Genomic DNA, 72,089 nt, shown 5'->3' with positions numbered 1-72,089 from the left:
GCTTTTAGTTATTTTCACACCAAATAAAAAACTAGAGTTCATACCAGCGTCGTTTCCCGGTCGGGGCTCCGGTTTAAATCCTCCTGCAACAAAATGAAAACAAGAGCCCCATGTTAAAGCATACTCACAAGAAACCACTAAATGCAGCGGATTTGTAGTGTTGCAGTAATTAATTCTTCGCCAGGTCAAAATGCTGGCATTATTAAGCCTTCTTGACCGAACATTTTAACACAAATGTTAAGGACAACACAGTGCAGAAATGGCTGGTGATATAGGTGGGTCTTTCCTCAAACCTGCATTTGTCGTTTAGTAATTATCGACTGCACGGGATTCGTATCGGACAGACATTGATCATTGTCTTACCATTGTTACTGTTGGTTAATACAGAACTGTGCACGTTCTTAAAGTGGTCTTAAAGTCATCCGACGAACATTACCCGAACCGTTGTTAATTACTCATAAATGGCTGGACGGGAACGTAGAAAAAATTTCCCCGAAGAAAACGCCGTGCATTCTAGAGGCATCATCTACCACTTTAAGGTTGGTTCGCTTAGTTGGAGGGCGCGGCACTTTGAGCCAGTGGCCCAATTAATGCAATTGGAATAGCCTCAAAGAAGTTGCGTTTGTCGAAATTTGAAGTGCACTGAAATTTATGTAGCACAGCACAGCGTGTAAAAAGAATCTGATATCACGTTGTTTTCATCAGGCAAATAATTGAAATATTAAGTCTGTCATCTTAAGGTTTTAGTGTAAGTGCTTTCATCGGTTACTTATTCATGATCACTTTGCCTGGTCGGCGAAGTAAGTCAAACTGTTCTCAATAATGCAGTAAATGGCAGCTTAATGTAGTTGTGAAAGAAATACTGATTTGATAAAGAAACATGGGAGATATAATTTTCCTGCCCTTGGGTAGAGATGGAATTCAAAAAATGAGTATAATATACATGGCCAGACAGAGAACAATGACAAAATACCTTGTGAACACATCGACCAAGCCGAAATCAAACTGAAGCCATCGTGTGAGGGCAATATTTCAGGCACTCGCGGAATAATAGACCTACGCGTCCATGTTGAACATAATGTCTATTATTTGAAAGCTAGAAAGATTTATAGAGTTTCAACTATCATTGAAGCAAATTTTGCGAGCTTTAGCTATCATGCGCAGCCACAGTCGCGGCTGCCGCTTCGGTCTTGAATCGCTTCCGCGCTTGGTAAGCTTTTCGGGGACGAACTAATCCTGCTTCTTGTTGAAGGATGGTCTTGGCAGCATTTTAGGCACGGATGCGGCCTTTAACTTAGCGAGATAGCGTTTGTGTATCGTGTTTTTACTCAGATTAAATGAAAGATGGGGCAGATGGAACTGCATGCAGACGGTGATTTCTAAAGCGCCGACAGAGAGTGTTCTGCTGTTGGAACATGATGAAGACGACAATGTTTATTGCAGAGCGTGAGGGTCTGTTGCTGTTGGAACATCATTAAAACGACAATGTTTATTGGAGAGCGTGAGAGTCTGTTACAGTTGGAACATGATTAAGACGACAATGTTTATTGCAGAGCGTGAGAGTCTGTTGCAGTTGGAACATCTTTAAAACGAGAATGTTTATTGGAGAGCGTGAGAGTCTGTTACAGTTGGAACATGATTAAGACGACAATGTTTAGTGCAGAGCGTGAGGGTCTGTTGCTGTTGGAACATCATTAAAACGACAATGTTTATTGGAGAGCGTGAGAGTCTGTTACAGTTGGAACATGATTAAGACGACAATGTTTATTGCAGAGCGTGAGAGTCTGTTGCAGTTGGAACATCTTTAAAACGAGAATGTTTATTGGAGAGCGTGAGAGTCTGTTACAGTTGGAACATGATTAAGACGACAATGTTTAGTGCAGAGCGTGAGAGTCTGTTGCAGTTGGAACATCATTAAAACGACAATGTTTACTGGAGAGCGTGAGAGTCTGTTACAGTTGGAACATCGTGAGAGTCTGTTGCAGTTGGAGCATCATTAAAACGAAAATGTTTATTGGAGAGCGTGAGATTCTGTTACAGTTGGAACATGATTAAGACGACAATGTTTATTGCAGAGCGTGAGAGTCTGTTACAGTTGGAACATGATTAAGACGACAATGTTTATTGCAGAGCGTGAGAGTCTGTTGCAGTTGGAACATGATTAAGACGACAATGTTTATTGCAGAGCGTGAGAGTCTGTTGCAGTTTTACATGAGGCTTGGTCGTCTGCAGTCATACCATAGTGCTCTTTTGCCTGGGAACCACTATGAACCACTATGTTTGCTGCGCAGTACGAGATTAAAAAAACAGGCGGCGCACGAGTGTGTGGCGCCATCTCAGTAACGCATCAGCTACTAGGTTCAGGAATAACGAGTTATTCGTCGCAAATGAACACCGCAGAGATAACAATGTAAAAGGTGTAGTGACGTATTCGAGAAAAGAATAGTTATGTTCGTTAAAATAATGAAAATGTACTGTTGCTTAGTCTGTGGTTAAGCCTGGAGTTAGGCGAGAGCTACATGTGCATCACTCTTACACAGCATCTCGAGGTTGGCCACACGTTCTTCGTCTGTCGCCTTGGCGTGCCGCTTCTAGGTTTTCTCAAACCGCTGAAGCCTGGCTTTTTTTGAGAGTCGCTTTGTCTGGCTATTGCTTTTCCTCTCCTTCACTCTCCATCACTAGGCTACGCAGGTATGTTAAGACGGCTTAGTTAAAGTAGGGCCTTATATGGGGGTGGCAGCTTATATACGCTATCTCATCATACTTTTAAATGCAGCGCTCGCATTTTCTTCTTCTTCTTCATAGAGGTTACGACGCGGCCACACTGATGGCTCGAACACCTGGCGTAATGTAGCTCTCGCTACAAAAACACAGATATTTTTGTTCCTTCAGCGAAATATTCAGAACGATATGCGAACACATGATCCAGCAATTCGTTAGCATACCAATAGTAATATATAATATCGGTAGGTATTCGTCGCTTTAAATTAGGCAATTTCCGTAAGCATACTTAGCGGTGCTACCTACTAGTGCCATTGCTCCCTCGTTATAAAATTCGACTTGAGTTTCTTTTTTTTTTTCAAATAATTGTCAGTTCCTTTGTTCTGCACGCAGAACCAAATCGAATCGAATCCCGAGCTCATACCTCCCATCATTGCACTAGCCATACTCCAAAGCCTGGCGCACATCAAGTGCAGCTATTCGTTAAGGGAACATCACGAATGGCGAAAGCTCCTTCCTACTGGCTAGTTGAATACTCTCTCCAAAGTGAGGACATTGACATGATCAGTGTTCCAATAGAATAGAATCGCAAATTTCTTGTCTGAAAGTTTCCTCTTAAAGCTAAGTTGATCATAAAAATGATGGCAGGCTTAAACAAAATATTAAATTATTAGTCTCAATTCATCTATTTCCAAGCCATCAGCAGAAAAGGCATTCAAAAGTTAATACAGAGATACGAACGGTCAATATATGTTTAGGACATATGCAACAACACCGTGAGGTACGTCTAGCTCACTTGCCTAAAGGAGTAAACCAACTTACATGGTTCTCTCCAAGACCACACTTGTGCTAATGGAAAGCAACGGTGTTGAGGGAGGCTTTACACCTTTTTAACATTCCTGCTATGCTTTGTTCTGGGTTCGAAGTTGTGGCGCCAGCAGCAGTGTATGGTTGATGACTGCGGGCAGATTCCGCTGCGTGAGCTGAGTTTTATTTTGCAAAAATATCAATCTTAGCTATCCAGAATATTTTTCGGCCCTAGCTACAGATCAGAATGCCTGTGGAGTTTCCGCCAGCACATTGCCGACATATCCATTGATTCAGCGAAACTGATTCGTCACACCTATTTTTCCTGAAGTAAGATAGCATGTGGCAACTGTTTGTTGTTATGAGACCTTTTCTAAACGCCAGCAAAATTTTTCCTGTATCTATGGCCTTATTTTCAGCAATGCTAACACGTATTTATGAGAAACTGTGCACTCACCGTTCGGTGGGGGCAAGAAATCTTGCGGATGTAGGGGGTAAAGCCAGCCCTGATCAATCGGATGGTCTGGTAACGTTATCCCAGCTGAAAACAGCGAGGCAGATGGTAGTTTAACCTAATAGTCTCTCCTGCTTTTTCAAGCTTTAATCATGTGCCTCATCCCAGTGGCGCGAAGAAAGAATGGAATTCACAAATTAGGGCGTGAAATATTATTGTTGCTCCTCGTAATCTGCAAATTAGCGTAAATAGTTTGATTAAACTCCCATACGTTGGGTACATGTTCAAAATTCCCGTCTCGTGCCAAGTGGGTTATTACGGCGGCACGAAACTGGTATCATTGTGACATCAGAATTAAATTTCCTGTTTGGTGTGGAAGTAAGGACGCGTTATCCAGATATGATAGTGACGCTGCTTGACCGATAGATCCGTATTACTCAGTGGTCTATACTGTATACACCGACTGTAATGTCCACGTAGTGTCAATAGTCAATATTAGGTGTACGGCCCAACTCACCTCAGTCTCTTGACACACCACAACTTGTATTACGGCTCCATCTTGACGTACGTCAGGGAATATGTAAGTAAGCAAGTACCATGAGAACGCAGGTTTTGTATCCGATACGTATCGCTGGAGCGCGCCGCTCTGTTGGATCGTGCTATGCGATACTCGCAAAAACTGTGTAGCCTGGGTGCCTTTTTTATGTGGGGCTCTTAGCCCCAATAAACTTCCGCCAATGGCTCTGTCTCACTCTGGCTTGTTATGAGAGTGTTCTGCTTCCCCGGAGCACAGACGTAATATCTGTATAATTTTCTTTCATTTTTCGCTTTTTCCTCCCATACACAGTGCGGAAAGACAGTCTGTGCCGCGCGATGGAGCGTCTAGATAGACGCCTACTGAATGAAATCAAGATTGGTCGCTGGCCGCTGCGATCGTCGGCTGTGAAGGCCTCCCAGGCAATGCCTCGCTTCATGAAAGCCACGGGCCTGATCGATAGGCTGTTAGTTTGCAGTTATGTGAGGTGATATGACTGTGAAGTGACGTTATGTCGCTTTGATGTGACTATACTGTCTTCACCCATCCCTCTCTTACCCATCACTTTTATATCAACTCACCCCGTTCCCCAAGTACAGGGTAGCAATCCGGTTTCCTTTACCGGTTAAGCCTCCTGCCTTTCCTCCTCCTCATTTTCCTCCTTATCCTTCGCTTTTACCGCTCGTACCCGAGAGTTGGACTGTGAAGAAGGCTGAGTAGTACTTGAGTACTTGCGAGCGGGCTAGTTGGCTATACGACTCCGACGACCTCCGGCGCTGCATGGTTGTACACAAAAAACAATACACACACAAGAGAATTAAACCAGGGCGTTAACACTGATGATGCGCTCGCTACCAACTGCCAGTTTTTGTGGTACGAAGAAGAAGAAAGCTTCACACAAACGTGGGGTTACAATATGAAGAAGAAGTAAACAAAAGATTCAGAAAATAATGCCAAGAAATTCAGAATGAAATAATTTGTCATTATTTTCGTTTTGTTTTCATTTAATTTTTTCATTCTGAATTTCTTGGCATTATTTTCTGAATCTTTTGTTTACTTCTTCTTCATATTGTAACCCCACGTTTTGTAAGAAGCTTCTTTTTTCTCCGCACCACAAAAACTGGCAATTGGTAGCGAGCGAATGATTAGTGTTAACGCCCTGGTTTAATTCTTTTGTGTGTGTATCGTTTTTTGTGTATAACCATGCAGCGCCGGAGGTCGTCGGAGAAGAAGGCTGATCGTTGAAGAATTGACGCGTTTGAATTATGGTGCTGGCGGAAACACTTGAGACTTCCTTGGACTGCCAGAAGATCAAATCAGTCGATATTGTCGACCATAAACCCTGAATGCTCATTGAAGGGTGAAATTCTAAAGTTAAAGCTCAGCTACTTCGGTCATCTGATGAGAAGAAAGGAGTCGCTGGAGAAAGCTTTGATGTTGAGAAAGGTTGAGGGTCACCGGAGAAGGGGTAGACCGCGAACGCGATGGTTATATGGCATCCTCGAGCCGCTGAAGATGAAGCTATGTGATGTTGGGAAGATAGTGAGAGACCGGAAAGCGTTGCGTGATATGGTCCATAGGGTCTGAAAGAGTCAGACACGACTGAACGACTGAACTGAACTGACCCCGGAGCACTAACCCATATCCACTTCACAGCGAGACACTGCATCCAGCTGCATATTCGTTTTCACTAGTAATAATAAGGGAGTGCTTCTTGATCCACATTCATTCCGTTTCGGCTAGTAGGAATTGCATAACACAGATGCGTAAGCGCAAAACAACACGAGGACGAATAAGGACCGAACACCGACAAGCGCTAACTCTCAGTAGCAATAGCTTCGGAATAAATTGTTAGAAATTAGCTATCTTTTGTTTTCTGTCCTTCTTCGCCCTCGTTCTGTGGGCTTATATATTAATGTTGTTGCTGAGTTTAGGACGGGTGCGCAAAAGTAATAATGGAGGCTGAGCCCCCAAACATGGCAAAGAGTAGGTCGAGAAAGAAAAGTACAAAAACGAAATTTAACACTAGGATCAGCTACATAAACATGCAAGGAGGTAGAAAAAGAGCGAAATGGCTAGAGATAGAACAGCAGTTGAAGGATGATAAAATAGGTGTGTACGCTCTTTGCGAGACTCATCTCAGGGATCTAGAAGATCCGCCGTTTATAGAAGGCTACGTCTGGGAAGGGTGCAACAGAACGAGAACGGAAAAAAAGGGTGGAGGGGTAGGTATGTTGATACACCAGGGAACAAATTGGCAAAGAATTAAATCATCTTGTAAAGAACATATCTGGGTTTCAGGAACAATTGCCAGCATAAGGACATGACTAGGGGTAGTTTATTTAGGAACAGGACATCAATGCAGGCAAGAAAACAGGGATCTTGTTGAATGTCCCAGTGACGATATAAGCCAGTTTGGAAACGGGGCCAATATTATTCTACTGGGGGACATGAACGGCCACATCGACGATCTGGATGGATACACGGATTGTAACGCCAAGCTAATGCTAGATTTCTGTGAGCGACACGATCTAGTTATAGCAAATAGAGAAACAAAATGTGAAGGCCAAATCACGTGAGAATTCCGCAACAGGCAGACGACCATTGGCTATTGTCTAATCACGCAGGAAATTTATAGCAAGGTCACAAAAATGGCAATAGACGAAGAAGGGGAGTGTAGTCTGGGAAGTGATCATAAACGTATTAGTCTGCAGATGGGGCCCTTGGTGAAAAGAGAAATGGAACTTAGACAAAACGTAAACGCAAAATTAAACGACGATCAAATAGCGCAGATAGCAGCAGACATAGAGGAAGCAATAGAGAAAAGCCCCGTGGAAGACTGGGATTATGAACAGGTAGAACTACTCATAAGGAGGAAAATTCAGGAGGTTAAAGTAGCAAACCGCTGGAATGGAAAGAGGAAGCCACGGAGCTGGTGGAATAACGATATCAGGGAAGCTATTGAACAACGACGGGCTGCTTCAAGGAAACACCGAATGGCAAAGAAAGCACAGGTATCTCAGGAGGAAATCGACCAAAAATGGGAATCATATCGACAAAAGAAACTTCAGGTGCAGGCCCTCGTCCAAAGTAAAATAAGACAGTCCACCGATCGCTGGATGGCTGATATACACGATGCCAGGCGGAGCAAGAAAATTCTGGAACCATATAAGCTGGCTAGGGAAGAAGAATCAAAGAAAGCAGGATCGGATTCAAGATAACGAGCGAAATTGTTTAAAGGGGGATAACGCAGTGAACTAAATTACATCAGTTATAGCCGAGTCATTTAAGAGCGACGATAGGGTAATCTCCGCAAATCAGAAAGCGACACAAGGTAGCAGAATACAAAGCAGCTTAGAACTGACCAATCTAAACTGGGAAAAGGCAGAAAAAATATTTCTAAAAACACATCTACAGGAATAAATGGAATTTCGATCAAGCTGATTAATGAACTCGGTCCAAAAAGTAAGGAAACGTTGTTAAAAGCTCTGGAAACAGTCATAACGAATAAGCAAATTCCGGACAGCTGGCGACAGAGTAAAATGAATTTGATTTATAAAGGAAAAGGAGACAGGATGCACATAAAATCCTACAGGCCGATTACCATAACATCTATTATGTACAGGTTAGCCATGCAGGCGGTAAAATTAAAGGTGCAAGCATGGGTTGAAAGTAACAAGATACTCGGAGAACTTCAGAACGACTTTAGAAATGGTAGGCGCTTAGATGATAGCCTGTTCGTGCTTACCCAATTCATCGAAATATCTAGAGTGAAAAATAGACCTTTGTATTTGGCATTCCTGGACATAAACGGGGCGTACGACAACGTAAACAGGGAACTCCTGTGGAACATATTAAAAGAAGAAGGTATCGGTTATGAGATAATAGAGTTCCTACAGGAAATATACCGGGATAACAAAGTAGAAATTACGTGGGAAGGGATAAGAAGTACGGAGGATGTCAAAGTATGCAGAGGATTAAGACAAGGCTGTTCTCTATCACCGGTGCTGTTCATGCTTTATATGATAAACCTGGAACGGAGGATACAAGGCAGTAACCTAGGTTTTAACCTGTCATATAGATTAGGTGGAAAGGCGGTAGAGCAGCGCCTCCCCGGTTTGATGTATGCAGACGATATTGTGCTGCTAGCTGAGAGTCTGGAAGAATTGCAAACTCTAGTTAAGTATTGCGGAGACGAAGGGGACGCTCTAGGCTTCAGTTTCAGCGCAGTTAAGTCGGGTCTGATGATTTTCAACGGCTCAACTGATCAAGGTCTTAAAATGCAAGGCCTTGAAATACCTAGATTAGCAGAATATAAATATCTGGGGGAATGGGTAAATGAAGGATTGGCATACATTGGAAAGCATGAGCAATCACTTAAGGTCAAAGGGTGAAGGAATGGCGGGATAATGAAGCATAAGGCATTGTGGGCATACAATAGGTATGAGGTTTTGAGGGGTATTTGGAAAGGAATTATGGTGCCCGGACTTACTTTCGGAAATGCAGTTTTGTGCCTAAAATCAGAGGTACAGTCGACATTAGAAACAAATCAGAGATCCGTTGGACGATTAGCACTAGGTGCCCATGGCAAAACTACAAATGAGGCGGTACAGGGAGGTATGGGCTGGGCATTTTTTGAAGTGCGGGAAGCTCAGAGTAAAATATTATATGAGGATCGCCTGAGGAAATTGGACAGTTACAGATGGGCAGCTAAAGTATTTAAATACCTGTACCTAAAAGGCGTTGACTCACAATGGAGGAAAAGAACTAGGAAACTAACTAGTAAGCATGTTAGTAACAAGGACGGAGAAATAAAGAGCATTAAGCAACAGGTGAAAAACACAGAAGGTAAAAATTGGATAAATTCGATGGAAAAGAAACAGAGTGTGGAGTTATACTGAAAGTGGAAAATGCAGATCAGGAAGGAAGATTTCTTTGATACCTCAAGCGGCAGTGCCCTACTTTTTGAAGCTAGATCAGGGTGCCTTAGAACACGCAGCTACAAAAAGAAATTTAACAATGGAGATGACTCATGTGCTGTATGTGGAAACTCCAGTGAAACAATTGCCCATATTATACTCGAATGTAATGGTATCCATCCGGAAGTTGGTGCAGGCGCAATCACTGTTCCTGAAGCTCTGGGGTTTAGAGATAACAGTGGCCGGGGGAATACACTGGCGGTGGAAACTAGCAATGAACGACTGGAAGATTGGTGGCTTAAAAGCAGAGAAGTGACAAAATGTTAGTAATGTAGGAACAAAATTTGATAAATGGAATGATGGTTTAGTTAACCATTCTGGATCAATAATTAAGATATAGGGAGAAAAATGGGCATGATAGCTACTGCTACCACCCCGTTTCAAAGGGAACGCTCCTATATTCCATCCGTCCATTCCATCCATCCATCCGGGTGACCGAACGTTGTATACAACTAAACCAGCGTTCCGTTGAACGCATCAAAATTCACTGGTGTTTTAGGCACAATCCACTTTTATGTCGTGAGCATGCGATACCAGAAGACGCTTTCCTTTTCTACTCAGTAATATCTTTGCGGCGGCGCGCGCATGCACATTGTGGAAACTACCATGCTCCTCTTCGCCGTGCCGGCGCGCACATCCGCTGTGATGCCGCTACACTCCTCCTTCTCTGTAGCGACCGTCGCCAGCGGCGGAAGGCGCGGCACACCTGTGGCATAAAGTCTTGGAGCATGAGCACTGCTACCCTTTTTCAGGCACCGCGAAATGCGCGATGGGTAACGTTGTGTAGCTTTCGCTACACAATGTGTCGCTTTAATACACATTTATAAATAACTGTCGACCCGCCACCCAGCTAGAGTGGCTGAGTATATGCCTACCGTGCTCAAGCATGCCGAATCGAATCCCGGCTGCGGTGGCCACTTTTTCAATAGTGGCGAAAAGCTAGGCGCCTGTGTGCGGCGCGATGTTAGTGCACATTAAAGAAACCAAAGAGGTCGCAATCGCCGGAGCCCTCAACTGCAAAAGCCAACTCATAGCCTGAGTTGCTTTGAGACGTTAAATACCACAAAACAAAACAAACCAAATAACTTTCAATAAAACCGGTCAGTTGTCAAGCGTTCATTTATAAAATGTTTATTCTCTACGCATGAATGCAACAATTGTAGTTAGGCTCTTATACAGAGATTTGGCATCAAACTAATACACCCATCTCCGTTAGGATTTACCTCGAGCATCCCGCGAAGTTGACCTCGGCAGAGGCTCCTGAGTGCTTGCCGCTCATACAATGAATGCTTATTCTCTTTTAGATCGCCACAGGTCAAAGATGGTTCTAGAACATGAATTGTCCAAGCTAAGTTGTTGTCTAATTAAAGTTATCGCAAAAAAATAACATTCTATTTTTCGTGATTACATACTTCGCATAAGTTATTTACAATTGCGGCCCTGTCCACGATGCTAACTACAGCAAAATTCCTTTAAGTAAGTTCGAACTAGACGATAGCAGCAATGCTAAAGCAGAAGCTAGGAATAGTTTGCAATTCACTGCTTTCAACCAGCAAGAACTGCCCCAAGATGATGTGTCTTATTTGAAAGTTATCAGAAAAAAGAAAAGATAACTGTTCTCCGCATTCACTGCCACTCACATAGGATAAAAAGAGATAGCCGGTCGAGTAGACGTTTTAGTACTTAGTCGGCTCGAGAAGCTCGGCAACATTAGGCAGAGTGAGCAGCACAAAGTTTGCTACACCGCAATGTTTCTCTGAGTAAAGCAATAAATTCGGTTAGCATCATAGGATATATGTTCTAGAGTGTTAGCTGCACTTCGTTCGCTTTCGAGCTTCGCGTTATTCCAGCACCTAGTACGTCATGCGCTCCACAGATGACACCACGTACTCCCGCAACTTTGTTGTTTCATTGTGCGTTGTGCAGCAAACATCGTCGTCGTCAATCAGCTCCCTCTTGCATCCGGGTTTAGTTTGTGCACATTCCAAGATAAGAGTTTATGGAAGCGATTGGTCCTTGCTGCATCTCTCTGACAATGCGCAGCCGTGTGGTTCAGTAAAGCAGCAATAAGAAGTGTGCGATATAGTTTTCACTCATAAATGTTAACAGATTGAGCATTCTTAACTTCCCAACGATTATTATGCCTCTATACCCAGTCATAAAAACTGCGCGAAAAATTCCGTTGTTTTTGCAGAATTTCTGTTCGTTTTTGATGGTGAACCTGTTGTGACAACCGAACGTTTTGTAGTAACATTATAATTTTATGTATATACAAATGAAATGTAACTACAGTCTATAGAAAAGTGCTAGGAGTGCAAAAAAAGTGTGATTCTACGATATAATTAGCGAATATCTTGTCCTTTTTGCCATGGTTCGACTAGGTTATTGTGTGATAACAGGTTTGCTTGCAATAAGTGGTAATAAAATGTCAGAATCACTGTAAGAGGAGTAAACATGAACTTTACATCTCAGTAAACTACGACAACTTACGAAGTCTTGCGCGCTTTTCAAGCAAACTGTGGCATTAAACAGCACATAGCGTATATAAAGTAAGGCATTTGTGCTTATTGTATTGCGATGTTGTGTGGACGAAGTATATGGGACAGGCTGGGTGTTATCACAATGTCCAGCTGTGTGAACTCAACATATTCTTGGCAATACATCTGTGGGCTACTTAGCCATTGATATTGAAATGTGTCGCGTATGTTTTTTAGTTTTTTGATCAGTGCTATGTCATTGAAAAATGTCGAGATTGTCCAAGTCTAGCGACCAACGATGCTCTAAATATAGCATCAATTAAAAACGACTTTGTTAGTCAATCTCTTGTTGACTCAACAAGAGACCTCGCCTTCCTTAACATGAATGGGTAATCAAGGCATGTATTTCCTGTTGCTGCCTTTACTACAGTGGATGTCAATGTGTCAATGCGTATAAAATGCTTGCGGTGTTGTTTCCATACATTAGATGAAAGTATCGCTCGTAGTTGCCTATGTCCTTCTCCGTCCTTATTCTCTGCAGGGCTTGCGACATGCCATTTGCGCCTCAAGTAGCCCTACTTACACCTTTCTGTTCTGAATGATGAGCAATAAAGATTTAGGAAAACGAACAATAAAGTTTTGAATGATGTGTATAACAACTTGCGTTAAACAATGACGATAACTAAAAAATGTTGCAGAATGAACGCAGTGCAGTCGATGAACATCAACTTCATATCATAGTTCTGTAAACAGTGGCGCGCAAACATGCTAAGGTCTGTTCGTTTCGAGGGAGTATGCTCTGAGAGGTTCTCTGCTTTCCTTTCTTTTCCAGCAAGTGCCCGCACGCAGCCCGGTAATATCCCATAATTTAATGGTTGCTTTACACCGTTTTATTTTGCGCAAAACCAGGGAAAAAAATGTGCTATCGGACAACATTTTCCTGAAGTTGCATATTGCAATTTGTATTTTTGTCTCAACAAAAAACACACTTCTCGTAGATAGGTCAGACATATAGGGAGCCTAATCTAGACATTGAAACCCTGTGTTTTTGATAACAAAGCTTACCAAATACCTTCACTCATGTACCAAGGCCATCTGGATAGAGGAGCTTCATTGAATGCAGCAAGCTTGCAGGAAATCAATTTGGTGGTAATGAACAATAATAAGTATGACAAGTGGCGAGTTACATGTATCCATGCCTTGGGCAGTGATAGTTTTAATGCGATTCAAGATGAAAGCTCAGGTTTCCTAAAATTGCTTACAGGGGCCCGAAAAAGACAACAGGTTATTGCAAACAAGACTGAGAAACACGTGGAAACGAGGGATGTTTGTTTCAAAATTTGCAGCGCAGTGATTCTCTTTCCACACGGAACTAAAAGTAACACAAAAATCCTGCTATCTTGGCTCGTTCTATCTCTGTCTGGCAAAGCCGGATACAGCAACGCAATTCACATTTTTACGAAAAATAGCGAAAAAAAGACAGATAAAGAAACAGAAAAGAATAATTAAAATAAATGTAACAGCATGGCACATTTATTCGACATCAAATAGTAGAAAAACAAACTGTAAACCAATACTCAAAAAGTGACCAAAAAGTTTGAAGCCACAAGAACGATACCCTAATCAATACATAAAGAACAATAACAGTAAATTTCAACTGAAGAAGACTGAAACTTCATAGAAAAAGTATTTTCAGAGACCATCAGTTCAGGCTAAAGTTTAAGAGAACTGAAAAAACAAAGCAAGAAACTACGCATAACATCAGGTGCTGAAATATGCTTAATCCGTAAAGGCAACATTAAGATTCTGCGTCTGATAAGATTAAACTGAAGTCGTAGACGAAACGTTTAGGAGCACAATACAAGCAAAGGTTTGGCAGCAAACAGAATTGAAAATATGAAAAGGTAGCAGAGATTCAAGCATGATAAGCCTGTTAATGCAGCAAGGCGACAATTTTGGAAAAGGGCGTTATAGCACAATATAGGCTCAGGTGCGCACGTGAGATCAGAGACCATTTCGGCAATATTTTCCCTCAGATAAGGCGACCACCGGACAAGGGAAGAATGAGTACATCACATCAGCGTTGACTTCACAGCTGTACTCACCATTTCACCTGGCATTCAGGTTAGGAATTGCGTATCAAAGAGCTGATAAAAATATAGTGCTGTTTGAAGAAAGGAAGGCTACAAAGAAAATACGACCATAACAGCGTGAGGTGCTCCCCACCCGCGAATGCAAGCCTTGCGTCAAGGGCTTAAGGGGCGCTGGATTTAATAAAAAGAGCCCTTTTTCTTATAACGTTCGCATACAGCTTGAAGATAAGAAAACTGCGCTATTTTCTGCTTGGTAATCGAGGTATAGATTTCACTTTATTCTTACACGGTACACGGAAATGCTAAGGAAAACTCCCCTTTATACCGTTCACCGGTCTCTGTAAACATTATATGCAGCTCTCATATCAAGCGTAAAGATTGTGCCTTATGGGCGATCTACATGATATTTTATGCCGAAGCAAATCCCACGCCCATAACGACAAGAAATATGTACATACAAAGGTGACCGCCACTTGTAAAGTTCCAGCAGGAATATTTAGAGGTCACGAGATCTCACTGGTATTAATTTGTAAGAATCTGTTTTTGAGGACGTAAAATACATATTCTCGGCAATGTCTTTTGCAATGTATTGCTGATATTTGAAATTTTGATATTTTTTCGAGATTGCTTTTCCATGACGTTTCATACAATTCATTTAAAACGGAAAAGGTTTTGATCTCTAAGTGCACGATTTCTCTTGAATTTTCGATGGTGCCATAAGAAGATGACACTAGTAAAGCAGCGCCAAGCAAAATAAGCTGCAATAAATAGAGTGGCTAGCTTTAGTTAAGCGTTATTTAGAGGTTGCGCGATGAGAAAATGCGATTCTAGAAGAAATCCTACAATAACGAAAATCAGTTAAAATTTTCCTATCCAAGTTGCATTGAGCTTGCAGAAGTGCGAAATTGTTTTTATTGCACCTGTAACGTTTTTGTTTTTGAAATATCAACCGAGGAAAAAGCGATTAAGCCGTCAAGATAGACACTTTTTACACCAATTGCTAGCACAGATAAAGAAGAATGCTAAGGTAATTGCTTTCGAAATAAATTAAACGTAAAGATATGGTTTGGTTTGTCAGGTTTAATGTCCCAAAGCAGCTCAGGCTATGAGAGACAGCATAGTGGAGGACTCCGGAAATTTAGACCACCTGGGGTTCTTTAATGTGCACTGACATCGCATAGCACACGGGCGCCTTGCTTTTCGCCTCCATTAAAGGTAAAGATAAGTCCTGACATTGTGCTGGGACAAAGTGAACGCTGAAAGCTAGTCCTTCATGCCAACATATCATGCGTCTTCATTTGAGTTTCCATTTCTCTAGGGGTCGCCGCAAGCCTTAGCTGAAGGAAGAATACCAAACAAACCAAGAAAATGATATAACTTTGAGAGACTCCTTCTCATCATGTTCTTCGGAGGTGTCTTCTAGGGTTATGGTGTTGAAAAAGTGACAGGAAATAAAGATGTCAAATTCCTCGGTTCGGAGCTTTTCTTCCTGCTTTCAGGATGAAATGAACATTGCAAAGAAGGAGGAAAGACAACACCTGAATGCAGATTCGATGCATGTTATCCATATGCATGTCGATGCATGTTACTCTTGTGCATGTTAGCTGCGGCGCATCCAGATTCTGCTTGAAAGTGCAAGAACCCAATGCGGCGCTACAAAAATCGAGCACAAAAATTAATGCAGCCACCGCCGTGTGCAAGTGCCTGGCGCCGCTACCTAACTATTTCACGCTCAGGGACTAAATGACATTTGCACAGGACTAAATGCGGCATTTAGCCTATGGGGCATTTTATCGACCGGTTGTCGGCATTCGACACTCTGCAGTCGGGACACCGGACTGTTCTGGTTCGTAAGCCTTGGAATGCTTTCGAGAAGGCTGAGAGCTGCGCACACGGATCGAGCAGCGCACTGCACAGGTCACAGGCCTACACTTCACCTTCTCCTCATCAGGGACGGCGCTTGCTGCTACTAATGCAACTCAAGAGCTGTAGGCAGGGCTCTTCAGCGCTAAACGCCATCGCCACGAATGGTAAGGCGAAGAGTGCTACCTTGGTCATGGAGCGTGAATTATCTCTGAGAGACTGCGCGGAAACGAATATGGGCAGAGAAATAGACGATCAAAACTTTCAATGCTAATTTCGCCTGTTTGCAACGATTGAACTGCTAACTTGAATGCGTTACTTCATTTTCTGCGTTTTTACGTATACTTCTTCCGATTCGCAGCACAGGGAGGTAATCATGTCGAACTTACCGTCTCAGTCATGCTCAGTTATGCTGCAGCGGGGAGAAGTGCATAAACCAAGAATAAAGCCGAATGGGGCTTTGCAGCGGAAAGCGCGCGAGGCAAAATGGAATGCAATCGAATGCAAAAAATAGAGTTATTGGTGCGCCAAATGCGCGAAAAGGAGGGGCGGGGGTCTGCATTGGATGCCGCTGACCCTTGTGGCGCCATTATACAACGGTGCAGAATAAAGATTGCAGCAGTGTGCGTGACGTGATGAAATGGATGGGGTTTAACATTTCGATATCATGTAGGAAACGTGATAGCTTTAGTCCAATGATGGAAGTTGGTGGAGGCGACTGTAAACGTGCAATGCACAGCACGAGAGAGTTTTGCGGTCTTCACGAGACAGATCGACTGCGGCAATAGCTCATACGTTACCTGCTGACTTCCCACGAAAAATTCCTCGTTTAGAATGGAATCTACTTATGTTTTTTTTTTCTATTCCAGTTCAGTTTAGGAAATGCACATCGTCAATGGTTGTGTTAGAAAAATTAAATTATCCCTGGCTTAAACTTATTTCAGTGATCATATCATACCAAAACACTGCCTGAATTTCCGCGAGATGAAATGTGAATTCTGGCGCTACGATCCCGCGAGCCAATCAGAAGTCAGGCGCCACGACGGCTGAGATAATTGTAGCGTGGTCCTGCGGTCGCTATTTTTTATTTCAATCAAATGCACACTCCCTCCTTCGTTGGTAGACTTTCTCACTCAAACTAACGAACGTCGACAAAAACAAAAGGGCCGATTTGTGGACGACATAGGCTGATGCACCAGAATAAATTTGAAAGGCGACTGTTCGATAGCCTTTAATAAACGTTTAGCACAAATCTACAATGCTTTACGTAAATTCTTTTTTTCAGGGCTGCATCGCTTGCTATATAAAAGATATCACAGCATTTCAAACCTTTAGGCCATTGTCAAAGCCACAAGATTGACCGCCGCAATTAGGTAATTTGTGCGCTCTTGTTGCTTTGTTCTAAGCATTTCAGGTGCCTCTCTCCGTTTGCTTTGCAGCACATTCCTCTTTCATCAGTTGCCGCTGTTGAAAACGATAACTTGCAAGAAGTGACACTTGGCTTAGTGAGAGATGTGCGAGAGCGCCATTCATACTGTTACTTAGCTGTATTCGCTGTTCGTGATGAGGATGAAGAAGTGCAACAGACTCCGAGAAGACGACGACGCTGAGTGTTGTGAAATCGGTGCCCTCATCAACGTTAGTTGTGCGGACAGCTTTGGGACTGTAAATCTTCCACGTAACATCTCTTGGTGGAGGTTAATCTAGTCGATCCCCTGTCACAAGCTGGATCTCCGCAGCGGCCGCCACATCGGAACCACCACGATGACTACCGACGCCTCTACCTCTACAGCCGCCGCCCCTGCTGTTGTAATGGCCCACCCCCGTGACCCCGGAACCTTCTGCGGGACCGACGACGTCGACGTGGACGACTGGCTAGCCCTATACGAGCACGTGAGCAAGCACAACAGGTGGGATGCCACACTCATGCTCGCGAATGTAATATTTTACTTGGCTGGGACCGCGCGGGTGTGGTTTGAAACCCACGAAGACGAGCTAACATCTTGGGATATTTGCAAACAAAAGCTGCACGATCTATTCGGAAAGCCTATTGGCCGCCACATTGCCGCCAAAAAAGCGCTCGCCTCTCGGGCCCAAACGTCTACGGAGTCATATCTCACTTACATCCAAGACGTCCTGTCTCTATGCCGCAAAGTCGACCAAGGCATGCCTGAGGAGGATAAAGTCGGCCATATAGTAAAAGGCATTGCCGACGATGCCTTCAACCTCCTGTTGTGCAGGGATTGCTCCACAGTGGACTCTGTGCTGCAGGTGTGCCGACGTTTCGAGCAGGCGAAACAGAGGCGCATATATCACCGTTTCGACCGGCTGCCGAACACGGCTGCTAGCTCCTCCTGTATCGATACCCCGCACCTCCACCAAGAGATGTTACGTGGAAGATTTACAGTCCCAAAGCTGTCCGCACAACTAACGTTGATGAGGGCACCGATTTCACAACACTCAGCGTCGTCGTCTTCTCGGAGTCTCTTGCACTTCTTCATCCTCATCACGAACAGCGAATACAGCTAAGTAACAATACCTTTAGTCTTTTGTTATCACTCTCCCGATTGTCGTGGCTGCACTGCATGCAATCAAGCATTCATTGAAGCGCGTGCGAAAACGTTACTAGAAGCGATAAAGTAGAAGAACATATTTGCGTTCCCTAAAAAATGAATGAGGCATTGCCTTAAATAAGGAATGAGGTAAAATAATTTGGGCTATATCATTTACAGTACCTTAAGATCTTTCCATGTGTACATCTTTAAAGACGCAGGAACAACTTGTAAATTTTCAATCCTGCGTACGAAAATTGCTACATCTTATTATTTTTTTTCACAATCATTGTGATACGCACCGATCTCATCAGACTTGCTGGAATCCAGAATAACAAGAAAAATGCCTGAAACCTAACAGTTCTCAGTTTCATTCGAGCAAGAGCAAGTAGGCTACATTTTGTATTTTAATGCTTCCACTCATTTACTGCACCAGTGGCGTGGTTATCGATGGCGACTTTGCATGTGAATTGTTATTTTTTTAATAAGCCGGCAGCTCAAACAAAGTACAAGTGTGGTGCGTGCCCATTCTATACTGCGGTCCGACAAAAGGGTTTCTGGTTTACTGCTATGTTTTAAATAAATACAGAACATCTTGCATAATTTGGCCTTACAACTGTCGCGCCAACGTTATTCGTAATATTTTCTTATCTGCTTACAAGCATACTGCCCTCTACTGGTGGCATTGACAAAGAGATGTAATTCAGAAATGGTAATTTGGTAACTTTATGATCATCCTTTGCTGTGTTCTGTACAGAACATATACAGAAAGTAGTCGTAACCAAGAATCCATAGCTTTATTTACTTTCTATTTCCCTTTTCCCGTACCGTGAATCTGGAACATATGTCCGTGCAAACAATTTTTGTCCAATATTCTTGCGAAGTTTCAGCACAATATGGATTTCGTTGGTATCCTTTCTTCAGTTAAGCTCGGAAGACTTCTCTACAGAGATGGGAATGAAAACAAAAACACGTTATTGTTTTAATCACTGAAATTTTCAACTTTCACTTCCTCCCTGTACAATGATGTAATCACACATATTTGAAATGTTATCTCTTTTGATATATCTCTCACTACCCCTGTTATCAGCGCTAGTGATTACTTCTCCCACGTTGCCACTCGAACACAGTTGCATTACGTTTTTACTGGGTGTTCTTTTCAGATAACCTATAGTTTCAATGGAAGCAAGTTGTCCTATTCTCCTAGTTCAGTGTACCTGAAGATGGTGATTTTAAATCACTTTCTGTGATTGCAGGCCTTGGTTAATTTCATTATATAGAAGGAATTTCTTATAGAAGTGCAATTTTTATGGTGAAAACACTATGCAGAGTTAAAGAATAGCATGAAACTGGTTTTGAACTATCGTCTATACATGACAGCGTTGAAAATACCGGACAACGCGAGTACTTAAAGAAGAGATACTCTTTTGTAAGAAGCACATTAACCATAACTTTATACTAAAATAACGAGGAAAAACGTCGAAAAATACCATCAGCACTTTATTTAAGTCCTCACTGAGGTTTCTCATTTTACATCCTCATTGATATTCAAAAACATAGATGCACTAGAGACTATCTATGCCACAAATAATCCTGCTTGAAATACCTTACTCGACTAGTGACGGTTATCGTTGCGCGTAGAAATTTCTTTTCATTATGCGTATGTGATTTACCCCTACATACAAACAACCTGCATTACACAAAACTGATAAACCACAACACTTTATATTGCAAATATACATAAAGATTACAGGGTTGGTGTACAAAGCAAAGGACGAATTTTATCTTGGAATCTCTACGTAACCAGAAATCGACATCTGCCTTTCCAATATAAGCCAAGAATAAAACAGATTTGTTATCCTCTTCAAGTTAAAAAAATATGGGCATTTCATGAAACAAGTACCCTGCAATCCATTCACATGATCGGTACATCTACTACAGGGGAAATCCGCATAGTCTTATGAGCGCCTTTCCATCGTGATGACTAGAAATCCTATTACTGGTCTTCTCTCCCTCAGCTGGCGCTGCTTTTGTTATTAACTCTACTTAACTTGATTAACAATTTCATCGCCAGGTACAATAGCCAGTACCTCCTTATAGTCAACACTGATATTACGGGTAATAATTTTTCCTAAGCCTAGTGCTCACCACTTCTGAAAAAAAAAAAGAACTCTTGGGGAAGTGGTCTGTCACCCTGGTTTCTGCAGCCAAAATACCTTCTGTCTTTGCTCTCGTTAATCGACTGAAGCCTTTCTACAATAACCATTTATCATTGTGACGCTAGAATTGCCGCTTCCTTTCTCTTATATGCAGTTTCTAGTAGCTTTATACTAACACTTCTCGTCTAAAACAAACTTTAGATTAGCAGACCAATCCAGCTAATGAGCACTACTTCTGTATCGCAGAAACAACTTTAATTGAGATTGGAGTGAAAGTGGAACACAAGCACGAGCACTGCCTTCGCCATAAAGTTTATTAGTTTGCCCGCGGAAGCATATTTAGACAGCACATTCTAGAAAAACACAAAGATGACTACAAGAGAGGTATTGGAGTAAGAACTGCTTATTGTGGTTATATTGACATTATTTACTTCTACATAAAAACTTACAATTTTGTTTTATTGCCGCTGAGGACCTTTTCAGTTTGTTCGACATAATGAATTCGCAAGTCATCTATATTTGTGCCACCTCATCACTTTTGTTTCCACGATATATGCATATCATATTTTACTTCCATACGACCAATACATTCTACACTTAAACATTATTCCATATGCTGGATATATTCTTATAATTGCCCATAAGGCGTCCGTTGAAGAACGTTGAAATTTCCGGTACGTGCGGCTCATCGGAGGACCACGTGGATGAAGTGAACTACAATCTCTTGATTTAGGTGAACTGATTGCTTTCCTCGGTGTAAATATGTGGAGTAACAACTCTTGTGTTACTAATGAGGGAAACTTTCATAGGCTTGGTACTCACCATTTAGCTTAAAATTTTGAAGTCACACCTCGATGCCGCAAAACAAAAACTTTTCAGAGAGCACCTGCCTCCAGTCATCAGGATTTAAAGCGGCGTACGATATTCCCTCCTTAGAGAGTGTGCTTCAGACGTGGTCGACACTCTTGTTAGAATAAATCAGGACACAGAATATCACCTTTCATTCGTTAAATTGTTCAGATAATCTACTATGTGCAGCTTCAGCTAAAATTTTTCTTACATATTTTCCATAAAACGCAAAAATGGGTTTGAAGAAAGAGAGCCCCAGTCATGAATAATTGCAGGCTGGAAAAGAGGATATTTTTGCGGGCGTTCGTCTTTACCAAAGCATGAAGGGTATTTATTGCATACATCCACTCTATATTTTAGAAGCTTGTGTAACGAATTATTTACGTAAAACTTCAGGTGACACCTTTTGGGTAACAAGACACAATGATTACTGAGAAAAAATGCCGGCACTCACCTGTAATTGCACCTCGAGGACGTGGATTATCACTCGCCCATTCCTCTTTAGAGGATTCCTCTCCTCCTAGAGCAACGACCCACATAGTACTTAGTTCTGCGCTAGTTCTGTATTTTAGACTTTTTTCTGTATATAATTGTCGGGTCTGAAATTTGATATGAGGCAGTGTTGCTGCAATACTAAAAGATATTTGAGAGAAAGGTAACCCTACTCACCGAGGGGTCCGGGCTGGTCTAGTCTATCATTCCTCAAGCGTTCCCCTGTCTTGTGGTTCCCTCCTAGCGTTAGAAGCAAATATAAGTTTTACCTTATACAAATTTTCTATATTTTGTAGCTTTTCTTACGATCAGCTTGCATCCAATTTCGTGTGAGGCGTTGTGGTTGCAACATTAAAATACAGTGGAGGAAAAGGTAACCTTTCTTACCGACACGTGGTGAAGGACGATGACGTTGCTCGTGATACCAGCGTGCCTCTTTGGTGTGCTGCCTTCTTCCTATAGTAAAGAAACATGTAGAGTATTTATCTTATAAGCTCGCTCTGTATTTTAGTCCTTTTTCTTACAGCCACATAAGCACGAAATTTTCTGTGACATTTTTTGCTTCGACAATAAAATACCACTAAAGGAAAAAAGGCCACGGTCAGCAGGTTGTGTGGGGCCGTGACGTGCGGACCCGTTGAGGCGTGCATCTTATATTTTTGGTTCTGCTGCCACGAATACAAAGCAGGCAGAGTTTTGTGCTCTGTGGGCGCTGTATTCAAATGACTTTGATAGTATCTGCATGCAGTAAATATTCAATTCGGGTGTTTTTGCTGCAACTCTATATGTGGTTCGGAAAAATAACACCACCTGCCTGGGATGTGTGTACTGGGGATGGTGCATGCGAACATTCGTCCGTCGCGGTGTCTACTCGGACATTAATGCAGGCATCCTGCAACCAGAGTTATTTAGGGACATCTTTCAAATTTCACTTTGTTTGCACTGGAGCGCTTTGTGTTGTCTGCACTGGCACGGTAGTGTATTCCAACGGCGCCCGTGGAATGCAGTACCCTGCCAAGCAGTTGCGCTGTATTGGCTATCGACCAATAAGCATCGTTGCTCGATGCCGATTACACTGCTACGAGAGGAGATACTTCAACGTCATGCTATAACGGTGCTGATCACAGGAGACACGTTTTTCTTGGGCCTAATTTTGTGTCGCAAGTGTATGCATCCCTTTCGCAAAGAAAGAGGGAACGTTTTTCTGTCTAAACGTTTCCATCGATTAGATGAAAGTTTAATGTGTGTAATAATTTATTAAACGGCGGCGCCCTGAGTAAAGCCACGCTGCTATTACACTGATTGCTACAACTTGAATAAGACACAAGGATATTAAAACGGCGATCATCTTTGGGGGTTTTGTGAATAATTCATGATTCTACACTGCGAGCACAAATAAATCTATAAAGGTCTAAACGCCGAATAATGTTACACCCTACAAGAAGCAGGTTACGCGACCAAAGTCCTTATAGAGATAATCAACATCGCAAAATGTGGCTTATATATGGCTTTCAACAAGGCCATTTTTATTTGTACCGCCAGTGAATATATATTGCATATCTCTCGACGTTAAGATCTTGACTCGGGTTTGAATCTTCTCAAAGTTCTCACTTGAACGTTGCTAGTACCGCAAGGAAATATATCGTGCGATATGTCATTACGTGATATGAATGATGTTTTAGATGCGAATACGTCTCTATTAGCAACAGTACTAAGTTTCGTATATTTCGTTTGCGAAAATCAACCATGGCGATATTCCAGGACATCCTGCTCCTGTAGGAAGTGCGCTAGAGGGAATGCCAGTCCATTTTCAATCCTATCGGATAATTCATGTTTAGAGAGTACTTTGGAACATGCCTCGAAAATTGTTGTTCACCCATGAAAATAATAACTATTTTTGTAAAGCTAGCCCACTTAACACTCCACAAGCTACGTACAAGACGAAAGGAAGATAATGTGCATTATGTGTAGGATGCCACAGTGACAATCTCAATGTTAAAAGTAAAGCGAGATTGTTGCAGTAATCAAGCCTTTACGTGTCTGAAGAAAGACTAACTAAACATATTCTCTTATTCGGTCATATTTATTGTATTTGGTGCGTGATATAATTGATCCGCTAATTAAGTTGTAATGAATTTATGAGACCTACTAGATACACTAGTTTCAGTCATAAAGCCAGTAATCAGCAGCTCCAGCCCTCTCGTATTGGGCGCGAAGTTCAATAGCCGTGTCACACGTGGACATATTCGGTTGTAATATCGTGTGATTGGTACTGGAACCACATCAAATTTTGGTGCTGGTCCGCTATACGCTACTTGCTTGGCGGAAATTGATAATCAGAAGAGCATATTGCATCCCATGCACACCGCCTCTCAGGAATGCTGCGAATCGTGACTCAAGTAGCGCTTAGGTGGAGAAAATTAGATATTGTTACGTGCCTGCTTTAGCAAATACCGCTTTTATTTCAACCCGATATCAAGTAGCGGCGCTGCGTTTGCCCGCGGCACCAATCACTTTTTGCCGATACTTGGCATTCACAGCCAGTTCACGTATGCAGTATACGCCACATGAAACCGGCCTACTTAAATCTGTAGACGACACCTTGAGGCAGCCAAGCGCTGACACACGCGCCTCACAGGGAGCTAGTTTAATGGCGGGAATGACGGGTGTACACATTGTCAGAAGCTGCGGGTTATCTTCAACAGGCCCTGCTATAGGCTATTCACCAGAGCTGAAAGGAGAGGTTCGCGCTTAGTAAGATCTTGTGCAACCATACATAATGATGCGGCTGTAGCGTCAGCAGCTGCATTGCTGCCACCCGGCGCAATAGCGGTTGGACCTGCAACTTTACCAGGGCCACTCTACCCTTAGCGCCATCTACGTGTAGCGAAGACAACCAGTTTAGGAGTCACTCACCGGCTGCTGAGCGCTACGACGGACGCTCTAGCTGAAACTACGTAACCCCCACTGGCCACAAACGTGGCCCTCTTTTGCCGCCATACAAAACGATCTAAGGCCATTCGTGACGACGCGATTCCATGTACGAACATGCCTGCCGGATGCAAAGCTTCTCCTTCGAATTGATAACTATTAAAATAACAGCTACTCAATGCCAGAACGAAGCATCTCCATGAATACGGCAAATGCATTGTGTTCATTACGATTCCTTAACAAGAATGTCCAATATACTACTGTTGCTGCAGTATCGATAAAGAAATAAAGCGAAGGCAAAAAAAAAAACAAAATTTACTTAAAGTTTGAGGTAAAATGAGGAATGCAAAATAACCAATCCCTGTCCCATAACTTGGCTCCCATCTCAAGATGAAACATACAGCCAAAACCACTTAATCAAATCTCGTGGTAAAATGAGGAACGCAAAATATTTTATCTTACTATAATAGTTAAGATTTCTTTTCACGCTGGGACCATGCGGCCAAATAACAGTTAATCTAAACATGAGGCAAAGTGAGAACCATAAAATATTCAATTTTAGTGCAATAGTTTAGCTTTGTTCTCATGCTGGAAGCAGCCAAATAGCTTTAATTCAATGCGGGAGGTAAAATGAGCATCGTAAAATATTCGGTCATATCCTTGCACTTCGGTGTTGTCCTCAAACTCTAACCATGCGGCCAAATACCATTTAATCTAATCGGAAGGCAAAATGGGAAGTATAAAATGTTCGATATTAGTGCAATAGTTTGGCTTTGTTCTCATGCTGGTACCATGCTGCCAAACAGCAATTAATCAAAGAAGGAGGCATAATGAAGAATGTAACAAGTTTCAGAGTGCAATGGTATGCCTTTGATGTCATACTGTTACTATGCGGCCAAATACCCAATAATCAAAGCCGGAGGAAAATGAGAAACCTTAAATTTATGACCTTATTGCAATAGTTTAGCTTTGTTTCCATGATGGAACCATGGGACCAAATATATCTTAAGGCAAGCGGGATGTAAAATGTGAAAAGTATGATATTATTGCACAAGTTTGCTTCGTTCCCATGCTCGAACCATACTGCTAAACGAACTAGGCATTTCCCCGACACATCAATAAGAGAATCGTTGTTACCTCTGGCGAGCACCAAGGTGATGAAGCAGCATACAATGAATGCAATTACAGCAACACGCATCGCCGCCATCTTTGTTTAACGAAAAGAGCGCAGCGATGGAGCCACTACGCTCTCTCTGTGCCTGGAGTGGCGACTTATATATCCGAATGTGCGTATCAATTTTTCATGAATTTCTTTGTTGCACTTATGCCCCTTTTTTTTTCCTTTTTTGTGCTCAGTTACGCAGTCATCCAAGGTGTCCCTATGTTGACGTTCACTGATAAATTATTATATTCGAATACCCGAAAATCTTTGTCATAAATATGCATAGTGCAACGTCCCTAACGTCTGAAGTAATGAAGCAATAACTAAAGACTGACTATTTTCGATCTTGTTTAGAATATATTTAATACCATTGGGCAAACACCGTATTATCTGTGGCCATGACATAATGTGATCGCCTTAAATATCTAAATTTAGAGTGCTCAATCTAATTTTTGCCTTCCCGTCTACGAAAGCAATGGCAAAGCGTGACGCGCCATATTCCTGGAAGGTTATATGTGATATACATATTACCCTCAAATAGGGTTCTTTTTATCTTATAATTTCACGAAACCTCTGTTTCAGTGTGGTTTATAGCCTTGTTACTCTTCCTCGCACCGCCTCAACTGTGGCGTTTTATGTTTAAAAGGTAACAAATAGCAATGCTAGGTTCGCTACAGCAATGGCAAACTAGGAATACGGTCAAGCAGAGAGCCTGAAATCGCTTTCTAGAAAGAGCGAATCGTACTGCAGTTTCCCTAACAGTTGATTTTGATTCCTCAGACGGCAAGAAAAGAGGCGTGCAAATGAACGTACTGGTCTGCCTCAATTCTTAATTGTGCTTGCCGAAAGAATGCGATAAGGAGAAGCTAAACAGCAGTCGTGTTCACTACACATAAATATATCACAAATCTAGCCCTTCGACTTTACATTTAGACGAATTTAGCAAGCCTTTTATCGCACACACGTACATATTCGTTGGTTTCGTTAAACGTGTTCCTTGAGGATTCGACGCCCCTCTACCTGGCGGGTTTCTTGAGCTATTAGGATTGGCCGCTGAATTATCAGAAGCAATAATCCTTTGTTCAGTATTTTACTTCTTATAGAGCTTCTATTTAAATATAGCGATACTACATAGATACTAAGATAATATTGAATGATATGCTGGCTAATAAGCACTCTCAGCTCTGAAGAGTGTCCGCCGGCACCACAAATTAAACCCGTCAATTCTTCGGCGGTCAGCCTTCTTCACAGTCCAACTCTCGTATCCATACATCACAACTGGAAAGACCATAGCACGAGTTATACGGATCTTGGTTGGCAGTCTGACGTCTCTGCTCTTAACTAGGTGGTCAATGCTAGCCATGGCTATCTTTCCCAAAAGTAGGCTTCTCCTAATTTCATGGCTGCAGTCTTCTTCCGGAGTAAATTTGGAGCCCAAGAAGAGAAAATCTGTCACAGCTTCCACTTCTTGTCCATTGATGCTCCAGGACTTGATAGGGCAAGACGCCATGATCTTTGTCTTTTTAATGTTCAGTTTAAGCCCAAACTTCTCACTCTCTTTTTGTACGCGCATCAGAAGTCTCTTGAGTTCCACTTCACCTTCTGCCATTAAAGTGGTATCATCCGCATATGTAAGGTTGTTGATACGTTTTCCAGCAATCTTCACTTCAGCTGAAGACTCGTCCAGGCCGGCCTTCCTCATGATGCACTCAGCACATAGGTTAAATAGGCAGGACGACAGTAAGCAGCCTTGTCTCACTCGTTTCTTCCTATTTTTCCCTGTTTTCCAGTGCGTAACCCAGTTTTACATCCACTGTTTGTCGCCTGTTTATCGTTTTCTGTTGTCGCTTCTGAATCCGTTGTAGCTGACTACCTATATCATATGTCTATTTAGCCCCTCTGTATAGGCATTGTGCAGAATATGTGCCACGTTTTGTTCTTGTTTTTGCTTGTGTATACCCACTCCTCCTGTAATGTCCCTTCCGTGGTCTTTGGCGTTACAATATAAATAAATAATAAGAATAAAATATTTCAGTAATATTGTGTCGAGCGTTGACTGAAGGAAAACATGACGTCGCGTTGAAGAACGCGGAGAACCCCGCCTACAGCTGCAGTACTGTTTGTTCCATCGTTGACATCGTGATGTGGGTTCTATTTCGCCTCTCTTTTTTTTTTTTTTTTTGAATATTTAGGGTTTATACGTGAAACTCTTCCACATTTTGTACCGTTTTTCTAAAACCGCATATCTGAGCACATATATTCTTGAGCGCATTAAGAGAGAAAAGATATTCGCTGTTAACAAAAAATGAAATTTATGGTGCTCTCACCGATTTACATTTCAGACACTCAAAAAGGCCACAGCAGACATTACGGCTTCGTAATTACCATGTGAACTTTGTTCCGATAAGGGGAGTTATGCGGCCTACGTAATAGGTATTCAAGTGCTAAAGCTGAAATGTCCTGAGAAAAACCAGTCATCGCAGAAACATTTTGACGCTTAAATGTGGGGTGTTGTTGGAATAATTGGTCTTGCATAATGTAGATGATGTCAGTGCAAAAACGTCGACGATGACAAGTGGCACACAGCGCCTGTTTCTTGACGTAGTTTATCTTCTTTTTTTGTTTTGTCGTATCAAAGTTTTTGCGCTAACTTCACCTACACTGTTTTGATGCTTTTTTCTCCTTTTAGGACTGCTAAAAAGTCCCGCAAAAACCATTCTTGGTACAATTTCGCTTCTTAAACACTTTTTAATGGCCAGTATAGATATCATCTTTTTAGAAGAAATTAACCAAAGGGTGTAAGTGCTAGGGTAAAAGTCTCTCTTCCACTAAAAATTACGAGAAACATTAAGTGCTCACCGTTTGAAGTCATTATTTTTAAGGCATGTTTCTCCACTGAACGTTTATGAATTGATTATGGTATTATTTTACATTTTAAACTAATAAACAGAATAGAGCTAGGCTTAAGGTCCAGCTTCGAAATTATTCTGGGCAATTTCATAAATAACACACATATAACTTTGGAACGGGCGTCACGTTGGAGCCGTTACGTGATTTCACCAAAACTTTTGAGAGTTATGAGAGCAAATCTCAAGGTGAAGAAATACTGAGGAAGCATCGAATAGAGCTAGGCTTAAGGTCCAGCTTCGAAATTATTCTGGGCAATTTCATAAATAACACACATATAACTTTGGAACGGGCGTCACGTTGGAGCCGTTACGTGATTTCACCAAAACTTTTGAGAGTTATGAGAGCAAATCTCAAGGTGAAGAAATACTGAGGAAGCATCATATGGCGGGCACTTAACAAGTGTACTTTGCATTCATAGAACCACCCCTTTAGTGAGGAGTTGCAACGATCAGAAAAACCACTGTGGGCATGAGGCAATCTGCTAATTTGATTCGCACTTTGCAATAAGCAAGTAGCGTAAACCAAACTGGCATCAGAATTCGAAGTGGCTTTCCTACTCACTATATGAAATCAAAATACAGTTTACCAGCATGAAATCAGTTCAGTTCAGTTCAGGCGTTCAGTCGTGTCCGACTCTTCGTGATCCTATGGACCATGTCACGCCACGCTTTCCGGTCTCTCACTATCTTCTTAACATCACATAGCTTCATCTGCAATGCCTCGAGAATGCCATCTAACCATCGCGTTCGCTGCCTACCCCTTCTCCGGCGACCCTCAACCTTTCCCAACATCAAATCTTTCTCCAGCGACTCCTCTCTTCTCATCAGATGACCAAAGTAGCTGAGCTTTAACTTTAGAATTTGACCCTCCAATGAGCAGTCAGGGTTTATGGTCGACAATATCGACTGATTTGATCTTCTGGCAGTCCAGGGAACTCTTAAGTGTCTTCGCATGAACAGCATGAAATACATGTGTTGAATTTTACGATAGATGTGAAAGGGCACAAGCCGCTGAACACTTAACTTACGGACGACGCAATATGATTGGTCTCACTAATCCAATTAGTTCCGGCACAAAATAAAAGCAATTTCTTAGCAAGAAAGGAAGCGCAATTATCTTTATTTAGAGCCAGAAATTTAAATTTCTGGTACATTCTTTGCTTCATTTTAGCAGTGGGGCTAATGATGCGGGTGTCTGTCATGTGCCTGATGCTGAGCTGAGTGCAACTTTTGTGTATCTAGCGTCACAAGTATAGTTCTCATTTTTGAGCGAATGAGGCGTGCCACGCTTTTTCACAAGTAGGATCATGAATTCTTCACAACACTAAAACACATGTTTGCTGCTTTATTGGGTATGTATGGTATTAAAATGGTTGTAATCGGTTTAGTGGCAGCGTTTCAGTAAATTTCACGGTATTTGAATAAATTATTACACACATGCAAATTCTATCCATCGTATGGAAACATGATCATCAGGCAATAAATACAATATTAAGACCCGGAGCTTGCTCCGGTTCGTCGAAGAAAATAGACTGCATGACTTCCTTTAAGTTAACAGAAAGCCTCACTCTATACCACATGACAAGCCTTTGAATAAAAAAAAAACGTTCTTCATTTTCTTTTACACATAAATGCTCTTAACATAGGCATGCATACAAGATCAAAACGTTCTAACGCGTCGTAGAACTCCAATAAAAGTCGTATTCAAGAGTGTAGTTAGTTGTGCACCGCAGTGCTCCATAACCGGCGGCCACGATAGCACTTCCGTTCGGCAGGATGGAGTGTTTCCACGGCGCCCGTACCATCCTATGTATGCTAGATTTATGATATATGAAGCACTCATTTTCTAAATTGGAGGGCGCGGGGAAAAAGCAACCGTTCATCATCCCACGTTCTCTTTTCTCTTGGTCGTGCTCTGGATATGCCACAAGAGTACAGTTTGCGCGAGCAGCAAGGGTACAATCTGAACGCTCTGCCTGGTCTGTAGCGGTTACGATCACTGAAGAATATTTCTAAGATATCGGCATGAAAGTGCGAATAGACATTACACTGGGCATTCGCAGCTTCCCCAGTGTGCACGTCACATGAAGTGGGCGTTATTTCCTTCATTTATTACCTTGAATTGCAGCAAAAAGGTGTAACATGAAACAAAAAATTTGCGAATTAAACATGTAAATAGAACACTTTCTTATTGTTTATGCTAGGAGGGTCGTCAATCGAATACGCATGGCTCGATGGAAGTTAATTTCAAGGTTCCTATTTTTAATGTAAATGGGGCATTTTCTTTCTCAATGGTAACTTAGAGCATGAGCGGCAAGCTCTTATATAAAATTTGATACGATGCAGATTTAAGAGAAACAAAATAAAAAATTGAGCGACACTAAATGATAATTACTAAAACTACCACATTGTTCTAGAACTAAGGCGGTTGACAGAAGAGGAAAGCCCGTTGGGTCTTCCAGATCCACTGCCCACAACTCCTGGTACGTCGTGCCAGTTTTTCTGCACTAAACTGTTTAAACATCCATGCGATGGGTCTTCTAGGAAAGAAATTAAAATACAGAGATGTATGATCCCAATATTACATATGCTTCGTTAATCTAGGAGGAGGGTGGCTTAAGAGAAACGTACGCCTGAGTAATAGGCAACGTCCGATGCCCAGTCATCCACGTCCCATGTCTGCATTTCCTGGATTTCCTGGTAAGTGGCTTCATTTCTTCTTTCAATAAGAAATGCGGGAGGCGGGAGGCGAAACGCGGGAGGCGAAACGCATCATATTAATATTCACGCGATGCAGCTTGGAGAAACTAGTTAAAATATATAGCATATAGAGCAAGTGTCTTACACTTCCTCTATGTGCATATACTTTAATACTGTGAACAGATTATAGTTCATCAACGACGAACAATAACAATAACGTCCAATTTTCCAGCCTGTAATTGGCTTTGAGTGGGCGATTATTGTTTGCAAAACTTGTTAAGCGGTACGAAAATGGCATAACCTAAACATTTTGCTTCAAGCGGGTTTTATAAAAGTCGCATAATATAGTGCGGATAAAAGGTCAATGTTCGGTGGCCTTCGTTAGTGCTGCGAGTCGGTTGACATCGATAGATTCAGCTGCATTTCAGACGTTCGTCTCCAATCCTGGAAATCGGGCCATTGGACGTAGCTTCAACTGTTTTTCATTTTGTGCAATAACAATCGCTAAAATAAATAACGTCTATAGGGTAAGATCTTTGGGCTTCGTTGTTGAGACAGGACAGTCAATTTTTAAGCAATCGAGCCCTCAATGATGTTTACGTCATACCTGCCCACAGTGGGCGGTGTTATTCTAAAAACTGTTATGTTATTTTAGTTTGTAGTTTACCATTGCTTTCCAAAACTAGAGTTCAACCCTGCTGGACCGAATGTGGAGCGGAAGCTCTGGCTGCGGGCGACCGGACGTTGCATACAACTCAACCAGCGTTCCGCTGAGCGCATCAAAATTCACCGGTGTTCTCGGCACAATCCACTTTTATATTGTGAGCATGCGATGCCGGAAGGAGCTTTCCTTCTCCACTCAGTAATCTTTTTGCGGCGGCGAGCGCATGCGCACTGCGGAAACTACCGTGATCTTCCTCTCCGCGCCGGCGCGCACATATCAGCTGTGATGCCGCTACCCTCCTCCTCTGTAGCGACCGCCGCCAGCGGCAGAAGCCGCGGCGCACCAGTGACTTCAAGTCTTGGAGCATGAGCACTGCCACTCTTTTTCAGGCACCGCGAAATGCACGAAGGGTAGCGTAGTGTAGCTTTCACTACACAGTGTGTCGCTTTAATACTTGTTTATAAATAACTGTCGCCCCGCCACCCAACTGGAGCTGCTGAGTGTTTACTTACCGTGCTCAAGCAGGAGGGATCGAATCCTGGCTTAGGCGGCCACTTTTTTAATGGTTGCGAAAAGCTAGGCGCCCGTGTGCGGCGCGATGTTAGCGCACATTAAAGAAACCCAGGAGGTCGCAATCGCCTGAGCCCTCCCCTGAAAAAGCCAACTCACAGCCTGAGTTGCTTTGAGCCGTTAAATACCAGAAAACAAAACAAACCAAATAACTGTTAATAAAACCGGTCAGTTTTCAAGCGTTCATTTATAAAATGTTTATTCTCGAGGCATGAGGGCAACAATTGTGTTTAGGCTTATATGCAAGGGTTTGGCTTCAAACTAGTACACGCCACCTCCGTTATGATTTAGCTCCAGCATGCCACGAAGTTGACCTGGAAAGAGTCTCCTGAGTGCTTGCCGCTCACACAATGAAAGCTTATTCCCTTTTACGGTCATCATAGGTCAAAGATGGTTTTTGAACATAAATTTTCCAAGCTAAGTTGCTGTATAACTATAGTGATCGCAACTAACAACATTCTATTTTTCGTGATTCCGTAATTCGCATCAGTTATTTACGATTGCGGCCCTGTCCAAGAGCCTAACTGCTGCAGCATTCGTTTAAGTGAGTTCTAACTAGGCGATAGCCGCAATGCTAAAGCAGAAGCTAGGAATAGGTTGCGATTCACTGCTTTCAACCAGCAAGAACTGTCCCAAGATGATGTGTCTTATTTGAAGCCTATCAGAAGAAAGAAAAGATAACAGCTGTTCCCCGCATTCACTACCTCTTACATAGTATAAAACGAGATAGCCGATCGAGTAGACGTTATAGTACTTTCTCGGCTTGAGAACCTCAGCAACATTAGGCAGAGTCAGCAGCCCAAAGTTTGCTACACCACAATGTTCTTCTGAGCACAGCAATAAATTCGGCTAGCATCATAGGATGTAAGTTTTAGAGCGTTAGCTGCATTTCGTTCGTTTTCGAGTTTTGCGTTATTCCAGCACCTAATACTTCATGCGCTCTACAGATGGCACCACGTACTCACGCAACTTTGTTCTTTGATCGCACGTTGTGCAGCAAACATCGTCGTCGTCAATCAGTTCCCTCTGCGCTCGCATCCGAGTTTAGTTTGTGCACATTCAAGGATAACAGTTTATGGAAGTGATTGGTCCTTGCTGCAGCTCTCTGACCATGCGCAGCTGTGCGGTTCAGTAAAGCAGGGATAAGAAGTGTGCGATATAGTTTTCACTCATCAATGTGAACAGATTGAGCACCCTTAACTTCTGAACAATTATTTTCTCTCTATACCCAGTCATAAAAACTGCGCGAAAAATTCTGTTGTTTTTGCTGAATTTCTGTGCGTTTTTGACGGTTAACCTGTTGTGACAACAGAATGTTTTGTAGTAACATTATAATTCTATGTATATACAAATGAAATGTAAATGTGAACTCAACATAATCTTGGCAATACATCTGTGGGCTGCTCGGGCATTGACTTTGGAAAATGTTGCGTATGTTTTTAGTTTTTTGACCAGTGCTATGTCATTGAAAAGTTTCGAGATCCTGTAAGTCGTGCGACCAACGATGCTCTAAATACAGCATAACATAAAAACAACTTCGTTAGTTAATCTCTTGTTGACTCAACAAGAGAGCTCGACTTCTTTAACATGAATGTGTAATCATGGCATGTATTTCCGGTTGCTGCCTTTAATACAGTGGATGTCAATGTGTCAATGCGTATAAAATGCTTCCAGTGTTGTTTTCATACATCAGATGAAAGTATCGCTCGTAGCTGTCTGTGTCCTTCTCCGTCCTTGTTCTCTCTGGGGCTTGCGACATGCCATTTGTGCCTCAAGTAGCCCTACTTACACCCTTCTGTTCTGAATGGGGAGCATGGAGTTTTAGCAAAACGAAGAATAAATTTTTAAATTATGTGTATAACAACCTGCGGTAAACAATGGCGATAACTAAAAAATGTTGCAGAATGAACACAGTGCAGTCGATGAACATCAATTTCATATCATAGTTCTCGAAACAGTGCCGCAAAAATGCTAAGGTCTGTACATTTCGAGGGAGTATGTTCTGAGATGTTTTCTGCTTTCCTCTTCTTTTCCAGCAAGTGCCCGCATGCAGCCTGGCAATATCCCATAATGCAATGGTTGGTTTACACCGTATTATTTGGAGCAAAATCAGCAAAAAGAATGTGCCATCTGGACAACATTGTTCTGAAGTTGCATATTGCAATTTGTATTTGTATTCTTGTCTGAACAAAACACGCACTTGTCGTAAATAGGCCAGATGTATAAGGAGCCAAATCTAGGCATTTAAACCCTCTGGTTTTGATAAGAAAACTTACGAGATACTTTCACTGATGCACCAAGACCATCTGGATAGAGCAGCTTGATTGAATGCAGCAAGCTTGCAGGAAATCAACTTGGTGATAATGAGCAATAATAAGTTCGACAAGCGGCATGTTACATGTATCCATGAATTGAGCAGTGAAACTTTTAATGCGATTCAAGACGCAAGCTCAGGTTTCCTAAAATTGCTTACTGGGGCCCGAAAAAGACAACAGGCTATTGCAAACAAGACTGAGCAACACGTGGTAACGAGGCCAGTTTGTTTCAGAACTTACAACGCAGTGATCATGTTTCCACACGGTACTAAAAGTAACACAAAAATTCTGCTGTTTTGGCTCGTTCTATCTCTGTCTAGTAAAGCTGGATACAACAACGCATTTCCCATTTGCACGAAAACTGGCGAGAAAAGACAGATAAAACAACAGAAAAGAACAATTAAAATAAATGAATCAGCATACCACCTTTATGCGACATCAAAAAGTAGAAAAACAAGCTATAATGCAATACTCAAAAAGTGATCAAAAACTTTGAAGCCACAAGAACAATACCCATAATGAATACATAAAGAACAATATGGGGCTGAAACGGGGAGGCTAACCAAGAGGGTTCTACTTAAGTTGAGGACGACGCAGGGGGCTATGGAACGAAAAATGGCAGGGGTAACATTAAGAGAAGGAAGAGTGCAGAGTGGGTCAGAGAAATAACTCAAGTTACTGACATTCTAGTAGAAATCAAGAAGAAGAAATGGGCATGGACGGGATATGTAGTGCGAAGAGAGGATAACCGATGATTGCTTAGGGTAACAAACTGGATTCCAAGGGAAGGAAAGCGTAGCAGGGGACGGCAGAAAGTTAGGTGAGCGAATGAGGTTAAGAAGTTCGCAGGGGTCAAGTGGATGCAGCTAGCACAGAACCAGGTTAAGTGGAGAAATATGGGAGAGGCCTTCGCTCTGCAGTGGGTACAGTAAGGCTGATGATGATGATGATGATGATGATGATGATGATGATGATTATTATTATTATTAAGAACAATAAAAGTAAATTTGAACTAAAGGTAGGACTTTGAAACTTCACGGACGAAGCAAGTTCAGAGACAATCAGTGAATTAGGCTAAAGTTGAGGAAAACTGAAAAAAAAAAGCAGGAAACTACGCATAGCATCAGGTGCTGAAATATTTTTAATCCTTAAAGGCAACATTACGACTCTGCGTCTGATAAGATTAAATTGAAGTCGCAGACGAAATGTTTAGGCGCACAACACAAGCCAGAGTTTGGCAGCAAAAAGAATTCAAATTACGAAAAGGTAGCATAGATTCAAGCATGCTAAGCCTGTTAATGCAGCAAGGCGACATTTTAGAAAAAGAGCGTTATAGCACATTATAGGCTCAGGTACGCACGTTAAGATCAGAGACCATTTCGCCAACATTTTCCCTTAGATTAGGCGACCACCGAACATTGGAAGAACGGCTACATCATATCAGCGTTGAATTCACAGCTGTACTGACAATTTCACCTGGTAATCAAGTTAGGAATTGAGTATCGAAGAGCTGATAAAAATATAGTGCTGTCTGAAGGAAGGCTACCAGATAAGTCAAGAAAAGACGACCATAACAGCGTGAGGTGCTCCCGACCAGCGAATGCAAGCCTTGCGTCAAGGGTTTAAGGGGATTCGATGAAAAGAGTCCTTTTTCTTATAACCTTCGAATACAGCTTGAAGAAGATAAAAAACTACGCTATTTTCTGCTTGATAATCAAGGTATAGATTTCAGTTTAATCTTACACGGAAATGCTACGAAAAACTCGCGCTTTGCACAGTTCATCAGTCCCTGCGAACAATATATGCAGCTCTCATATCAAGCGTGAATATTATACCTTATGGGCAATTTACATGATATCTTATGCTGAAGCAAATCCTACATGTGCAACGACAAGGAATATGTACGTACAAAGATACCCGCCACTTGTAAAGTTCCAGCAGTATTATTTAGTGCTCAGGAAATATCCCTCGTATTAATTTGTAAGAATCTGTTTTTGAGGACGTAAAATACAAATTGTCGGCAATGTCTTTCGCAATGTTTTGCTGGTATTAAAATTTTTTATAGTTTTGCGGGATTGCTTTTTTATGGCATTGCATACAATTCATTTCAAACGGAAAAGCTTTTGATCTCTATGTGCGCGGTTTCTCTAATTTGCGATGGCACCGTAAGAAGATGACACTAGTAAAGCAGTGCCAGACAAAATAAACTCCAATAAATAGAGTGGCAAGCTCTGTTTAAGCGGCATTTAGAGGTTGCGCGATGAGAAAATGCGCATCTAGAAGAAATTCTACACTAACAAAAATCATTTAAAATTTCCCAATCCAAGTTGCATTGAACTTGCAGAAGTGCAAAATTGTTTTTATTGTGCCTGTAAAGTTTTCTTCTTTCTTTTTTTGAAATATCAACAGAGGAACAAGCGATGAAGCCGTCAGGATAGACACGTTTTACACCAATTGCTAGCACTGATATAGAAGAAAGCTAAGGGGATCCCTTTAGAAATAAATTAAGGGTGAAGATATGGTTTGGTTCGTGGGAATTAACGTCCCAAAGCAACTAAGGTCACGAGAGATGGCGTAGTGGAGGACTCCGGAAATTTTGACCACCTGCGGTTCTTTAACGTGCACTGACATCGCATATAGCACGCGGGAGCCTTGCTTTTCGCCTTCATTAAAGGTAAATATATGTCCTGACAATGTACTGGGACAAAGTGAACGCTGAAAGCGTGTCCTTCATGCTGAAATATCATGTGTCTTCATTTGAGTTTCTATTTCTCTAGGGGTTGCCGCAAGCCTTAGCTGAAGGAAGAATACCAAACAAACCAAGAAAATGATATAACTTTGAGATATTCTTTGTCATCATGTTCTTCGGAGCTGTCTTCTAGGTTACGGTGTGAAAAAGTGACAGGAAATAAAGATGTCAAATTCCTGGGTTCGGAGCTTTTTTTCCTGCTTTCTGATGAAATGAACATTGCAAAGAAGGAGGAAAGACAACACCTGAAGGCAGATTGGACGCATGTTATCCATATGCATGTCGATTCATGTTACTCTTGTGCATGTTAGCTGTGGCGCATCCAGATCCTGCGTGGAAGTTCAAAAACCCAATGCGGCGCTACAAAACTCGAGCACAAAGATTAATGCAGCCACCGCCGTGTGCAAGTGCCTGGTGCCGCTACCTAACCATGTCACGCTCAGGAACTAAATGACATTTGTACAGGACTAAATGCGGCATTTAGCGTATGGGGCATTTTATCGACCGGTTGTCGGCATTCGACACTCTGCAGTCGGGACACCGGACTGTTCTGGTTCGTAAGCCTTGGTATGCTTTCGAGAAGGCTGAGAGCTGTGCACACGGATCGAGCGGCGCACTGCACAGTCAGAGGCCTACACTTCACTTTCTCCTCATCAGGGACTGCGCTTGCTGCTACTAATGCAACTCAAGAGCTGTAGGCAGGGCTCTTCAGCGGTAAACGCCATCGCCACGAATGGTAAGGCGAAGAGTGCTACCTTGGTCATGGAGCGTGAATTATCTCTGAGAGACTGTGCGGAAACGAATATGGGCAGAGAAATAGACGACCTAAACTTCCAATGCTAATTTCCCCTGTTTGCAACGATTGAACTGATAACTTTAAAGCGTTACTTCAATTTCTGCGTTTTTACGTATACTTCTTCCGATCCGCAGCACAGGGAGGTAATCATATTGAGCTTACCGTCTCAGTCATGCTCAGTTATGCTGCAGCGGAGAGAAGTGCATAAACCAAGCATAAGCCGAGGGGGGCTTTGCAGCGGAAAGGGCGCGAGGCAAAATGGAATGCAATCGAATGCAAAAAATAGAGTTATTGGTGCGCCAAATGCGCGAAAAGGAGGGGCGGGGGTCTGCATTGGATGCCGCTGACCCTTGTGGCGCCATTATACAACGGTGCAGAATAAAGATTGCAGCATTGTGCGTGACGTGATGAAATGGATGGGGTTTAACGTTTTGATATCATGTAGGAAGAGTGATAGCTTTTGTCCAATGATCGAAGTTGGTGGAGGCGACTGTAAACGTGCAATGCACAGCACGAGAGAGTTTTACTGTCTTCACAAGACAGATCGACTGCGGCAATAGCTCATACGTTTCCTGCTGACTTCCCAAGAAAAATTCCTCGTTTACAATAAAATCTACTCATGCTTTTTTTTATGTGTCAAAGTTCAGCTTATGAAATGCACATCGTCGATGGTTGGGTTCGAAATATAAAATTATCCCTGGATTAACTTATTTCAGCGATCATACCATGACAAAGCACTGCCTGAATTTCCGCGAGATGACATTTGAATTCTGGCGTTACGATCCGGCCAGCCAATCAGAAGTCACGCGCCACGACGGCTGAGAAAATTGTTGCTCGGTCCTGCGGTCGCTATTTTTTATTTCAATCAAATGCACACTCCCTACTCCGTTGGTAGATTTTCTCAATCAAACTAACGAACGTTGACAAAAACAAAAGGACTAACTTGTGGACGATAAAGGCTGATGCACCAGAATAAATTTGAAAGGCGACTGTTCGATAGCCATTAATAAAAGTTTATCACAAATCTACAATGCTTTCTATATATTTTTTTCTCGGGGCTGCATCGCCTGCTATTTAAAATATATCACAGCATTTCAAATCTTTCGGCCATAGTCAAAGCCACAAGATTGACCGCCGCAATAAGGTCATTTGTGCGTGCGGTCTTGTTGCTTTGTTCTAAACACTTCAGGTGCCTCTCTCCGTTTGCTTAGCGGCACATTCCTCTTTGATCAGGTGCCGCCGCTGTTGAAATGATAACTTGAAAGAAATCGTACTTGGCTTAGTGAGAGATGTGCGAGAGCGCCATCCATACCTTTGGTTTTTTGTTATCACTTTCCCGATTGTCGTGGCGGTACTCCATGCAATCAAGCATTAATTTAAACACGTGGAAAACGTTACTAAAAGCAATAAACGAGAAGAACTTATTTGCGTTTCTTAGGTAGCGAATGAGGCCAAAGAATTTGGGCTCTAGCATTTACAGTGGCTTAAAAACTTTCCATGTGTACGTCGTTAATGGCGCAGAAACAACTTCTGTATTTTCAATCCTGCATAAGAAACTTGCTATTGCATCTTATTATTTTTTTTACATTCCTTGTGATACGCACCGATCTCATCAGACTCGCTGAAATCCACAATAAAAAGGACAATGCCTGAAAACTGACAGTAATCTTTTTCATTCGAGCTAGAGCAAGTAGGCTACATTTTGTAATTTCATGCTTCCACTCATTTACTGCACTAATGCCGTGGTTATCGATGCCGACTTTGCAAAATAATTGCTATTTTTAAAAGACCGGCAGCTCAAGCAAAGTACAAGCCCTGTGCGGGCACATTCTATACTGCGGTTCGACAAAAGAGTTTCTGCTCTGTTTTAAATAAATGCAGAGCATCTTGCACATTTTGGCCTTACAACTTTCGCCCCCACGTTAATCGTAATATTTTCTCATCTGCTTATACGTGTACTGCCCTCCACGGGTTGCATTTACAAAGAGATATACTTCAGAAGTGGTGATTTCGTAAATTTATGGTCATCATTTTCTGCGTTCTGTACAGAACATATACAGAAAGTAGTCGTAACCAAGAATCCATAGCTTTATTTACTTTCTATTTCCCTTTTCCCGTACCGTAAATCTGGAACATATGTCCGTGCAAACAATTTTTGTCCAATATTCTTGCGAAGTTTCAGCACAATATGGATTTCATTGGTATCCTTTCTTCAGTTAACTTCGGAAGACTCCCCTACAGAGATGGAAATGAAAACAAAAAAGCGGCAATATTTTAATCAGTGACATTTTCAATCTTTACTTCCTCGCAGTACAATGATGTCATCACACATATTTGAAGTGTTATCTCCTGATATATCTCTCACTATCCCTGCTATCAGCTTCAGCGATTACTTCTCCTAAGTTGCCACTCGAACACAGTTGCATTACGCTTTTTTTTTTAGTATTCTTTTCAGGTGACCAATAGTTATAATGGGAACAGTTTTTCCAATTCTCCTACTTAAGTGTACCTGAAGACCGTGGTTTTAAATCGCTTTCTGTGATTGCAGGCCGTGGTTAATTTAATTATATAGAAAGAATTTCTTGTAGAAGTTCAATATTTCATGGTGAAAACACTATGCAGAAATAAAGAATAGCATGAAACTGGTTTTGAACTGTCGTCTATACATGCTAGCGTTGAAAATACAAGACAAAACGAGCACTTAGAGAAGAGATTTCCTTTTGCCAGAAACACATTAACCATAACGTCATACCAAAACAATGAGAGAAAACGTCGAAAAATATAATCAGCACTTTATTTAAGTCCTCACTGAGGCTTCTCATTTTACATCCTCATTGATATTCAAAAAATAGATGCACTCTAGGCTTTCCATGCCACAAATAATCCTGCTTGAAATACCTTACTCGACCAGTGACGGTTATTGTTGCGCGTAGAAATTTATTTTCATTATGCGTATGTGAATTTACCCCTATATGCAAAGAACGTACATTGCACAAAACTGATAGACCACAACACTTTATATGACAAATATACATAAAATTTACAGGGTGTGTGAACAGAGCAAAGGACGAATTTTCTCTTGGCATCTCTACGTAACCAGAAAATGACATCTGCCTTTTCAATATAAGCCACGATTAGCACAGATTTTTTATCATCTTCAAGCTAAAAAAAGATGGGCACTTCATCAAACAGTACCCTGCAATTCACTCACATGATCGGTACATCTACTCCAGGGGAATTCCGCATGGTCTTATGAGCGCCTTTCCATCGTGATGACTAGAAACCCTATTACTGGTCTTGTCTCCCTCCGCTGGCAGTGCTTTTGTTATTAACTCTACTTGACTTGATTCCCAATTTCATCGCCATGTACAATAGCCAGTACCTCCCTATAGTCAACACTGATATTACGGGTAATAATTTTTCCTTGGCCTAGTGCTCGCCACATCTGAGAAAAAAGCTCTTGGGGAAGTGGTCTTTCACCTTGGTTTCTGCAGCCAAAATAACTTCTGCCTTTGCTTTCGTTATTCGAATGAAGCCTTTCTACAATAACCATTTATCATCGTGATGCTAGAATTGCCGCTTCTTTTCTCTTATATACAGCTTCTAGTAGCTCTATACAAACACTTCTCGCCTAAAGTGTTCACCTGCAACTTCCGTTTATTTTCATAGAAGAGGAATTCATACATAACTTTTGGTTCCCTGATTTTTTAATAAGTCAGCTCCTTAGGTTATGGGCAGGATTTTTTCTTTCCTTTTTTTAAGGCGAGAGCATTATTTCGCTATGTTCACAGATTTCTGTCCGCGGACCGCGTCAGCAGACAGCGCGCGCAAAATCGTGTCCGCAGCAGTTGTGAGTAATTGAGAAGTGGTGGAGGTTGATTGATGAGTAATGCCAATCGATAGAGAGTGATATGATATTGTTATAAAAAAATAATGAGGCCAATAAGTTAATTAGGTAAATAATAGAGGCAAAACTTTAAAAGTAAAGGCGAAAATGGTCTCATTAGCCAATGGCTTGCCGCTACATTTGAATGTATAAAATACTAAAATATTTATTAAATCCCTCAATTACAGAAGTAGAGCCGAAAAAGGGCATAGGACGGGATTATAGGACTCCCTATTGCGCATGAAATAAAGCTCTAGATTAGCAGAGCAATGCAGCTAATGAGCTCTACTTCTGTGCCACAGAAACAACTTTAATTGAGAACGGAGTGAAAGTGGAACACAAGCACGAGTACTGCCTTCCCCATAAAGTTTATTAGTTTGCCCACGGAAGCATATTTGGATAGCACATTCTAGGGAAACACAACGATGACTACATGAGAGGTATTGGTAGTAAGAACTGCTTATTGTGGATATACTGACGTTATTTACTTTTACATAAAAACTTACAATTTTGTTTTATTGCCGCTGAGGACCTTTTCTATTTGTTCGACATCAATGAATTCGCAAGTCATCTATATTTGTGCCACCTCATCACTTTTGTTTCCACAATATATGCATATCATATTTTACTGCCATACGTCCAATACATTCTACACGTAAACATTATTTCGTATGCTGGATATATTGTTATAATTGCCCTTAAGGCGTCCGTTGAAAAACATTGAAATTTCCGGTACGTGCGGTTCATCGGAGGACCACGTGGATGAAGTGAACTACAATATCTTGATTTAAGTGAACTGATTGCTTTCCTCGGTGTAAATATGTGTGGTAACAACATTTGTGTTACTTATAAAGGAAACTGTCATAGGCTTGGTGCTCACCACTTAGCATAAAATTTTCAAGTCAGACCTTGATGCAGCAAAACAAAAACTCCTCAAAGGGCAGCTGCTTGCAGTCACCAGGATTTAGAGCGGGGTACGATATTACCTCCTTGGAGAGTGGGCTTCAAACGTGGTCGACAGTCTTGTTACAATAAATAAGGACACAGAATACCACTTTTTATTCATTAAATCTTTTAGTGAATCTGCTATGAGCAGCTTCAGCTAAAATGTTCCTTACATATTTTTCATAAAACAAAAAAATGGTTTTGAAGAAAGAGAGCCCCAGTCATGAATAATTACAGGCTGAGAAAGTGGACTTTTTTGCGGGCGTTCTCCTTTCCAGAGAAGCCCTCCTGTCACAGTAGCAGAACATGACGAGTATTTATTGTATACATCCGCTGTATATTTAAGAAGCTTGTGTAACGAATATTTTACGTAAAACCTCAGATGACGCCTTTTGGGTAACAAGACCAAGTGATTACTGAGAAAAAATGCCGGCACTCACCAGTAACTGCACCTCGAGGACGTGAATGATCACTGGGCCATTCCTCTCGAGTGGATTCCTCTCCTCCTGGAGCAACGACCCATATAGTACTTAGCTTTACGCTAGCTCTAAGAGACGGACACAACTGAACTAAGGTAATTAGGGCCGTTTTGTTAACATTTAGGGTCATTAACCAATTTCGACACCATTCCTCGACTTTTGCCAGATCGGCCTGAAGAGCCAAATTATCAGTAGGGTTATGTATGGGACGGTAAATGACACAGTCATCGGCAAAAAGGCGGATATTAGAAGAGATGGAGTTGGGTAGGTCATTAATATAAATAAGGAAAAGAAGAGGACCAAGTACGGTACCTTGGGGTACACCGGAGAGAACAGGGGTGAGGCTGGAAGCGTAATCGTTATGGTGGGACGGCGGCCATGGAATACCCTACCCTGCCAATTAGCTGCGCAGTATTGGCCGTTGACCGATAAGCATTGTTGTTCACTGTCGATTACACTGCTGTGAGAGGATATTACTTCAACGTCACGCTATAGCGGTGCTGATCACAAGAGACACGTTTTTCTTGGGCCTAATTTTGTGTCGCAAGTGTAATGCATCCCTTTAGCGAAGAAAGAGGGAACGTATTTGTTGTCTAAATATTACGTTTCCATGCATTGGATGAAAGTTTGATGTGTGTAATAATTTATTAAACGGCACCCTTAGCAAAGTCGTACTGCTATTACACTGATTGCTACAACTTGAATAAGGCTATTCAAACGACGATTATCTTTGGTGGTTTTGTGTACAATTCATAATCCTACACTGCGAACACAAATAAGTCTACAAAGGTCTAAATGCCGTATAATATGTTCTCTAGCACACTCCCTATAAGAAGCAGGTTCTGCTTCAGAGTTCACAGAGTTACCAGGGAAACTCTATTCTTAACACCATCCACGCGCTGCGAAGACAACAATTTTAGAAGTCACTCACCGGCTACTGAGCGGTACGACGGACGGCATAGCTTAAACCAATCACCACTGGCCACTAACTTGGCCCACTTTTGCCGCCATAAAGCGTGGTGTAAAGCTACTCGTGACGACGTGATTCCATGCACGAACATGCCTGCTGGGTGCAAAGCTTACGCCTCAAATTGATAATTCTTAAAATAACAGCTACTGAATTCCAGATCCAAGTGTCCCCATGACTGCGGTAAATTCGATACGTCCACTACGATTTCGTAACAAGAAAGTGCAGTATACTGCTGTTGCTGCAGAATCGACGAAGAAACGAAACGAAGGCAAAAAACGAAATCCGCTCAAATTGGGAGGTAAATTGAGGAATGTAGAATGACCGCTCTCAGTCTCATAGTTTGTCTGTCATCTCAAGCTTAAACATGTGGCCAAAATCCATTTAACCAAAGCGATAGGCAAAATAGGAGCCGTAAAATATTTTAGCTTAGTGTGATAGTTAAGATTTCTTATCACGTTGTGACCATGAAGGCAAATAACAGTTCATCTAAACATGAGGCAAAGTGAGAAGCGTAAACTATTCATTGTTAGTGCAATAGTTTAGCTTCGTTCTCACGCTGGAACCATGCAGAAAATAGCATCAAAGCGGAAGGTAAAATGAGCATCGTAAAATATTCGTTCCTAGTCCGGACGCATCCTTTAACTTTGTTCTCAAACTGTAACCATGCGGCCAAACACCATTTATTGTGACCGGGAGTAAATATTATGAGAGTAAATATTAGATTTTAGTGCAGTTGTTTGGTTTTGTTCTGATGCTGGTACCATGCGGCCAAATAGCAAATAATCAAAGTCTGAGGCAAAATGAGGAATCTAAAAAGTTTCAATCAGGGTGCAATGGTATGTCTTTGATGTCATGATGTTACCATGCGGCCAAATAGTAATTATTCAAAAGCCGGAGATAAACGAGGAAACTTAAATGTATGACCTTATTGCAATAGTTCAGCTCTGTTCGCATGCTGGAACCATGCGACCAAATGAACCTTAATAAAAGCGGGATGTAATAACACGAATGTCAAATGATTGATCTTAGTGCAGTGTGTTGCTTCGCTCTCATGCTGTAACCATGCGGCTAAATGAACTGGGCATTTCTTCGACACGTCAATAAGAAAAGCATAGTTACCTCTGGCAGCACCAGGCTAATGAAACAGCAAACAATGAATGCAATGACAGCAACATGCATCGCCGCCATCTTTGTTTAAAGGAAAGAGTGCAGCGATGGAGCCACTATATTCTCTCTGTGCCTGGAGTGGCGACTTATATATCCGAATGTGTCTATCAGTTTATCGTGAATTTCTTTGTTGCGCTTATCCCCCTTTTTTTTTCTTTTTTGGGCTCAGTTACGCAGTCACCCAAGGTGTCCCTATGCTGACGTTCACTGATAATTTATTATATTCGAATACCCGAAATAGTGCAACGTCCCTAACGTCTGAATTAATAAAGCAATAACTAGAGACTGGCTATTTTCGATCTTTTTGAGAATATATTTAATACCATTGGTCAAACACCGTATTATCTGTGGCCATGACATAATGTGATCGCCTTAAATTTCTAAATTTAGAGTGTTAAATGTAATTTTTGCCTTCCTATCTACGAAAGCAATGGAAAAGCGCGACGCGCCATATTCCTGGAATGTTATATGTGAAATACATACTGCCCTCAAATAGAGTTCTTTTTATCTTATGATTTCACGAAAACTCTGTTTTAGTGTGGTTCATAGCCTTGTTACACTTCCTCGCATCGCCTCAGCTGTGGCGCTTTATGTTTAAAAGGTAACGAATATCAATGCTAGGTTCGTTACAGTAATGGCAAACTAGAAATGCGGTCAAGCAGAGAGCCTGAAATCGCTTTCTAGAAAGAGCGAATCGTACTGCAGTTTCCCTAACAGTCGATTTTGATTCGCCAGCCGGCAAGAAAAGAGGCGGGTAAATTAACGTACTGGTTTGCCTCAATTCCTAATTGTGCTTGCCGAAAGAATGATAAGGAGAAGCTAAACAGCAGTCGTGTTCACTACACATAAATATATCACAAATCTAGCCCTTCGACTTTACATTGAGACGAATTTAGCAAGCCATATATCGCACACACATGTACAAATTTGGTGGTTTCGATAAACGTGTAGTTTGAGGATTCGACGCCTCAAACTACACGCGGGTTTCTTGTGCTATTAGGATTGGCCGCTGAATTATCAGAGGCAATAATCTTTTGTTCAATATTTTACTTCTTATAGAGCTTCTGGTAATATGCGTTGTGGGGCTAGTTGGTTCATACTCAGATAGGTTTTATGCGCACAAAAAGACGACACAAAAGACAAGGGAGACAGGACGGAGCGCACCTGTCTCCTATTTAAAGATAGCGATAATAGATAGATACTAAGATAATATTGAATCATATGCATTAGGCTGGCTAGAAAGCACTTATCAGGAATGTTCTTAAGTACGACACTATTGAAATGATATAAAGTAAATGGCAATAATCTCGCACGAAAGCGAGGAAAATTATTGTATGGTGCGTAGAAGAACACGTTTATGGCATTCGCTCTTTAGGCTAAGACCTGAAACAGGTTTTAGAAATAAATTTAAAAATCAGCCTTTATATATTCATTCATGAATGAATGCATGCGACCATTGATGTAAGAGCTGCTACCCATGGTTGCGTTTACTCTGTGCCTTTTCAGCGCTGACACCGCTCAGACCCTGCGGAGCTTTTCTTTTGAGGACCACTATTCTTTGTTCACCAGTTAAAACTGCAATTCGGGCTTTACAAAAAAAAAAAGAATAGCACAAGTATGCTTTCGTTGCCATCTTGTAGTAGCTACAGCTCGAATGTAATAGAAGATACGAGGTTTGGGTGTTTTCACTGTGACAATATTTCATTTATGAGCAGGGGACATATAAGGAATGTTTCATTTAAATAAGAGACGTGTTCTTATTCGAAAAAAAAGCAAGTATGTTGCTCACCGGAAAGTGGAATGCGTGACTACAATAAAAAAAAAGTACGTTTAATACATATATCGAATGCAGGTGAGTGCTAAATCCAAAGAACAATTTGTCTTTTGCAGGACAGAAAACTGGGCAAGTTGGTTACGATGCAAATCAGACATGATCTAACAGCGAAAAAAACACGGGCGCAGGGTAGAAGTGACACAACACGACGCTGACTAGCAACTGAATTTTAATTCAGGAAGGATTGCTTTTTATACACAAAAACACGTAGCATTCATACCAGTAGACGTAACCATAACCATGATTACCGAAAGTTTCCTTTGCCACAATAATCTACAACGTATGAGCAAAAAAAAAAAACAAAAAACAATCTATTTCGCCGACTGAACACTGGTTGCCACCACGCAGTCTCATTGTTGCGAAGGCTAACTGACAGTTTTGCCGCACATGTATCTTACCGGATTGACAGATGAGTGTTGAAATTGTTGTTGTTTAGCTGATATCTTTGCCTAGCTATGGGGTTAAGTGTATCCCTAAATGCAGGACTGGTTCTTACTACGGGACCTTTGTTGCTGTTATTGAGTATATGGACGGGCCAATTAAATTGATAGCCTGATTTCACGGTTAATTACAGGTGTACAATATGCGGTTCAGTGAGCAAAAGGCAGTCCCTATTCATCCCAGTCTAAGAAGGGCGTCTTGCTTAGCATGTAAATACCCGATGCTTAAACTCTAAGCGAGAAAAAGGCTGATGGTTAAAAAGCTGCAAAGGCTTGTTCCTTTTGTATACTTCCGTTCTTGTCCTGATATCAGTCCCTACTTTTATATTGTAAAAAAATCAACTTCTCTTATCGTTTTAAGTCTACGGCTATTGTGTTCCATATACACGCCGAACTACCAAGCTTGGAACATCTTGGAAGCGTTTTCTGAGAAATAGAATGCGTTAGAAATCAACTATGACCCGATTCGATACAATAGATATCCTTTGTGCAAATTATTGCGTTTATTCACTTTGAAAATTAGGGCCCACATGCAACCTCTGATTGGAATATTCTTGTCGGCTTCACTTTATGCCCTCAGACGCCTCAACCAGTCGCGCGAAAGAAGTAAGGAGGGGTTATTCTCTTTGAAAACCCTGTGGCCAACCCTTCTCTCGGGAAACCACCAGTCGACGTCTCACGAGATTGGTTTCTCCTTTTAATCCTAAGAAGAGGCAGCCAACTCTGCAAACGAAAGCTGTCATTGCATGTTGAAGTCAACTGAAACGTGCTGAGAGCCGTATGGCCTGGCGAGCAGTATCAAAGGGACACTCAACAGAGTTATTCAAGATTTGTCTTTATGCTTCATTCGAAAGCTCGATCCCCTAATTGACGACTACCCAGCTGTGGAGGTAACAAACACGACAGAATATTTTAAAACAGGTTTTATAAAGAAGTGTCGTTTTCTCGCTGGTAGACGGTGTGTGCAAACACTGGCATCGAGGACACGACATAAAGTTAGTTCAGTAATTCTATGCAGCTCTGTTAACGCAATGACTGTCGCACTGCCTACGTGGCGTGTAGAACGTGTCTGTAAGATTTACAGATATTGTTAACAATCTAATTGAGAGTATTGAGGCAGCTTTGAGTAGAATGAAATGAATATATGAGCTCAATACACCGAGTGGTATCTACCACTGACACCAGGTCCAGTTTTTTCCTGTAGTACCGCTGCCGATAGCAGCGCTACTTCATCTATAATGGTGTCCTTGTTTGTGCGATTTATCGTTTTGAAAGCATTTAGAAGCGAACAAAGCATGGTTAAAGGATAAAAGAATCTGTTTTTATTCAAAGGGACAAGCGTAATCTCCTTTAAGGTGATATGCACAGCAACAACACTGTATGCCATCGTGGCATAGCGATAAAACGAAGTATATTAACCTCAGTGCCGCAACGAAAGAAGATAGTATGGCGCCACCGTTCTGTAAAACCTGAATTTCCTGACCGATGTAAAATATAAATTCTTCGACAAACCACAAGTTCTTCCATCCATTATCCACCAAGTGGTGAGATCTGTCAGAATATGTAAATATTTCCTAATCGTTTCTGGTGGTAGACTGTCCCTTTAGGCATGAAATGTTTTTGCTTTTGTTGTGGCACCCTCGAAGGCCATGAGATTAGAACGAATGTAGAACACCGCAGCAAGCCTTAAACAAGGAAGCTAAACCGAATTAGACGAATAATGCAAAGCATAAAATAATTCTGGTCGGTAATAGCTCGGTTCTTATATATCCCGCTGCCTCTGCTTCAGTACACGCGATTCTCGCACCTTTATGCAGTGTGATTCATGCACCTCTATGCACAGTAATTCAAAGAAAGACAGCACGTCTTCTGCTGGCGGCATTTAATGTGACACGCAATGCCCTATCCAGCGGAGCCGTGAAGAAAAACCTGCGTTTTTTTTTGCTGAGATGCGTCTTGAAACGGTGAAGTAATAATGCTTTCACCTAGAAATTTTGTAGTGAGAGCTGCACTACGCAACTCTTCGAGCCTTTCGCGCCGTCTGAAAAAGGGTGACTGCGCACATGCGCCGAGACCGGTTTATTGCCACAGGTGTGCCACATGTTCCACGTATTCCAAATGCTGGGTATACATTCTTATAATAGCCCTTAAGGCTTTCGTAGAAGAAAGCTTAAATTGCCGATACCTGCGGTTCTTCGGAGGACGACGGGGATGAAGTGAACTACAATCTCTTGGTTTAAGTGAACAGATTGCTGCCATATTCGCTCCTAAGAGAGTGTGCTTCAAACGTGGCCGTCCATATCATTGCAATAAATGAGTGCACAGAATACCACCTTTAATTCGTTAAATCGTTCAGTGAATCTACTATGAGCAGCTTCAGCAAACGCTTTTCTTACAACTTTTTCATAAAACACAAAAATGGTTTTAAAGAAAGAGGGCCCCAGTCATAAATAATTACAGGCTGGAAAAGAGGACATTTTTGCGGGCGTTCTCCTTTCCAGAGAAGCCCTCCTGTTACAGTAGCAGAGCATGACGAGTATTTATTGTATACATCCGCTGCATATTTTAGAAGCCTGTCTAACGAATGAGTTGCGTAAAACTTCAGGTAACGCATTTTGTACAACAAGACCCAATGTATACTGAGACAAAAATGCCGGCACTCACCAGCACTTGCACCTCCAGGACGTGGATAATAACTCGGCCATTTCTCTGTAGTGGATTCCTCTCCACCTGGAGCAACGACCCATATAGTACTTAGCTTTACACTAGCTCTGTATTTTAGATTTTTTTTTTATATACAGTTGCCTGGTCTGAAATTTGGTATGAGGCAGTGTTGCTGCAATACTGAAAGATATTTGAGAAAAACTCTACTCTCTTCTCTCCAGTGGTGGTCTCCTAGTGTTAGAAACGTATATAGTGTTTACCTATACAATCCCTCTATATTTTGTTACTTTTCTTATGATCGGCTCGTGTTCAATTTCATGTGCGGCCTTCTTGTTTCAACACTAAAATACCGTGGAGAAAAAGGAAACCTTCTTACCGAAACGTGGTCGGTGGCGAAGACGTAGCTGATGATACCACTCTGCCTCTCTGGAGAACTGCTGATGTCCTATAGTAGCAAAACGTGTATAGTATATATCTTATAAACTCGCTCTAATTTTTTTTCTTTTAATACAGCTACATAAGCACGAAACTTCACGTAACTTTTTTTTTGCATTGACACTAAAATACCACTGAAGAAAAAAAAGGCCACTGTTTGAAGGTTCTGCGGGGCTTTGATGGGCACCTCCGCTGAGGCGTGCATCTTACATTTTAGGTTCTGCTGCCACGGATACGAAGCAGGCAGAGTTTAGTGCTCTGTTTACGCTGTATTCCAGTGACTTTGATAACAGCTACATGAAGTAAATATTCGATTCGGGTCATTTTGCTGCAACTCTATATATGGTTCGCGCAAATAACACCCATTGCCTTGGACATGTGTGCTGGGGATGGTTCATGCGAACATTCGTCCGTCGTGGTGTCCACTCAGACGTTCATGCAGGCATCCTGCAACCAGAGTGATTTAGGAAGAGCTTTAAAATTTCACTTTGCCTACTCGCGCACGCTTTTGTCTCGTGACTCTTCGCAAACGCAACCAATGGGAAAAGAGAGGGCTGACAGCTGCACGCTCAATTGTGTCGCTGTGCCTCCAGTTTTGACTGCTAGTGTATTTTATATATTACAAATCAAAGAGACATACCGTGGCACCACGCCCGCTTTATACACTACCCTGTCAAACAGCTGCGCAGTATTGGCCAACGCCCAATAAGCATCGTTGTTCACTGCCGATTACGCTGCTGTGAGAGAACATTTTCTGCTCTTCTACGCCACGCTATAACAGTGCTGCTCACTAAAGACACGTTTTTCCTTGCCCTAAGTTTGTGCCGCAACTGTAATGCATCCCTTTCGCGTGTAAAGATGGAACCTTTTTATTGTCTTAACAGCACGTTACCATAAATTGGATGAAAATTTTATGTCTGTAATAATTTATTAAACGGCGCCCTCTTTAAAGTCGCATTGCTATTACACTGATTGCTACAACTTGAATAAAATAGAACGATGTTAAAACGGCAATCATGTTCTGTGGGTTTGTGGAGAATTCATGATCCCACACTGCGAGCAAAATAAGTTTTAAAGTTTTAAACGCCGAATAACATGTTCTCTAACGCACTCCCTATGCGAAGTAGGTTCTGCTACCCAAGTCAACAAAGATCTTCAACATCTAAAAATTTGGCTTAGCTATGGCTGTGAACGCAAAGAGATTTTCACTTGTAGCACCAGTGAATATCTCGTGCAATATATTGCGCTTCTTTAGACGTTCAGATATATAAATTGTTTATTTATTTAAAAAAATTACATACAATTACGAGCCTGCCCAAGCCAACAATGGGCTTGTGGGGCAGCGCTCGGCAGAATGGAGCAAGCCCAGGGGCGGCACAGTAAGTCAATTGCACAAGACTCAAACTAAAAACTAAAGAAAGGCAGTAAGAAATGACGGGGAAGAAAAAAAAAATAAAAAATAAAAAGATCTTCACTCGGGTTTGAATCTTCTCAATGTCCTCACCGGAACATTTTTAGTACCACCAGTACATATATCGTGCGATATATAATTATGTGATATGATTGTTGTTTCAGATGCGAATACGTCTCTGTTGCCAACAGTACACATTTTCGTATATTTTGTTTGCGAAAGTCAACCATGGGTATATTAAAGTACATCCTGCTCCTATAGGAAGTGCGCTAGAGGGCATGCCAGTCCATTATCAATCCTATAGAATAATTCGTGTTTAGAGAGTACTTTGGAACAAGCGTCAAAACTTTTCTTTCACCCATGAAAATAAGAAATAGTGTTGTGAGACTAGCCCACTCAGTACTCCACAAGCTACGCACTAGATAAATTGAAGACAGTGTGCATTATATGTAGAATGCCACAGTAACAATCTCAGTGTTAAAAGTAAAGCGAGCTTGTTTCAATTATCAAGCTTTTTAAGATCTGAAGAGGTACTAAGAATGTTTATTTTCGGTCATATTTCTATTTTTTCTGATATAATATTGATCCGCTTATTAATCTTTAAGGATCTTGTAAGACCCACTGCATAAACAAGCCTTAATCATAAAGCCAATACTAAGCAGCCCCTAACATCTCGATATTAGTGCGAAGGTCTCATGTGGACATAGTCGGCTGTTATATTCTGCGACTAGGTATTGGAGCCACAATAAATTCTGATGACAGTCCGCTATGCGCTACTTGATTGGAGTAAATTTATAATCAGAATACAAAATCGCATAACATGCACACCGCCTCTCAGGATTCCTGTGACTCGTGAGTAAAGTAGAGCTTCAGTGGAGAAAATTCGCTTTTGTCATGTGGCCGTATTAGCAAACGCCGCGTTTATTTTGTCCCGATATCGGGTTGCTCTCTGTGTTTGCACGCAGCACTATCACTTCTTGCGATATTTGGCATTCGCTACCAGTTCACGTGTTCAGTGTACGCCACCGTGAGCCAGCCTACTCAGATCTGTAAACGGCACTTTGAGGCAGCCAAGCTCTTACACACGCTCCTAACGGGAAGCTATTTTAGTGGCGGGAGAGATGCGCGTACACATTGTCAGCAGCCAGATGTTTCAGGTTATCTTTACACTCTATTCGCAAGAGTTGGATCGAGAAGTTAGCGCTTGGTAATATTTTATGGTATATATTAATGGACATGCGCAGGACATGTAGTGCAAAGAGAGGATAACCGATGGTCGCTGAGGGTAACAAACTGGATTCCAAGGGAAGGAAAGCGTAGCAGGGGGCGGCAGAAAGTTAGGTGGGCGGATGAGGTTAAGAAGTTCGCAGGGGTCAAGTGGATGCAGCTAGCACAGAACCGGGTTAAGTGGAGAAATATGGGAGAGGCCTTCGCCCTGCAGTGGGTATAACCAGGCTGATGATGATGATGATGATGATGATGATGATGATGATGATGATTATGATGATGATGATGATGATGATGATGATGATGATGATGATGATGATGATGATGATGATGATGAATATTTTATGCAAGCATGCATACTGATGTGGCGGTAGCGTTGGCTGCTGCGTTGTTGCCGCCCGGCGTGATAGCTGTTGAACCTGCAACCTCCGTGGGGCCTCTGCAGTTAGAGTGTTGTAAGGACAACTCTATCCCAAGCTCCGTTTACGCGATACAAAAACAATTTTAGGTTCGGCAGACGGTATAGCTGAAACTACGTAAATAACACTAGCCACAAGCTTGGCCCACTGTCGTCGCCATAAAACGCTGTGAAAGGTCACTCGTGACTACGCGATTTCAAGCGCGAACATGCCTGTCAGTTGCAAAGCTTTACCCTCGAATTGATAACTCTCTAAATAGCAGCTGCTCAATGCCAGAATGAAGTGTCTCCATGAATACTGCAGATGCGTTGTGTTCATTACGATTTCTTAACAAAAATGTGCAGTATACTGCTGTTGCTGCAGTATCGACGAAGAAACGAAGCGAAGGCAAAAAACAAAATTTACTCAAAGTGGTAGGTAAAATGATTGTAAAATAACCGATCGCTGTCCCATAGTTTGACTTTCATCCCAAGCTGAAACATGCGGCCAATACCATTCAATCAAAGCTCGAGGTAAATGGAGGAACGTAAAATATTTTATCTTAAAGTAATAGTTAAAATTTCTTCTCACGCTGGGACCATGCGGCCAAAAAAACAGTTTATCTAAACATGAGGCAAAGTGAGGAGCGTAAAATATTCAATCGTAGTAAAACAGCTTAGCCTTGTTTTCATGCTGGAGCCATGCAGCCAAAAACCTTTTAATCAATGCTGGAGGTAAAATGAGCATTGTAAAATATTCGGTCATAGTCCCAAACTTTGGCTTTTTTCTCAAACTGTAACCATGCGGCCAAAAACCATTTAATCTAATCGGGAGGCAAAATAAGAAGCGTAAAATATTCCTTTTTAATGTAATAGTTTGGCCTTGTTCTCATGCTGGTACCATGCGGCCAAACAGAAATTAACCAAAGTAGGAGGCAAGGTGAGGAATGTAAAACGTTTCAGAGTGCAATGGTATGCCTTTGATGTCATGCTGTTACCATGCCGCCAAATAGCAATTAATCGCACCCAGGGGTAAATGAGGAACCTTAAATTTATGACCTTACAATAGTTTAGCTTTGTTCTCATGTAACATTAGAAATGTCAAATATTCTCATGCTTTAACCATGCGGCTAAATGAACTGGGAATATCCCTGACACATCAATAAGAGAATCGTTGTTACCTCTGGCGAGCACCAAGGTGATGAAGCAGCATACAATGAATGCAATGACAGCAACACGCATCGCCGCCATCTTTGTTCAACAGAAAGAGCGCAGCAATGAAGCCAGTACTCTCACTGTGCCTGGAGTGGCGACTTATATATCCGAAAGTGTCTGTCGTTTTGTTATGAATTTTTTAGTTGTGCTGATCCCGCTTTTTTCTCTTTTGTGTGTGTGTCAGTTATACAGTCACCCAAGGCGTCACTATGCTGATGTTCACTGATAAATTATTATATTTCAATACTCTGAAATTTTTGCCTTTGATTGATGCATAAATAAGCACAGTCCCTAGCGTCAAACTTAATGAAGCATTAACTAGAGTCAGACTATTTGCATTATGGTTTAGAATATACTTAATACCATAAGGCAAACATCGCGTCATTTGTGGCCATGTTATAATGTGATTGGTTTAATATGTAAAGTAAGAGTCGGAAATGAAATGTTTGCCTTTCCATCTACGAAAGCAAAGGAAAGTGCTACGCGTCACTTTTCTGGAATGCGATACGTGTAATACGTATTACCGTCAAATTGTATTTTTTGGGGGGGAATGATTTAATGAAAAATCTGCTTTAGTGTTGTTTTTACCTTTGTCACTCTTCCTCGCATCGCCTCAGTTGTGGCGCGTTAGGTTTAAAAGTTAACTAATAGCAATACTAGCTTCGTTGTAGTAATCACACTTTTAAATTGAAAATACGTTCAAGCAGAGTTCCGGAATTCGCTTTCTAGAAAGTTCGGAACGTGCTGGAGCTTCTTTAATAGTCGATTTTAATTGGCCGGCTGGCAGAAGAGAGACATGCAAATTGAGGTACTAGTCTGCCTCAATTCCTAATGGTGTTTTCCGGAAGAACGCGTTACACAACTTGAATGACTTTTGAATAAACGTCCTAAAGCAGTTTTTGTTCTTTATAATGGTTCGCTGAAGAAAGAAGATATTTAGAATTTAATCTTTAGCTAAATTATTATCTTTTCTGCATGGCCCTTTTCAAAGGTCGCATATAGACCAACTTGGACATGCGTAGCATACGTAATGATAAAGCCAGAAGGCTTACCATTTCAATCGCCTTATTTCGATAGTCTTTTTCGGAAAACTATATCTTATCCGTGTGCCCTCCCCCAAAAAGTGGCATATAAGGTAATATATGTATAGGAGGTTTGATGTATATTACTGTTATCACTTTTCAATATTGCCTTGTGTATCTAGGACAACGCTCATAGAAAATCAATATTATCCGTATGGCACTTCAGAATGCCGTAAAAGGAGCTAACCAGCAGTCGCGTTCAGTACATATATATATATATATATATATATATATATATATATATATATATATATATATATATATATATATATATATCTGTTGGCTTCTTTCATTCATATATATATATATATATATATATATATATATGAATGAAAGAAGCCAACAGTCGGCGAGGCCAAGGAAAGCGTTGGGGATGGTACTTTATGTCTTTATTTTTTATTATTTTTTAATGTTTACTTGGATAATCACAGAGATTAGTAATGTAATCTGTTTAGAGGAAAGATAATTAAACACAAAGTAGAAGAAAAAACAACGTGCCGATGGTGGGAACCGAACCCACGACCTCCGAATAACGCGTCCGGTGCTCTTCCAACTGAGCTACATCGGCCGCTGTCCCCCCTGCTACTTTCTTGGGTATTTATGTTGTCTGTATACGAACCTTGAGAGTGTTCACCAGCGCCACCCTCAGCCAAGGCGGCGGACGTGGAACGTCCTTTGTTACCGCCAGCGTCACGTAGAACGTGATCAAGAGCGAGGGCGTAAGCTGTGCTAGAACCCTCTTACGCTACCTATGGCTTCAAGACTGCCAGAACCGAGACCCCCGTAATCTACAAGCAGATCAATTGAAGGGAAATGAGGGTGCTCGTTATAATACATGAATGAAAGAAGCCAACAGTCGGCGAGGCCAAGGAAAGCGTTGGGGATGGTACTTTATGTCTTTATTTTTTATTATTTTTTAATGTTTACTTGGATAATCACAGAGATTAGTAATGTAATCTGTTTAGAGGAAAGATAATTAAACACAAAGTAGAAGAAAAAACAACGTGCCGATGGTGGGAACCGAACCCACGACCTCCGAATAACGCGTCCGGTGCTCTTCCAACTGAGCTACATCGGCCGCTGTCCCCCCTGCTACTTTCTTGGGTATTTATGTTGTCTGTATACGAACCTTGAGAGTGTTCACCAGCGCCACCCTCAGCCAAGGCGGCGGACGTGGAACGTCCTTTGTTACCGCCAGCGTCACGTAGAACGTGATCAAGAGCGAGGGCGTAAGCTGTGCTAGAACCCTCTTACGCTACCTATGGCTTCAAGACTGCCAGAACCGAGACCCCCGTAATCTACAAGCAGATCAATTGAAGGGAAATGAGGGTGCTCGTTATAATACATGAATGAAAGAAGCCAACAGTCGGCGAGGCCAAGGAAAGCGTTGGGGATGGTACTTTATGTCTTTATTTTTTATTATTTTTTAATGTTTACTTGGATAATCACAGAGATTAGTAATGTAATCTGTTTAGAGGAAAGATAATTAAACACAAAGTAGAAGAAAAAACAACGTGCCGATGGTGGGAACCGAACCCACGACCTCCGAATAACGCGTCCGGTGCTCTTCCAACTGAGCTACATCGGCCGCTGTCCCCCCTGCTACTTTCTTGGGTATTTATGTTGTCTGTATACGAACCTTGAGAGTGTTCACCAGCGCCACCCTCAAGGTTCGTGTGTGTTTTCTATGTGTTTCTCTTCGAATATGTGCGGAAAATAATCGTCGCGTGTTTATGACAGCTGCTGCTGTGATCTTCTCATTTTATTTCATTTCTATACGCCTGGTAAATTCTAAAACCTCTAGCTAAGAAATTTACTTGTCCTTTGAATCCTACTACGCGAATGTCCGAAAAGAACTGTTGAGCTGCGGCGTAACAAGGAAAACGTTCACATTTTGTTACAGGTTTGAACACGAGTATACGGAACAAGTCGCCGCTAGCGGTCGGCGGTCTGTCAATGTGTAGGGTGTTAGAACACACCAAGGGCTTGGGCCGCTCGTTCGGATAGACGGAGTCCTGACATCATCAACCTGTGCGGATATACTTGAAAGAAACTTCATTCCTTTCATCTGGGATGGCCCGTTTCCTGACGGATGTTTCATTTTTCAGCATGACAGGAGCCCCATCCACATAAGCAGGTATAATTACTTTCAACGTATATGCACTTCGCGCAAAAGAGCTAAATGTTTTTTCTGACAGTTTGTAAATGAATGACATGGACTTATTTCAGTGAACTCTAATGGAAGACTAAATGTCTTTTTTTTTTTAATAGTATTCTGCGCTGAGGTTTGAATGCTGTTGGCGCGCTACCGATGCTTTACGCGGCTTAACTTGTGATTGTTGTTACTTAACTTTCGTTTTCTACTTTAATCCACTTACAACGTTCGTATCTTGCTGATCATTAAAAAAATGCCATTATCATTTTTGTTCGTTTATTAAATTTAACTACCCAAGGCTGTTATTTTTGCCAAACGATTGCTTTCGTTCGATATGCTTACAAATAATAGCATTAGCGTTCATTTATTGCATCCTCATAACTCACTTCTGTTCTTTTGTTCGCGCTACCCGGAAAGGATTCCAAGCTTCATGATTTGAAAACTTTTTTTAAAAGATAGTGCGGCAGAAGCTTGAGGAGCTCTGCATTGAAGAGCTTCCATGGCCTTCAAAAGGAGCGGAATATTTTTGAAAATGTGTGGGGCCTCATGAAGCAGCAGCTGTCAAGACGGCAACTACACGGATCGTCACCAGATCTGCTTTAGGAGGCTGTACAAGAGGAATGGACGCGACTAAAAGGCATGCCTGGTTTCGCGAGCAGCCTGTATGCCTCACCACCCGCACGGACACGCAATGTCGTGGAGGCTGGTGGAGCGTTCGCGAGTCACTAATCTAGCTTTAGAAAAACTTCTTGAAGAAATTTGTTGCCAGTTATCAACCAATTTTAGACTTTTCTTTATTTCACGTGCTGTGGTAAAATATTAAAGAAATTTTTCAATAAAGAGAAAATTGTGGGTTCAAACTGCTGCGTTCATTTGTTGCCAAAAAGTAAATTCATCTCTGGAATGCGGAGGTTCACGAATGATGCCATTGATCTTCGCTAGCGCTGACAGCCATTGACAGTATATGGTCCAGCAAACGGTGGGCTTTGAGGGAAAACGTCATTCAAGAAAATGCCGCTGCTCAAAACGTCAGCTAAAAAAATAGAGAAATGGAGTCATGCACGTTGGCGCCTGATTCTACCGATAAGCAGTGCACAAAGTATCATCTAAAATGCAAGCTTTGGGATGTGCTGCTTTCTGTCGGCCACCCCCACTTTGGAAAGTGGAATATTCCTGGCACTCTCGCTATCTACGCATACGGCTACAATAGCGCCGCGTCTCGCAATTTTTCCGCTCCGGTCATGAGTCACTTGTGTCATTCTTTTTCCGTTGCAGCTGTACTTTGTATCTCAGCTGCAAATATTGCAGATCTTCTTTATATAGAGCTTCGATTTCTTCTCGTAACCCGGCTGCAGCTACGCCTTCTTTATACCGTCTTCTTCGCATCATCAGAACTTCCTCAATACCCTCTGCAGCATCATACACCGTCCCTGACGGCGCACTCTATGTGCAAAATTTTAAAATAACCCAAAACTGGAACTTCACTCAAAGTAGAGAGGAAAGCCTGCATGTAGCACTGGCGCAAATTATCAGCTGGATATTAATCTGGGAGAAAATAGCTAGCTATATAATCGTCAAATACCATGAAACCATATCAAAATCAGTTGAACAAATAAACAATTTAGTAATCACCCAGACCAGAAACAATACGTCGCCCAGTCTGGTGGAAGTAATGTATACTCAGTGTTATAGGAACAAAGTAAACGACTGCCTCCTATATTTGTCACCCGTTTTCTTTGTGCTCCGACGCAGTCAGTTTTAACATTCTAATCCCTACTTTACATTACCGTACTAGAAAACGCACAGTCCAGATATTGAAATTTTACATGATTTGACCAGATGCACACCACCCAAAAGTGAAGGTCAGCAGGACCAACGCTCTTCATGGCGCTAAAAAAAAAAGCCGTTCAGAAACACTGCCTTCAAAACAGGAACACTTAATTTCAGTAGCTTATAAAGTGAAGACAAGAATGTTTACACATTTGATTCTCTGGCATTTCCTTCATCATTGGAAATAATTTATAAATTTGCAAGAACTAATTACTCAGCCCATCAGCCACCCACCAGCCAGCAGAACAGCCAGCTATCACGCCAACAAGCTCGACAGCCGAACCAACAACCAACCCGCCAGCAATCCCACCAGCCAGCAGGGCAGCCCATCCATCTGCCAACCAGCTCGAAAATCATGCAGGCAGCCTTCCAGCCAGACAGTCAACATGCCAGGCTGCCGGCGAGCCAGGCAACATGCAGCCTACCAACCTACTTGTCTGCTTTCCTTCTTACCATCCACCGCATCGGCCAGTGTTCAATTCCCAGGTTACCTTGCAATCACAGAGTTGCAGAGTGGGCACCTGGGCACTTAAGCAGCAATCGGTGCAATCAGTGCGACCCGCCTACTCAAGTATGCAAACTGCCTCCCCCCCCCCCCCCCTTCCAGAACAAGCCAGAATTGTATTCCTGATTTTCTTCTTCAGTGTCCCGGCCATTGTCATTGCGTACCCTCTCCCTCCGGATTCCGAATTACACTTCCACGCTCCCCTCTTTCGAATATCACTCTCTTCACTCTCTCTGGCGCCACATTACCGTTCACAACGTTGGTAATAGCTTACGTAGGGCGGCCACCCATATCATTCTATCTCGACTACACATAGGCCTCGGCTTTAGGTGTTGAATACAATAATGTGAAAGCGACCTCGAAGACATTTTGCTAGAATTGCGAAATTGGCTCTCGGAATGGGTATTACATCTGTCATCTCCTCAACGCAGTAATTCATTCGCTAGCTTCCCTAACAAAGAACATATCGGCGATCGAAAGTGACCCTTATTAGAAAAATCAAATACATAACAAAACACTAAGCTTATATAACGTTTAAAATCTATGACATCACAGAAACCAATAACAAATCAGTGTACGGTCATGCCTCCTTCCAAGCACAGCTTGCTGTAGGCACGCTCTTGATGAGCACACTGATATACGCTGTCCAAGTTGCAAGTAACGGCAAAAATATTAAGCACCACCGTAACCACACCATACGAACTTGTCTGCGGGGCCAAAGGGTGCCGTCTCTCAATCGGTATTCCAGGGTCCTGAAAGGCTGGATTCAAATCTCATCTTCGCATCTAAATCGTGACGTCTGAGCTGAGAGCGTCTTCCAATTCAGCCTTCACATGGGGTCTCGTTTCCTCACAGAAAGCTTCGACCAATCTATGCCCAGTGACATCCTGACAGATAAAATGCCGTGGCTTCCCGAGCGGCAAGCCTATGGTCTGCCCGCGCTCGACCTTTGCCAATATGGCCAACCATTTTTGGTTGAAATTGTGGGAATAAAAAATTGCCATTTTCGCTTTCAGGCTTGGCGTCTCTAAAAAAAATACATAACAACAATCAAAACGCAGGCCTTACAGCATCACCTAGAAATCAGCCTCATTGTTTAAATAGACAAGCATATATATAGACAGCTAAAAATGGACAGCATAAGTATACGTGTCGTTGCGCATAATCCCGTACTGCATGCATCGTACAGTAGTAAAATATAAATTTTAAAAGATGACAGAGATCGCCTTACGAGAAACTGCATTGAGCTTGGCTGGTGTGGGTATACTAGCCCAGAGAATGGCATGTTCCTGCCACCCTCTTGATGTAACAAACGTACCCGGCAACCGTTTGCGGATGAAATACTGGGAATCAAAAACAGCTACTTCTGCACTCCCGCAAAGCATCTGTGAAAAAAAGCAAAATAAATACACAGGCACCCAGTAGAAATCAGGCTGATCGTCAAAGTAGACAAGTATAGAAATTCAAAGAACAGAGACGCATATTCCCGTACTGCAAGCATCGTACAGTACTAAAATATAAATTTTAATATATGACAGTGACCACCCTATGAGAAACTGCGTTGAGCTATTAAAATGGCGTAATTAAAGTAATGTAGATTGTTGCGCTGGTCGGGTATGCTGTTATTCAATGATGTCTAGGTAATATATTATATATACAGGCGGCTGTCATGTGCAAAGCAATCGGCTACAGATTGTTTTCAACAGATGAACTAAAACCGCTTGAAAGCTTCGGCTCTGCTTCAAGTTTATATGTTATTTTACAGTTATATAGTGTTGTGGCAAATGAAAGAACAAAAAAACACATCGCAGCAGTGCGTGTGGAATGCTATAAGATGTGAATATTTCTTGGTATTTCTGGAATTCAAACTTATGCAGTTAAAACCCATATACGTTTGTCTTGTACCTAATTACTCTGCTTTCAAATCCCAATGAGCCGTGCGACAAGCCCAATTAACATATTCAAACCCAAATGTCATAATTACGCTTCTCTACATTATGACCCTCTCTCTAATGTGCCCTCTCTCTAAGCTATGCCTGCAATGAGTCTTTAATAGTAAAACGAACAAATCGCGGATTGGTGAGAGAGTTTCGTGAGAGAGTTTCTTGAATATAAGGTTCTCACACTTCTATATTACCTTTCCTCAGAATAAACCATTTGTCGATACTTTGTGCTTTTCTTGCTTTACATCTTTGGTCTAAGTCTCATTTTCCTTCTTTTTATCCGACTGTTAAAACTGGGCACATAATTGCTCGAAAAATGCTTCCGTAAGAGGCTGTTTGCTGTCATCCCTTAAGGCTGAGGCAATAAACATCTGCTGATAAACACATAGGTGGACCGCGAACCTTTACTTTTGGTCATCATGTGTGGGTTCGTTCTGTATTGATGATATGGTGAAATGGTGGCCTGGACAAATTACGCGAGTGAAGCCGTCATCAAGGCATCTGGCGTGTCTGGGCAAAAAAAAAGCTTTTGTTTAGCTTGTGGGTAAACCTGGATTTACGCGAGAACAATCTACGTGGCTACGCTTAGGTTTGGATTGAACGTAAAGACATGGCTGTTGCACATAGTAGTTCCCTTCATGGTTTCATCTTTATTTATGTCATAGGGTAATCACTTTACGTATAAGTACCCCTTTCCTGTCGTCGTTGACCACTTTCATTCGGGTGTAGAAGACTTCTAGTTGTAGGACATCGTCTCTACGTCGAACACCGAGGAACACCGTCGTCACAACGTTGGAACGAACCTTCTGTCCTAGCAACTCGCTGATGTCGTTCGCCTCTACGTACTACCGCGTTATCTGCCGTCTTCTTCTTATTCTTTTTCTTCTCACAGACAGGCACGGCGGAAATGGCGAGACGGTGGCCAGTGTAGCTATGGCTACAGAAGTGCCATTTGTGCACGCCGACCACCTGCGACAGTCCTACATCACATCAAGCGCAACCCAGAGGTGAATGGAACTCCCGCATGCATCAAAGGAAATGATTGATCCACCAGCCACGAAACGACCGGCTGAGTCTTCCATCCCATCAAGGCTAGACACAGGCAGCGATGAACTGCTGCCATTATACGAAGAAGCACCAGAGAATAGTTTGAACTGTAAAATGAAGGAAGTGTTTTCTTGTCGTCCCATTTAGCGATAAAGGCTATCGCCATGTATGCTCGTGGCTTGTCGCGTATTTGGCTGCGCATGTGCCGGCAGTTAACGCATGTATTTGATCACTCGCTGATCAGTGTACATGTACGCTGGTTGCAGGGTGTGAAGCTGGCAGTTGGGCCCTTCGTAATAAACCCTTCTCTTCCCTGGCTGTAGTGTGCGGAAACAACACAAGCAGACCTCAAAATATCGCGCCAGATTATTTACTTCAAAATCTGCTCTGTCCTGTTTCTTTCTCTGTATTTCAAACTTCAGTTTGGTCTTTTCGTTCAGACCAGGGTTGTTCAGATCTATGTCTTTTTATGAATTGAACACGCCATTTTGATCCAGCTGCATTGTTGCCGGCCTGTATTTTGAAATAATGCAAGAGAAGGAATCTGCAGGCAAGCTTTGCAACATCGCGAGAACTTCGTCAGTTTATTCCTGGAATAAGCCCTTTTGCTCAGACTTTATTGTTGACGAGCTGCATACGAAATTAATGCAAGACCAATAACCGAGGTTAGCTTTTCAAAATCGCGTTTAGTTTATCAGAAAGGTGAACCTCAAACCTTGATCTAGTGGTGTTCTTCCTTGAATTGCAATTCATCAGCTTGCAGATTTCACGTATGGCTGTTTACGCACTCAGTTCTTTCTGCGAAGTGAAGGGGCGATCATTTGATGCAGCTTACGACATGCCAGCAACTGACGCCCTTGTCTATATTCTCACATCCATCGCCGGCAACCATCTGGAAGGTTTGCGAGACGCGCAAATCTCCCGTGGCTGCTCTCTGTGACTGCTACCCGGCGAAAGGTGTTTGTTTTAGCCCTCGTTTGGAGTCACCAAGGAAAAGGACGGAGCCAAGAAAAGGCAAGAGCGAATCTTTTCTTCGTGATTGAAGAAGCCGCTCGCGCTCGTGTGCTGCTTGCTATTGCAAAAAAACATGGTGGGGGAAGCTAAATGTCAGCGAAACGAGAAAGCACGAGTCATATTTGTTTTATTTGCGGTGTTGATCATTGAGAAGTAAGTGTTGGAGTCATTTTGAGTCTAAAGATAACTGATTATTGAGTCATAAGAAAAGTTACCACAGCACGACAGGGGTGTCCAAAGCCAAGACTTTCGAGTGTAGCTTATGGTACTCTAACAATTGTGAAATGAGGCTGGCAGCACGGGCTCTTAATTACTTAGATAGTGTGTATGTTTCTCGTAACCTAACCGTGAAAAATAGTGTGCATCAGTGCCACCCTAATCATAGCTGTTGACATAAAACAACCCCTGTTCCAGAGTGTATCATGCGGAGGATGATTGAACTATGAGGCCGACATATGTGCTTGAGCCCCCCTTAAGCTACTGGTGTCATCAATACTACGGGAACTGAGGCCCTTCGAGATTATTCAGCAGACCAATGAAGTCAAATTAGGGCAGTACTATGCTATGCATAATTATGAGGTTAATTGCAGCAGAAACAAAAGGACCACAAGGCAATATTGTTTTTTATTTATTTTATTTATTATATTCAGAAAGCTGATAGTGTAAGAAGTTTATGTCTGAAATATAAGTCAACAACAGGAAGAACAAACAAACACGCGTTACAAATGAGATTAAACTGGTGAAAGTTATGTTACACGAAGCATATACTCTAGGTAGTAAACGGTTCAACAACCGCCGGCTAACCAACGTTGGTTGAAAACGGTAGACAATATGTGGGTGATGCTTAACTCACATCATGCAATAGAATCAATGTTTGGCCCAATTAGTCCTCATCCTTCTTTTAAGACGTTCGAACACACACGACAATACGATTGGTGCACTTCTAAATAAATTTTAATCGGAAAAAGCCAAGCTTAAGTGCCGCTGTTTAGTTGCCACATGGTAGTCTAGCCTGTCTGTCCAAATAGCACATTTTATTGTCGTGAAGAAACAATTGTGGCGCGCTGGTGCATTCACCGCCAGCATTTCTGATCTCATACTCGCCCATAATCTCTCTTTCAGCCAGGTCAGGCGAGCGTAGAGCGCTCAAATTCAATTTTGTTGGAAAGAATAACTGGATTTCCTTATGCTGCAGGGGTACATATCGTGACTTCTTATTTGTTTTAAAATGACATTCAAATCCACGTCTTTTAATATCGTTTTGGTACAAGCCATAAAACTTAATTATTGTAAAATTAAATTAGTAAACAATCGTGCACTGGCTATACTCTAGTGAAAGTTGCTTTGTTCTGCTGTTCCAACGATCTCTATTGGGTGGCTGGAAGCCATATTGTCGCTTTCCGAGGCGAGCGCGAGTGATGTTGTCGTAAGTTTAATCATAGGTGTCTGTGGCGTGTTTCGGTGAAAACGGTGACGACTTTCAGGACTTCGTTCGTAAACTTTAGCGTCGTCCTCGTGGAGTATTGGCGGTTGTATGAAAGGAATAGGAAAGATGGACACGGAAAAGGCACGCCTCATTTGCTGAACCGTGTAATTATAAAGGAGCCCAGAAAACAAGCAGGCATGTTTTACCTAGCGTTCTTGTCTTGTTCTTGGCTGGCGAGTGTAAAAATGCACCAATGAAACGACAACGAAGTATACGCCCTTAGGCCAAATTTTCGCGTAGGAAACAAATGGTGAGCGCTGGCGCAAAATCCGGACACCCGTTCCTAAGCAACAGAAGCTGTTCTAGAACGTTCCCAGTATTCTTTTAAATTCCAGCTGTAGTAACTTTTTTTGATCCCCAGGTAACATTACTCAATATTGGGGTAGAGTTGATATGAAATTAGCCGAACGTTGGATTGGTAACTGCAGGAAATAACGCTCGCGCTCATTTCGTGTCAGAAGCGTGCAGAACTCACGCTTATCTTATCTGTAAAAGTTTTATGACCCAATACACATTCTGCAAAGGCGAAGCAAAATGGGCAACAGATCGCAAGGCGCCGATTTTTTGCACCGCAAATATTAGGCATAACAGGTAATTTCCTCGGCAGTCAAGTCAAACAATCAGTCGTACAAGAGAAACTGCGCTACAAAAACACTTCGTTTAGCGTTCATAAAAAAAATAGCAACCTAAAGCGAGCTTAGTATCCCCCATATGAGGCACTCGCTTTAGGACTAATGGCAATCCCATGTCAGCAAAATTTATTTTTTGCATAGGTAACAAAACATTAACATATTTTGTTACGGCAAAAATAATGAATAAATATAGGAATGGTCATATTTCTAATACTTTTATTAAAAAAGGCTTATTAGCCCTCTGCCATTTTTGTTTGGGCACTGTATATATGAAATCGGTAAAAACGCAAGCTGTTCACTAGGATGCACTTTTCCGATTGTTATTCATACCTTGATTTAGTATTTTCCAGTTACAGCTGATGCACTAGGTTCGTGAGAAGCAGCAGGATTTTAGAAACTGTGTATATTACCAGAACATTATATTTCTTTTTTTTTTTCTGTCTTGTTAGAACTTTCTGCTTGCAAACGTTGCCTTAATATTGACTACGAAACTTCGGCGAGATATTTGGACCCAGCGCTAGTGCAGCGCGTGCTCAGAAATGTTAATGTTACAAAAGGTTACTGAGTGAACATACTCCATAGAAGACAGTTTCTTGCAATCTTTTTTACTTTATTATATGCTTACATTTTAGTTTCTCTCTCTTCTCGGGCAGGGTTCAGTCGAGAGTTCAATGACTCTCGCCATGATTCGTTACTTTTATTCAGAAAATGACATTTTTTCTAAGTGTCATTGTTTAGAACCGCTGATGGATAGACTGCCACGGTGCCTTTTTGCCGAGAGTCCTGCTTGTCAATAAGGATCTGGTTTGCGGCTAATAAATAATGCCGGAATGCTAGCGATTTCTGTGGCTCGACAACGTATACTGTGAAGTCTGTTCCAGAATCGTAGCGTATACGGCTCGCCCATGATGTAAATTTTAAACGAAGCTGATATTCATCTGGAATCACAAAGACTAGAGGCTTAATAATAATAAATGTGCTAAAATTGAAGCTTCTGAGTGCATTGCCGAAGCGAATTACTCGATTACCGAGAAAGGGTGCCTCGCGATCACCTGGGCAACTTCAAAGTTCCGTCCATACTTATACGGCCGACCATTCAAGGTGGTAAACGATCACCGCACGCTTGAAGGCTGGCAAATTTGAAAGACACCTCCACCCGTCTTGCCCAATGGAGACTACGTCTTCAAGAATTTTATGTAACTGTAGTATAGAAGTCTGGCCGCGAGCATTCTGACGCTTACAGCTTATCGCAAACTCCCGTCGACGCTCCTCCCAAATTAGGTGATGACGACGCCTTTCTGTGACCGGTAAGCGCCAGATTTCGCAGATCAGAAGCGATGGGAACATGAGCTGAAAGACCTAGCTGATTACTTAGAAGGAAAGATTGTTTCCCCTCTCGCTATGTTCCAGCGTCAGCTGTCGTCCTTCGCGTTACAAAATGACGTCCTTGTGAAGAGGAACTTTCCATCCAACAGGATCTCACACCTTCTTGTTGTGCCTGCAAACCTCAGGGAGGAAACTCTGCAAGCTTTTCATGATCAGTCAACGGCAGAAAATGTCGGCCTTGGACGCACGTTGCACTGAATCGGGGATATGTATTATTGGCCACGGTTAGCTGCCGCCGTTGCTCATTACGTCAAAACGTGCCATAAGTGCCAGCTACGCAAGACACTCCCGACGAGACCTGTTGGTCTTTTGAACCCGAAAACATCCCCAACAAATCCCTTTCAACAAATAGGGACGAATCTCCTCGGACTCTTCCCAACTTCATCGTCTGGAAACAAATGCGTCATGGCCATAGAATACGTGACTTGTTACGCTGAAGCGAAAGCCCTGCCTAACGGTTTTGCTGCGGAAGTCACCAAGTTTCTCGTCGACCAAATTATCCTCTGACACGGCGCCCCAGAAGTGCTCATGACGGAAAGGGAGCTGCATTTACGGCGGAGCTCACTCAAGCTATCTTGAAGTACAGCCATGCAAGCCACCGGAGGACGACCACCTACCACTCGCAGAAATATTTGCTTGCAGAACGTGTGAATAAAACTATCGTGGACATGCTCGCCGTGTACGTCGACGCCAAACTCAAGACTTGGGTTGATGGGGCCTGCCGTACGTGATCTTCGCGTACAACACGGCTGTTCAGTAGACAGCCAGAGTGACGCCGTTCTACCTTGTGTAGGACAGGGAGCCCACAACAGCGCTCGACACGATGCTGTCGCACGTGACTGAAGACATCTCGACGTTGCCGCCTACCTGCAGCGTGCAAAGAAAGCCCGACAACTCGCCCAGCTGTGCATCAAAGAGCAGCAACATACCGACGCCCGACGATACAGCCTGCGACGACGCAATGCAGAATAGAAGCCACGTGACGAAGCCTGGGTATGGACGCCAATTCGCCGTCGCGGACTGAGTGAAAAATTGCTACGTCGATACTTTGGGCTGCATAAACGCCTTCGCCGCGTCGGACAACTGGACTATGAAGTCATTCCCGACAGTACGACAGCATCACAACTGCGACGCGCACCCCCAGAAATCGTACCTGTTGTATATCTGAAACCCAATACGTTGTACGTATTGCGCGCATTAAAGAATTCGCGATGTTTATATTTTCTGATGTTTACGTTGAGCTTTCTTTGTTTATTTTGAGGCATCGAAGCGAGGTATTTTAAAGGGGGAATAATGCCGCGAACCATTAAAAGGTTATTTGTTCTTTTTAGGCAGCCACCGGCATGTGGCCTTATCACTCTTATTCGAATGCACGGATCAATTCTGTATTTTTTACTTGTTTATGTTCGTTGTCGCAAGACGCGGCTTTATCATTTCCTTTGTTGCGGCAGAGGATTCGAGATGTGTCTACAATGGATCCAACCACACAAGTGTGCATCTACAATGTTCCACGATATGATAGTCACCGTTCGCGGTTTTATATAGATATTTCTTTGACGTCTTTCAGTTGAGCGCTGACGACTGAAACTGCATTCTAAGTTCGACTACCGACCATCACGTTTGCGGTTATTGCCGCCACCGATTCGCTTAGTTCTTTTGCGGGTACAAGTCAGCCCCAATAAATAATTTAATTCAAGTTCAACGCCTGTGTCTTCATTTGTGGCTGACGGGCTTCTTACCACTACGTGACAGTATATTTTATTATACATTTTTCCTAACACAATTTTCGAAGACAGTAAAAGCATAGCAGGAGGCTGCAGAAAGTCAGATGAACGGATGAGGCTTAGAAATTTGCAGGAGTCAAGTGGATGCAGCTAGCTCAGCTCCGTGTTAACTGGAGAAATATGGGACAGGCCTTCGCTCTGCAGTAAGCATAGTCCGGCTGATTACGAATGAAGGACCGTGCTCCCTGTAAATTGATTGCCGTTAAGAGGTTTAGTGGGCGTATGGAGGGGTCGAGGACGTCGTGCTTGTATTGCAACATGGCGTCTTGTGAGGCTTGGTGGGAATGGAAGCCGACCATGACGAATGGGTATAGTTTACGCTCAGTTACCCGATCTGCCAGTCGATTCACTCTCATTCGTTTCGGGAGTTTCCTGAGGCACGAGTTGAGGTAGATGGTTTTTGAGGATTGCAGATGTATGGGATCAAAATTATTTTAGCGTGTCGTCAAAACCAGGGAGGGTTCCATGTCAGAAATAATTGATTGAAATATGTCGTTCCAACTGCGTAGCATTGCGCTAGTGAGTTTCTTAATAGCTGGCGCCATGGAATTGCGCAAGGATTGTATACCGCAGTGGGCCTCCTGTTTGGCGATGTTCGCATCGCAGTCTGAAATATGTGTACATGTGTATGCTCGCACGGGGTGTTAGTGGCATGCGCAATGTGTTGTTCAGAGCTGATCCATAAAGGCCTCGTGGTAAGAAGGGCTCACATGTGTAGCAAACGACCTTTATGGTTCGTGGCTGCCTGACTGGGTGGGCTCGTTGAGGCAGCGGAAGGGCTGCTGAGGTTGTTTGCGGCTAAGTTGCTGGACAAACCATTGCATAATCAGCCCAATTTGCCGCGGTTAAGGCTTCCGGCTTGGGAGTTAAGTGTGATCAGAAGTGCGCATTTCCGCCCTTCGCGGTGTTTCTGGAGCGCTTGTGTTCGGTTCGATTTACTGGCGCATAAACAGCTCAGCTATATTACGACAAGCAGGAGGTTATATCATGGGTTTAATGGAGTGCTTTACACTTATCCTACATCTTCGTGGAAGGTATTCTCCTTCAAAAAGCTAAAACCATATGACATACCAACAACTACTCTTTCACATTAGATCAATGCTGGATGAAATGGAATGTGTTTTGTGTATTGAGTAAATTATTTTTTCTTTACATTTCAAGTATTCTGCTTGAAACTAAGACGCTGTTTACGGTGAGTTGCTCATCGTATTTTTCACATAAGAAGTTTTCATTTGCCAACAAAATTACGCGGCATATGCGTCTGGCCAATGCAATGAAGTCATAACATTCCTTCTATGAAACTTTCCTGATGATTTCCATTCCCCATAAATCGTCTTTACTAATAGCAGTCTATTATTTGCTCAACTCCCCTAGTCCA

General features: G+C 42.2%; 1 protein-coding gene across 3 annotated transcripts; it reads right to left on the bottom strand.

Moving 5' to 3' along the window:
• Window positions 1-19,259: 19,259 nt before the first annotated feature.
• LOC146175943 (uncharacterized) lies at window positions 19,260-62,819 on the bottom strand. Of its 3 annotated transcripts, none has more exons than XM_084582307.1 (5): window positions 51,964-52,037; window positions 51,539-51,607; window positions 51,163-51,228; window positions 22,369-22,437; window positions 22,177-22,221 (listed from the first exon to the last, which is right to left on the bottom strand). In XM_084582307.1, exons 1-5 carry the CDS (start codon window positions 51,973-51,975, stop codon window positions 22,192-22,194), a joined length of 246 nt encoding a protein of 81 aa, XP_084438433.1. In that variant the 5' UTR covers window positions 51,976-52,037; the 3' UTR covers window positions 22,177-22,191. The 3 variants fall into 3 exon arrangements, with proteins under 3 accessions (XP_084438431.1, XP_084438433.1, XP_084438432.1); XM_084582306.1 differs by lacking the exons at window positions 22,177-22,221; window positions 22,369-22,437 and adding exons at window positions 40,848-41,012; window positions 44,049-44,114 and having other exon boundaries at window positions 51,964-51,990; XM_084582305.1 differs by lacking the exons at window positions 22,177-22,221; window positions 22,369-22,437; window positions 51,964-52,037 and adding exons at window positions 19,260-19,424; window positions 62,651-62,819.
• Between the last annotated feature and the right edge of the window lie 9,270 nt (window positions 62,820-72,089).

This window comes from Amblyomma maculatum, chromosome 10, assembly GCF_055883805.1.
Source record: "Amblyomma maculatum isolate TAMU_Amacu chromosome 10, ASM5588380v1, whole genome shotgun sequence".
Lineage (NCBI taxonomy): Eukaryota > Metazoa > Arthropoda > Arachnida > Ixodida > Ixodidae > Amblyomma > Amblyomma maculatum.
Note: the sequence above shows the minus strand (reverse complement) of the source record. Positions and strands in the feature narration are given on the sequence as shown.

Coding starts and splice junctions, on each gene's coding strand:
- LOC146175943 (XM_084582305.1), bottom strand. CDS start 62,804: ATGCTTTGCGGGAGTGCAGAAGTAGCTGTTTTTGATTCCCAGTATTTC. Junction 51,608..62,650: donor CAAGCTCAATGCAGTTTCTC/GTAAGGCGATCT, acceptor TTGCTACTATAG/GACATCAGCAGTTCTCCAGA. Junction 19,425..51,162: donor TCCTGGAGGTGCAAGTGCTG/GTGAGTGCCGGC, acceptor CCATCTCTGTAG/AGAAGTCTTCCGAGCTTAAC.